The following is a 72,089-nucleotide window of genomic DNA, read 5'->3' on the forward strand; positions in this document are numbered from 1 at the left end:
CGACCCGCCCATAGATCTATTGAGACTTTTAATTGCAAAATTAATTGGCAATTAAGGGCCTCAATATGCCTTAATTGCCATAAAATGGTAGGGAGTCACAGGCAGACAGAGTGCGAAGGCCATTTTTGAAAGTGCTTCTTTCAAAATGACAGAAGAAAGGGGTGGAGGGGGTACCTCAATCAGGAGGTTTCAGCTATACATGTCAAAGGCACACCCCTAAGATGTCAATGCCTCTCTTCATTCCTCACCATATGCCCTCCAAAATCCAACTTCCCCCACCCCCTCTACCAGCCCTTAGCCTCTCCCAACTTTCCCATCCTAAAAGCCCAGGACTTACCTGTTTCCAGTTGCCGTTCTTCTTCCTGCCACTGCTTGCAGCCCCTGCAGTGCCCACTTTTAGCACTGTTAGGACTTCTCGTGCTGCCAGCCAATCAGGTTGCCCAGCAGCTCTTGAAGGTGGCACTTTCTATCCACTGAGAGAGGGAAAGTCCGGCCCTGAGTTTACATAAAGTGCCCACAGTTTGTTATCACTGCAGGACAGGCTTTTTAAAAGTCCAACTTTTGTTCTCGGACAACGAACAATCCTCCCATCCCCTTAAAATACAGGCCTTGCTACTTACACAGTTTACTGTGGCTTTTCTGCCAAAGGTATATCTGCAAAATGGCAGCCAAATTGCAGCTTCTACAAACAACAAGAAAATGATGACCAGATCTTCCAATTGAGGAAGGTTAAATATTATTGAAGGTTAAATATTAGCCATGACACCAGGAGAACTCCCTGTTCTTCTGCAATTAATGTCATGTTGTTTTTGATCAACATGAGAAGACATGAAGGACCTTGATTTAACAGCCCAAATCTTTGGATTAATATTGGAACTGCTGCGGTGTGTATTTTGTCAGTGAAGGCGGCCTGTCATTGGCCAGTGATGGGATCTTCCAGCCTCGGCGATGTCGATGGAGCTGAAAAGCTTTGGCCACATGTCTGATGCTAATCACACAAAAAACTGACCTGGATATGATTTTTACGGCCAGACTTCCATTGCAGAATACAGAAGAACTACCTCAGCGCTAGAATCCACAGAGTAGCAAAGCAAAGCAGTGCAGAGGACAAGATTTTTTTCACAGCACTAGGTTTAATGGTCCCAACTCTTTTCAGTGCATTGGTAAATGAGTGTATGAGTAAATGGCTAATTGAATGGGTGAGTGAATGGCTAAGTGAGTGAGGTGGGTAGGTGGATTAGTGGGTGTGGTGAATGAGGTGGCTAAATTGGTGAGGTGGGTATGTGGATTGGTTGACGAATGGGTGAGGTGGGTGAGTGGGAATTCGGGTCACGGAGCTAGTTAGGTGATCGAGGGGGGTCGTTGGATCTGGCTGAGAAGATTGTTGGGTGGGGTCGAAGGGACGTTGGGGGTGTAGTCGAATGGTCAGAGGGGGTAGTTGGGTGGGAGTAAAATAGAAAGGTGGTTGGGAGTTCGTCAAGTTGGAGGGTAGTTGGGCGGGCGCATAGTCAGGTGGTCAGGGTGTTAGCTTGGTGGTCAGGTGGCGGTCAGTTGTTCAGGAGGATGTTGGGTCTGGTGGGGGCATAGCCAGTTTGTCAGTAGGATAGTCAGGTGGTCTGGACGGGTACTTGGGGGTTAGTTTGGAGGATAGCGGGGTCAAGTCAGTGGGATAGCCAGGACGGGTTGGGATTTAGTTGGGTGGTTGGGTTTTAATCTGTCTAACATTTCTTGTGCAACTAACAAGGTAAGTCACATGGATCTGCCCGTCTCTGACTTTAGCTCAGGATCCCGGGCCGTACGGAATTGCCCAGTGGAAATTGAATTTTCTCGGGAAATTACCATGTACGCCTGCACGTCATGACTTCCGTAGACTCTGACACACATCTTCTGTCATTCGTCTGGTCTCTGACATTCAGGAGACTCGAAGGTTTGGGCCAATGTCTCATTTGAGAGATAACACCCTTACTGACTACACCAAATGTAGCACTCCCTCAGTGCTTAAGTGCCAACCTAGATTATGTGCTCAGCTTTCTGGTTTGAACAACAATCTTTGTCTCAGTGGAGTAATGCTACATCTGATCCAAGACTAACAATTGTTGAGGTAAAAAATTGAGTGGTTGTGCTCGATTGACATTTTCACATGAAACACATTTTATGCACTGATATTTAATTTGATTGAAGCAAATGGAACTGAACATCAGGCAGAAAGCATACCAGGCAGTAGATTCAATAATGGACATTTAGTGCTGCTGCCCAAGACCAATTTCCATTCTGCGAGTCATACCCAACATCCAGCTCCACTCCTATAAAGAATATTTGGAAAAACAAATGCAAATTTCAAATTCAACACAACGGACATTAAGGGCATGATTCATTAATGTCTTACTTTATTTTCACAAACTTAGTTCCGTTATGAAGAATTTGACAAATAGCTTTACAGGAAAATAAAATGCTTCACATGCTCACCTAGCAGCATATCCGGCACTCTCTTTGTGAGATGCCGCAAGGCTACAGCATGTGGCAAATTAAAAAGTCATTCTGGCACGGTATGGCTTGTAAAACTGGTGTTCTCTGATATGATACAAATGAAGAGGGAGCTTTGCATTCCTTTGATCCGTGCTATACAATTGGGAATTTGAAGGTTAAAAAAAACAGGAAAATACTCTATTTAGTGATATTGCCATCTCTGGTCATTGGGTAGGAAGTACTTTTTGTTGTTGTTGTAGGAATCCCTCAGTTAACTATAAAATGATTGTTATAAAGAAACTAAACTATGATTCATATGACAAACATATGCTTCATACGGTTATTAGAGCTGTGGGCAATGCACCAATTTCATGACTGCATCAGAGGTCCAAAGGAAAAACAGCAGGAATCATAGAAATTACGTGAAAGTAGTTAAGAAAGGACATTTTCCATTATTTTAGTTATATATCTTCCTTACTTGTTTTTTTAAATGCTTGCAATGAACGTGCAATAATTCTACTTGTCATTTGTAATAATGCTTATAAAAATATACTGCTGCCACTCTACATTGGAGAACAGACTCCTTTAGCAGACAGACTGGGATTAATAATACAATAAATCAGTGGCTAACTTTAATGGGCTAGGAAGGGAGGTTGATCTGGTCAAACCCAGACATAAACAGCAAGTTGATTAGTACAACATCATGTAGGTCCTAGCCCAATAAGTCTCTACTTTTACTTTGATGGATATTTGAAAGTATACACACATACATACACTGTGTTTGCTTGAAACTTGTGGTGGCAAATGACTTTCAATCACTCACATTCAGTCAATGATCCATGGATAGATGATCTGCAATCTAATTACTTCTGGAGCTTCAGTGCCTCATCCATAGTCCACCCCTATAATAGCTTCCTGCTGCCTCCAGTTCTCCAATGACAACATTCATGCTCAGGCTTTCTCAGGTAATAATTTGTCCTGGGTAGTCGATTAGTCTAAAGGATACATAAAGTTCCATGGCTGACTAAAAACACTTCGTTGATGGATATTTAAGAATCTCTTAAAGGAGGATGATAAGTTTTCTTGCATTCTCTGACTTTAAAGGTTATACAGGACGTGTGAGCCGGGAAGCAGACGGAGCACTGGGAAGTCCAGTTGATGGTGTCACCAGGCCCCAATCTAAGCATTTAATAATGAGCTCTCCAGCATGGTCGGCAGTTGTTGGTTGACACACACTGATATTCCAATTAGCAATAAATTGGACTCCCAAATTATGTATGAAAATTATCATTTTGAAAGTGTTGCCATAAAGTTATGTCTACTAAGTAGCCACTTGGTAAATAGCTGATACTTGTAGCCACAGCAAAGAATAGGTAGACACAATGGCCAAGAATAGTCACCATTGGTGCCAGGATTCTCTTCCTGATCAATCTAGCTTTGTCTAACCTTTTCCACTTTTTGCTGTGCTTTCTTGATTTAATTGATTTCTCATCCCAGTGCACAGATACAGATGCATAAAGACAGAAAATCCAATCCATGCTCTTCTGTCATTCTACTCTGTGAACCCTCAATCTCTTTCATTTCACTATAGTTTTCATTGTTTCTTTAGCTGCCTGTATGTAAATCATTTTTTTCTCACTTCTTCCTCATTTTCTCGAAGGTGAAAATTGTTATTTTTTTTAACAACATATCAATATGTAGCAGTATAAATAGAGATACAAAATGATACATTTTTTGATGATTTGCACAGTTTTACAATAATCTTTTAAATATGTCAATTCATGCTCCTGACGTTTAAGCGGTTGGATGTTTACTGTTAATAAAACTAAAGTTGGACAGTTTTAAGAAAGCAGTGGAGCTAATTAAATGCATGTGTAGAAATGTTCTTGCAAAGCAATAAAAAAAAGCATTATTATAGAACTAAAATTTTGAACAAGCAGCATTCAGACAAAGTTCCTGTTTCTGCCTTGAACAGCAGTTCACTGAAGCATGTTTAGGATTCTCATTTTTCAGATTGGAGTTTCATGGCCTGCGGGCCTTGAATCAGATGGTAAAGCCTAAGGGAAGTGAGGCTTGAGCATTGACAGGAAGGATCAGTTGGGGCATTGTCAAGGGTGCAGGGGAAAATGCGCAGTGGTCGGGAGCAGTGTAGTGGGAGAAGATAAGAAGAGATGATTATTGTTAGGGGCCAGAAGGTGCCAGCGTTCCGTAGGTCTTCCTGATATATCTCCAGCTGTTAATCACTGACCTGCACCTGAGATTAACAGCAGGTGAAGGATGGGGGAAATTTCAGTGGAAGTCTAGTGCATCAAGCCATGGCCTCAATAATATGGAGGGGATGGAGGGATGGACAGCTCCACTACCCCAGAATCAATAATTATAATAATAATAATAATTGCTTATTGTCACAAGTAGGCTTACTGTGAAAAGCCCCTAGTTGCCACATTCTGGCACCTGTTCGGGGAGGCCGCTACGGGAATTGAACCCGCACTGCTGGCCTTGTTCTGCATTACCATCCAGCTGTTAGCCCACTGTGCTAAACCAGCCCCAAAATTGGCATGGAACCAGCAAGCTCTGTGTCAACCCACCCCGCAGTCATAAAACACTGTGGTTCAGCTAAACGAGGGCTGAGTGGGACTTCCGCCCATCAATGGTGAGGGAGACCCACCTTCTGGCGCTTCTGGTCAATCTGACTGGCCGACAGCTCCATTAGTCCCAGTAGCACCATAAGTTCATCAATGGCCACTTCCAGAACTGTAAGAGAGGAAGGAAGAAGGCCCATGGACCCTTGGAGCAGATAAATCTGGGCTCTTGGGCAGGGAGGATTTGGGTACATCAAAGATGGGGGAGGGGGTCAGGGTAATGAGGGCAAGGGGTTGGGGTTAAGGTTGCAGGCAGCTAGGAAGGTAAAGGTGAGTTCCACCTCTGAAGGGCCACCCCGAAGAGCAACAGGACCCTCCACGAAGGTCGAGCACTTCTTTCCTTCCTGACCCTTTGAAGAACTTTGTGAGAAGATCAGGCTGCATGCCCCTACTCAACTACATGCAGCAACCGTTTTATAGCCCAGGTAGTGCAAATCTGCCCATTGAAAAGTGTCTGAAAAGTTTATTCCGCAGGAAATAATTGTGCATGCGAATAAGTGTTACATTAACATTTGTCTCTGGATCTTGGCTACTTTAAATTTGGGGCCTAAATTTCATTCTGTGGTTAATCTTACTGGAGTTTATTTATCCACTCTCAGCATCTGAAGTTAGGCTCACTTTGAATCATTTTAGTAACTGCCTTTGTCTTTAGGAAAATGGTATCATGCCCTGTGGGGTCAAGAATAATTTATGTGGGGGCGGGAGATGGAATATTTCCTCAGAGATTAACATAGAAATGTCAAAAGACTTAATGTGACCTAATAACTAATAGGCAAACCTGCCTTACTATTTTTATTCCTCATCATTTCAGAAAAACAATGCTGGCACAGTTGGAATGATAGTGTGTGGTTACTGCTGCACTGCAAGATTTTCACTAGTTAACCTAACTTTGTCACCAAGTGATCACCTTCAAATAAGTTTACAAACATTAAAAAAGCATAGCTCCTAAAATAATACCTGTAAACAGTGGTGATAATTCTGTCTACAGAGTAAACAAATGTGTATATGTTATAAACATAATTTCAGACCTTAGTTGTTTCTTTGCACCTAAAAGCAGTGTTTTGGGGTGACGGTAAAAGTAGGTTATATCTGTTTAACTATACTGACAAATTACTGACATTTGCACTAAAGGGATAAGGCAGCAGTTTGCTATTATTAACAAGGAGCCAGCCCCGGAAATCAGAACAGGAAATTGTAAAAAAAAAAAAATGACCAAACTGACATCAGCCCAATTGTTTCAAAAACACCTTCCTCCTTGCTCCACCACTCTTACCGGGATTGCAAGTACACACAGGGCCAAACGGCATTGCCAGGGATGGGTGCTTACAAATGTCAGTTTTATCAAGAACTGGATTCTCTCCACTCAGCCACCATCTGGTAGGCACATTTTTAAAATGTAGCTTTGTTCTGTTTCCAGTTACAGCGGGGAATTTGTTGTTCTTCACTCATCAGTGCGGCAGGAAGCTTTCTGATGGAGTTACAACATTGGCGGTGTCAGGCGGTATTCTGTTTCAGCACATAAGAATTTAACATATTTTTAATGGACAGATTAATGGACAAATATTCAAGGTTACTATTTCAGGTCACTTCAAATCTGGTTCACTGCTTATCTAATGTATTTTCCATGTATGATAATAATGTCTTCCATAAATCCATTCTTATATATGTAGTGGTTTGGTTTGAAATTGGTGTAGTTGTTATAAATGATATTTGCATGTGTATGTGATAAATATAAGAAATTGCCATATTTTATAGTTTGTAATTTTGCAGTAATATATTAAAAACCCTGAGTTAAAATGACAGTATGACAGCTAGATCTGTGATTAAGAGTGAGGTATTGTGTCTAGACCTGGTTAAACATGTTGAGGTACATCCTGTAACAGGAAGCAAAAGAATGCTGTGTGCTTTGAGTGTAACAAAATAGCTAATGGGAGTGACCAGGTCTGTCTGAAAGCCTACAGGACTTGAAACTGAGCAGAAGTGCTTTCAGTTGGGTCCTGAAATGTTTCTCCCTCCAAGGACTCCGCACCAGGATATGCAAGTAAAACCTGATTGTTAACAGTATAGGTAAGTGTTTTTTAAAATATATGGGTTTTCTTAATCGGAATGTAGAGGCAGATTTTAGGAAGCAAGCTAAGATGTGGTAACTGTTAATTATAAAGCTATTTCTTTTTTGCTAATGTGCTCAGTTCTGTGTTCAAAGTAATGTATGTTTTAACATACAAGTAATCTATTGGTCAGTGTTATCACTCCAGTGGCGCAGTATCATTTCTTCACACTTTTACCAAAAGTAAATAGCTGGGTTCTAGTCTGGGATTTTAACCAAAGTTGGGGTTCTTATCCAGACACACAACAGTACCATCTACCAGATACACTGCAGGAACTCACTAAAGTTCCTTAGGCAACACTACCCAAACCCACGACCACTATTATCTAGAAGGACAAGTGCCATAGATACATGGGAACACCACCACTTTGAAGTTCCCCTCAAAGTCACTCACCATCCTGATATGGAAATATAGTGGGCGGGATTCTGCGGTCGCTGATGCCGAAATCGCGTTCGGTGACCAGCCGGATAATCCCCGTTTGCGTCGAAATCGGGGGCGGCACTGCTTTTGCAATCCTCCGCCCCCTTGAAAACGGCATACTCAAGCCATCGGGATGGCCTCAGGACGTCAACTGAGGCCCTCTCCCAAATGCTCCGCCCATGATGGGCCGAGTTCCCGACGGCGTGGAACACCTGTCCTTTTTATTTTTGTGATCTCAGTGTGGCGGCTGTGGACTGAGTCCAGCGCCGCCACAGTCGGGGGGAGCCGCAGGGGGGGCTTTCGCGGGGGCTGGAGCACTGGCGGGGGTTGTTTCGGGGGTGGCGAGACTAATTACAGGGTGGCAGTTTTTGGCAGGCCGGATCCGCAGCTAAAGCCGGGGGCCTGCTAGCCCTCCTACCAGAAAGAGGATCAGTGCAGTTTTTACGCCTTTTTTCAGGCGTAAAACACCACTGTTCCCACGCCAGCGTCAGCACTTAGTCTTCAAATCGTAGAATCCATCCCAGTGTCGTTTCTTCACTGTCGCTGTTTCAAATCCTAGAACTCCCTCCATAATAGTACAGTGGACTGCAGCGGTTCAAGAAGGCAGCTCACCACCACCTCCTCGAGGACAATTAGGGATGGGCAACAAATGCTGGCCTAGCTGGCAAAACCCACATCCTGTAAAAATGAATTTAAAAAAAAAATACACATGCTTTAAGTAACATCATCAATATTATACACGGTGACTATATTTTTGCTTCATTATCAGGGTGTGGGCATAGCTGGCAAGGCCAGTGTTTATTGCCCATCCATAACTGCCATGAGAAGAACTATGTTCTTGAACCACTGGAAAGAGAACAGTTTGTCACAGCTGAGTGACTTGCTCGTCATTTCAGAGCAGGGATAGGGTGGAGGCATGAGCTTGGGTAGGGTGCTCGTTCCAAGGTCCGGTTCAGACTCGATGGGCTGAATTGTCTCCTTCTGCACTGTAAATTCTGTGATCTATGATCTACACTGCCCACCACTCGGCCAATCTTTGTGTCGTTTGCAAATTTCCCAATTGTGCCCCCCTCGTTCATGTCCAAATCGTTCCTATATAACACAAACAGTAAGGGTCCTAACACCGAGCACTGTGGAACACCACTTGAAACCACTTTCCAGTTGCAAGGGCAACCATCAATCATTATCTTTTGTTTCCTGTTACGAAGCCAACTTTTTATCCAGTTTGCCACATTGCCCTCTATCCCAGCAATCGCACCTGGGACCCTGGAGCTGTGAAGCAACAGTGCTACCCACTGTGCTACCATGCCACCCAATGGCTACTGGTGGGGCTGGAGGGATTAATAATGAGGATATCCACATATCCAAACCACCTTCTTTCATCCCACTTCTCTGGCATCCTTCAATCACTTCTGGCTGCACATAGTTTATATTCACACTTCTCACTTATTCCTCTCCTCTCATTATCTCTTGCCCATCTTTAATTTCAGATACTCAAGAATTGGAGCCTTTCCAATTAGAGGAGAAAGAAGAAGTTGAAGAGATACCGTCACTCAATATTACACTGCCAACCACCAGCTTAGATACTGATATTGCACAGATTTTAAATGCTAGGAATGAGGGATCTGCATGTGGTGAGACATCAGGCACAAGCGTGCAGGAGTGAAGATTGGAGAAATGATAACACAGGCGCCAGCTCACAGAATTGTGATGTGTCACACGAGTCCTGCAGAGAAGTCAGGTGACGACTTCAATGGGCCAGGAGACAGCAGAAGGCTGATGGGTAACACAATTAAATACTTGGTATAGTGGCCAACTTGCCAGAAAACCTGCATTCAGTGACAAGGAGCACAGGGCACAGGGCTTTATGTAGAGTTTGCAGCCCATCCTTTTTAACATGAAACAGTGTCACCTTCATTGGCACACCTCCTAAGCCCACCGTGATGCAGCATCTCAAGGTAAATGTCACAGGGTATACCATAACATAAAGAGTTTCCATCAAATGTCTGAGTGATATATTGGAAGTGCAGACTGCTGCCATCATGGCTCTGACAATCCATGACCAAGGGGCTTTAATAGTGGTGAATATCAAGGTTCTCCAACATATTACTAGGAGGGGTGAGGCATATCCTGGGAGAATGGCACTGGTTCCATGGAGTATAAATCCTCTGTCTCATCACACTCTGCCTGTATACTTGCTGTTGTCACTAAGTCAGACACCACAGGCCTTCTAGATGATAGCGGTCACAGGTTTGGAAGGTGCTGCCGAAGGAGCTTTAATGATTTGTTGCAGTGCATCTTGCGCACACTGCTTCTGCTACATGGAATGGGTGAATGTTTAAGTTGATGGATGGGGTGCCAATCAAGCGGGCTGCTTTGTCGTGAATGGTATGGAGTTTCTTGAGTGCTGTTGGAGCTGCGCTCATCCAGGCAAGTGGAGAGTATTCCATAGCATTCCTGACTTGTGCCTTGCAGATGATGAAAAGGCTTTGGGCAGTCAGGAGGTAAGAATACAGTACAGAAAGAAACGATTTGGCCCATCGAGTCTGCACCAGTCCTTGGAAAAACACCTCACTTAAATACATGCCTCCATCCTATCCCTGTAACCCAGTAACCACACCTAACCTTTGGACACTAAGGGACAATCTAGTAGGGTCAATCCATCTACACATCCTTGGGCTGTGGGATGAAACTGGAGCATCCGGAGGAAATCCACGCAGCCATTGGGAGAAGGTGAAAACTTCACGCAGATAGTTACCTGAGGCCAGAATTGAACCCGGATCCCTGTTGCTGTGAAGCAACAGTGCTAACCACTGTGCGATTGTGCTGGAGAATTTCCAGCCTCTGATCTTCTCTTGTAGCCACAGTATTTATATGGCTGGTCCAGTTCAGTTTTTGGTCAGTGGTAACCCCAGGTTTTTGATAGACTTCAGCAGTTCAAGAAGGCAGCTTTTCACCACCTTCTAAAGGACAAATAGGAATGTGGCTGTGCCAGCAATGCTCATATCCCCTCAACGAATAAGACAATTTCTATCCACTAGAGCTCCGGTCCGCGCTTCCACTGAAAGAAGGTACAGAGGGTGGGGATGACGCTGAGGTTTCCAGTACAGCTGCTACACTCCTCATTGACACCTGCAGCAAAGAATAAAATGTCACAAAGGAAGTGTGTAGGATCTAAAATTATAATTGTCAGTTGTTCTACATCCTTTGAGGCTGAAATCAGAGCCTGTGTGTAGGTGTGAAGATCCTCAAACATCCTTTTTCTCTTCGAAGTGCCCATCCATTCTGGATTCCACATCTCTAAAGGCATTGAGAACTTGCTCCTCTCCTGTGAAAGTGGAATTTCCTCCTGACCTTTGATTTCACCAGCTCCCTCATGCTCTGTGGATCACTCAATGTCATAGCTTCACTGTTTAATTCTCTACATGTGAAGGTATCTGAGCTCGGGTGTGGGAGTGAAAAAGCAAATATTGTGGGCATTGAGCTCAAAGGAGTTGTGGTAATGGAGTACTGGGTATGATTGATATTCACTTTGCTTCTTCCTTCATCATTGTCCTCTACAGCATCCATATTTTCATTTTCCACAAGGAAGGAGTGATGTCTCCTGCTTCTCCTCCGCTGACTCATCATTATCCTCCTTATCCTCTGCATTCATTCCTGTAGAGGATCTGGGGGAAATATGGATAGAAGCTAAGAATTGGCTGGTGGAATTACTCCTTTGGGATTAAGGAGGAAAAGGAAGTGGTACCCTGTTCCATGTTGTGCTTCATAGGAATGCCAACATGGCTGTATAGTTGTGTGGTCACTAGCTTGACACTGGCACTCTGACCCTGATCTTTCCATCTTCCACGGTTTGAGCAGAGTAAACAAACCCACCACCCCCACCAGCCTGTCACTCCATGGTCTTCTGAATGTACAAGGATGAGCTCCGTAAGGAGAGGGACCTCCTCTCTGATGTCCTGTCTCTCTCAAAATTGTGCATAAGTTTCTGCTGCAACAAGAGTGAATGGATTAGGTGAAGATTTGCAAATTGATGGCAGTCCCCCAAATGATATCAGAGAGCTGGCATAAGAGATATGGGCCTCGAATGTTGTTGATACCGTGATTGTTTCTCCACAGAATGGGTACCAAAGCTTTCAATTTGATTGGCGTTTTGTGTGGTACGTTCCACACAGGATATGTACTGTTCATCATACTATTAACGGCTTAAGTATTGCTGTTCAGGATCTCCGCCTAAAACTGATATTAGCTATGTCCGTAGGATCCGTCTGGTCTTACGCCAGAAAGTCGGCGCCGCACTCGCACCGATCCTCCGTCCAGTGGGGGCTAGCAGCTGTGCAGCACAAAGCCCCCGGCTTTACCTGCGGATACAGCTGCAAAATGGCCGGGTCCATGGCCAAGCACGCGCACGGCGAGGGCCTGCGGCGGCCGCGCCATGCGCGCGGACCCAGCTTGCCAAAAACGGCCCCCCTATAGCCAGCCTCGCTACCCCTGGATCAACCCCCACCAGCGTCCCCAGCCCCCTCTGAAAACCCCCCTGCCAGCGGAATGGTAGAACGGCACCCCCCTCCCCCCCGGACATTGGCGGTGCTGGACTCAGCCTGTAGCTGCCATGCGAGATCCCCGAAAGGTGTGAGCACACGTGTGCCACGCCGCCAGGGATTTGGCTCATCGGGGGTGCAGCATCGGTGGACGGCCTTAGGTGACATGCCATTTTTCAGGGGGCAAAGCATGCAAAAACGGCACCGGCTCCTGTTTCCGGCGTAAACAGGGATTCTCCGGCCGATCGCCGAATGTCATTTCGGCATCAGCGATCGGAGAATCCAGCCGTAGGTCTTTCAAAGGTCAATTAGGCGTCCTAAAACCTGTTTCAGAACCTCTTCACAAAATTGGGCTGTCCTCGTGCCAGCTGCATTCAGGATAATCAAGTCTACATGTGGCTAAACTGGTGATGCTTCGTGGGACCACTTGTTGCTCTTTTTAGCCTTAGTTTTATTACCTCTAATTCTGTCACCTTTGCTCACGAGTCGCCAGGTATCTTTCTGATACCGCCACGTGGTTCAAGCTCGAGTTATGATTAATAAGTCAGCACACCGCTTAGTAAGATTGAAATCAACGGTCATTTATTATATCCAACAATTAATGCTTACTCAATAATCCTACTATCTATATCGAAACTGGCCAATACTTAACTTTAAGAAGGGCCCACCAGGTCAGGGAAACGAATGGCTTATCGAATCGGAACTGGCCCGTGGGATTCAAAAGGCTGATACGGGTCGATGGCTAGGAGTCTTTATCGGGTAGAGATCATAGAATCATAGAATTTAAGTGCAGAAGGAGACCACCCGGCCCATCGAGTCTGCACCAGCTCCTGGAAAGAGCACCCCACCCAAGGTCAACATCTCCACCATATCCCCATAACCCAGTAACCCCACCCAACACTAAGGGCAATTTTGGACACTAAGGGCAATTTATCATGGCCAATCCACCTAACCTGCACATCTTTGGACTGTGGGAGGAAACCGGAGCACCCGGAGGAAACCCACACACACACGGGGAGGATGTGCAGACTCCGCACAGACAGTGACCCAAGCCGGAATCAAACCTGGGACCCTGGAGCTGTGAAGCAATTGTGCTATCCACAATGCTACCGATCGCTGGAGTCAAACTTGCAGTTTCTGGTCGATGTTCTTGCGAAGGTCGGGAGCAGGAGAAGTAAGGAGAGAGAGAGAGATCTGAACTTGGCCCCTCACTTTATAGGGCCCAGGGGCTTCCCGCCTCTCGGGGCGACCCTTGACCCTGAGTCCCAACTGATTGGACTTGTTCCCAATCACTGGGTTCGATATGCTCCAATAATGGGGTGATTTCTCGATCAGGGGGTGGTCGTTCACCTGTCTTTGTTTCGGCCACTGCAGGCGCCGACAGGTCTGGCCCGGCATTCAATTGCTAATATGTTGCAATTGTTCCCGGGTATAGCCGATTAAACTGCAGATGTCTGGGTTGATGTGCTGCTAATGGTCGCAGGTATCGATCTGGGCCGACTTCCCCAGAGCCGAATACGCTGTTCTGTCTGCAACTGTCCGTTTGTGTCCTGTTGGCTGCTTTTCCCATCAGCCTTTTCGGTTAGCTGTTTTAAATCGGGTTTTGGCCAAATTAATAGGGAATCAGCCATTTTAGGTGCCTACAGACCCTCCTTGTGATCCTAACGCGAAGCGTGAAGGATCACATAAATGTTGTCCTTTCCGTCCCCTGACCGGGGGGGACACCTCCTACATGACCACTATTCTGACCCTAGCTATGCACAAAAATTTACCTAAACAATTCTTGAGGGCGCTATGTCAGGCAGGGGCATGCATCTAAAAAAATAAAAACTTGGAACCTCTAATTTTACCTAAATACACTCATCAAGCATTGCATCGTCCTATCTCTCTAAAACATACAACAACAATCATAACATTCCATATATTCTTTCCTGGCTTGGCAGTCAAGCTCAGGATCATACATTTTTTTCTTGTTACAGGTAGTTTTGGACATCTTTTATTTACAGGAAAACGCAAGTGCTTGTTCTTTCTTTTTGTATTATAGGTCGCGGGGGTCTGGGGTCTGATCATACCCGAACATAGGGGATTGGATCCGATATACCGGGGTTCGAGCGCGGTACGCTCTCCTTCTCCACTTGCGGAGTCGCATAGTCTGCACTGCATAGCAGAGTATTGCCAACGCTAATAGTGCTTCAATTACGTAAGACAGTGAGTACCAAGTTATGAACTTGGCACACCAGGATAATGCAGCGTGGCTGGTGACTGGGCCCTCGGTACAGTGGGGCAGTGAAACATTAACGGCAGGGGGGTTTGAAGTAATGGGGTCCGCGTTCCCGCTCAAGCAAATGTTCAGTATAAAAATCTTGATCACGATGGCTGTCCTCTTTCTTTTTCTGTTTTTTTGTTCTCTGTTTTCTCCGGTCCTGGAGCTTCTGGAGTTCTGTAAAACAAGCATAGTATCTGTAACTACCTTGGTATAATATCCGGTATGTTAGTGTATCTGTCCTTCGGGGCCAATTATTCCCTTATAATTGGTCACTCTATGTGACTCCCTCATTTATTTATTTTTTCAAAACAAATGTTAGGACACGGCACACTTCCCAATGGTGGACCAGTGCTAAGTTTATCATCCAAATGTTCCTGGATGTAAATAGCATTCGGCAGCAACCCAAAGGTTGCCTAAATAAATAAAAGTGTTTTTGAAAGGAAAAGGTCGAATGAGGTGCGTATGGGCCGCGACGGGTAAGATTTGGATGGAGTCCCCGGGTAGGACGGCTACCAATACCGTATCTCCCCTACCCAAGCCTTTTGGACCAACGGGAGGGTCCCCAGGCAGGGCGGGTCTCATGCCGTTTCTCCACTGCCTGAGCAACCGACAAGAACGGGCAAAAATGTAGTCATCATGGTGGGGTTGCTGCTGTGATTCTTCCATCAAATCAGATCGGGCATCTGGCACTTGGACTAGTACCAGCTGAAAAGCTTGTTCCTCCGAACAAGCGTTGGGTGCTGTGCTTCTACCATCGAATCAGAACGGGCGTCTGGTGGCCGTATCAGCTAAAGTGTCTGCAGACAAGCTAGTTCCGCTAAACAAGCGTCTGGTCTGTTGACCAGGTATCTGCAGATAAGTTGGTACCACTGAACAGGCGTCTGGCCACAGTGGGGGTTTTGGAAAGAGCTAAAAGTTTCAGGTGAATGGGTGTGTGACAGTGAGACCCATTCTCCTGTCGGACGAACAACATTTAAACAAACCGACAAACAACGCAAAACATTCTGCAGGTTCCATCAGGAAGGACAACACTTTTCACCAAGTGTCTCCCTTAAATCATCATGTGGACACCTCTGTTGCGAAGAGGGTCGCAAAGGGGTTGGCGGATTGGAGGTCTGACCGGGGTCGTCCCCTTCTCCCGGGTGCCAAATTCTGGAGTGAATTAATGTTAAGAAGGCTGCGTGGTATGAGTTGGGGTTGCTCTCGTCGTTGCGGACGAGTCTGTAGGAGTTGCCGCGGTGCCAATGGCGTTCGTCAAGTTGTGTGGGGATAAAGTCGGGGTCGTCCGTGTGGTTCGGTGGTCGGTGGTGTGGTTTGTTTAAGAAAGTGATGAGGAAGAGGTCACTGGAGTCGAACTCGGAGTCGCTGGGTGTGGGACCAGGATAGTAGGGAGGCATGCTGCGGCTGTCGTCTGAGTCACAGTCGCTGTCTCTGCTGCTGCAGTCTGTGGGCGTTTCGGGGCGGAGTGTAACGTTTGTGAGTGGAGTCGGGGGCGAGTCCGTGTCTGGGCTGGACGTGGAGCGGGTTGGTGTGGTCACGTTCGCTGTGGGCGGGGTTTGGTCTGCTGTGTCAAGCATGACGTGGTGGGCGTGGTTTGACTGTGCTCCATAAGCCTTTAGCTGGTTTATGTGAAACCACGCAGTCTTACCATTTTGGTATTTGATTTTGTATACCGATGGGCTTACTTTATCCGTAATGGAGTACGGACCCGAGTATTTTGGAGACAGAAATGTCACTTGTTGTCCTATATTATACTCCGTTGCATGTACTGCCTTATCAAAACAGGCCTTGCTCTGTTTTCCTTTAGTACCCAGTTTAACAGCGGCTGCCAACTAAGCGGTTTTTACATTTACAAGTAATTGTTCAACGGCTTTCTCGTGGGTGAGTGCCGTAACTTCAGGGCTGGTCTGGTCTAAACCCAACAAGTACTCTGTCCCTTTCATGGGGCGTCCGGTCATGAGGGTGTGTGGGGTGTAACCTGTGGAGGTGGAAACAGTGTTACGCAAAAACATCAGCGCAAAGGGGGAGGACCGAATCCCAAGCTGGACCATTTTCCTAAGGGTGGTTTTGTAGGGTCCGATTCATGCGCTCCACTATACCACTCGACTGTGGGTGGTACGCAATGTGAAATCTTTGGGTTATGCCAAATATCGTGAGGACGTTCTGCATGACCCGTCCCGTAAAGTGAGAACCTTGGTCCGATTCAATACTGCGGGGGAGTCCCCATCTTGTGAAGATGTGGTGGGTTAGGATTTTGGCGGTGGTTTTCGCGGTGTTGGTGCGGGCTGGAAATGCTTCCACCCACTTTGTAAAAGTGTCTATGACCACCAGAACATATTTATAGCCATTCCTGCAAGGGGGCAATGGACCTATAAAATCGATCTGGAGGTTAGTCCAGGGGCCGTTAACGGGTCGGGTGTGGCTGAGATGTGCCTTTTTGGCATACCTATCTGGGTTGTTCTGAGCGCAGATGAGGCAATTCTCAATGTAATGGGATACATCCTCTTTGAGATTAGGCCACCAACAAAGCTGTTTGAGGTGGGCTGCGGTGGGTTCGATTCCCTGGTATCCATGACCATCATGGAATAAACAGATTATTTGGTTCCTATCCTGCTCAGGAACTACTTAAAGGGTGTCCTTTAACACCACACCGTCATGTGTGGTTATTGTATTTCTGTACCTCTCGTATGAGGCTGGAAACTTCCCTTTCACAATTTCAGTGAGAGCGTTATCCTGCTTCTGGGCCTCTACTAGATATTCGATCCTACTCTGCGCGACCTGAACTGCACTCACTGGCGCACTCACTGGGGCGCTTTCGGGGGGTTTCCAAAAGTACCCATGCCTGGATCCTGCCTTAGCCAGTGCGTCGGCTTTTACATTTCCAGGGGGTGAAGAACGATGGTGGCTGCGGACTTTTATAATGCCAAAGGTCTGGTTCTTGGCTTTTTGCAAAATATGGCGGAGTAATGGGGCTGAGGGGAGGGGTTTCCCATCCGCGGAAACAAATCCTCTTGTTTCCCAGAGGGGCAGAAATTCAGTGAGGCTGTTGCACACGTATAGACTGTCTGAATATATGTCTGCTGGGCTGGGGAAGGAATCTGGGTGCTCTACAATGTAAGCGATGGCCGCAAGCTCTGCTGCCTGCGTGCCTAAGTGTCCGGGTAATTTTAATGCGATTTCCTCGAGGGTGTGTCCCTGCGCGTCCTCCACATAAATCCCACAACCTGTTATGCGTTGCCCATCCAGGACTGTGGAAGATCCATCCACATAGATCCTAATGGGGTCACACGTGTCCGGGTGAGGGGGGTTCTGAGATGGGGTGGCTAGTTTTCTGGGGGGTGTTTTAGCTATAAAAAGGCCTGTATTATGGTGGGGATAATAGGGACTCATGGGGAGTTCCGGGGTACTGTAGATTGTCCGCTAAGTATGTGTGTGTTTTGGTCCATTTGACTGTGATGTCCCGTCCTTGTAAGAGAAGGGTCCACCTAGCAGCGCGGATTTGGCTGACGGCACCGTCTTTAAGTCGTCCGTCTAGTAAAAGTTGGGTGGTGGTGTGCTCGGTCAAAATGGTGATGGGGTTCAGTCCGGTAATGTATGAGAAGTACTGGACTGCCCAGAAAACTGCGAGCAGGTGCCTCTCACAGGCTGAAAATCCCTGCTCCACAGCATTTAAAATTCGGGAGGCATAAGCTACGGGTCTTAGCTGGTCGTGCCGTTCCTGCAGGAGCACGGCTGAAAGGGTGCGGTCTGTGGTCGCTACCTCTATTGCGTAAGGGGAAAGCGGGTCGGCAACTTGTAGTGCGGGGGTGGCGATGAGTGTTTGTTTTAAAGAGTCCACAGCATCCGTATGCTGCGGAAGCCATTCCCAGGGGGCTCCTTTCTTTAGGAGGTCTGAGAGGGGCGCTGCCTTGCTGACGAAACCGTCAATGTGGTTTTGGCAGTAGCCAACCAGTCCTAAAAACGACCGGAGGGCTGAAACGTTTTGGGGAAGGGGCAATTTAGCGATCGAGTCGATTCTTTTGTGCTCGATCTCATGTTTGCCGTGTGTGATGATAGTACCCAAATATATCACCTTTTCTTCCAATATCTGGGCCTTTTTGGGTTGACTTTACAGCCAATGGAATGTAGTAATTCCAGGAGTTCGGACAGAAGCTCAATGTGCTCTTCCTTGGTGTCTGTCTGCAGTAGTAGATCATCTACATACTGTACCAGACATTCGGGGCGAGAAAATTTCGCTAGTCCATTTGCCAGCTGTCGGTGGAAAATGGAGGGGGAGTTGTGGAAGCCTTGTGGCAGGCATGTCCACGTGTACTGCTGCACTCTGAAAGTGAAGGCAAATTTGTACTGGCACGCCTTTGCCAATGGAATGGACCAGAATCCATTACTGACGTCCAAAACCATGAAATATCGGGCATGGAGTCCCTGTTTGAGCATGGTCTCGGGACTTGTTGCAACGGTGGGGGCTGCTACGGGGGTGACTTTATTGAGTTCCCGATAATCAATGGTTAAGTGCCATGATCCATTGGGCTTCCTTACTGGCCAAATCGGGGCATTATTAGTTGAGGCTACCGATCTTAGGACGCCCTGCTCTAATAAACTTTCTATAACCTTTAGGATTTCTCCCTCTGCTTCTAGGGGGAATCCGTACTGCTTTTGGGGTCTAGGGTCCGGTCCTGTTATTTGTACGGAGCCAGTCATCCGTCCACAGTCGTGCTTATGGGTCGCGAATGATGCCCTGTTTTTTTGCAGGACTGCCCTAACCTGTCGGTCCGTGCTGAGCGTGGTGGGGTTGAACCAAAACTCGCCTACTGCGCTAATTTTGTTCATATAGTCCCCTATGTTGAGCGTTGCGGGAGCTCTTGCGGATTTCGCCATCTTCCAGACACACTGGTTGACTGGATCGAAAGAGAGGTGGTGAGAATTCATGAAGTCGATCCCCAAAATGTGCTCTGCTGTTGGGGGCAGGTTGACTAACACTACGGGGTGTTTTGTATGAATGGTTCCGATCTGGATGGGGGTTGTGATATGTCCCTGCTGTGAGTGGCCTGTGAAGCCGCTGAGGGTGATAGTGGCTGTGGTGGGCCACATGTCCTTACCAAGGGTGGAGGAATTTAAGGTTGTGAGGGACCCTCCTGTGTCCCAGAGAAGCTCGATCGGCTGTCCCCTAACCTTTGCTGCGACTACGGGTCGTCCTGACCTATCCCAAAGGGTATCGCAGACCCAGCTGCGGGAGCCTGTACACCGTCAGTCCGTTCCGGTCAAGTCTGCTGATCCGACTGGGCGCTAACGCTATGTATGGGCTCTGCCTTTTTCTTATTGAGAGTGCCTGTCTGTTGGGCTCTCTGTGGCTTTTTAGGGCCATTGCATTCTTTGGCAAAATGTCCCAACTGTCCGCAATTGTAGCATTCTTGCGGTTTTGCTGGGGGGCTGCTCTTTCCCTCGTTTACCCAGGCGGGGTTGTGAAGAGTGGTTCTTACTGCCTGCACGTCTGCGGCGGCTTGTTTTTCCTTGGGGGTTCTAGCTGCGGGTTTACTGTGAGCCGCTTGTTCCCAAACGCGGGACAATCTTTTGACCACCCACTTCTCATTATGAGTCTCCTCCGAGGGGTCATAATTACTACAGGCATTCTGTCCTGTGTCCGTGGCATGGGAGATAAGGGTGCGGGTCCATTTGGCCATATTGTCTGCGGACAAATGGGCACGGTCTACATTGCCGAAAATGGCTTCAAAATGAATCCACAAGCGTCCTGCGAACGCTGTGGGGTGTTCAGACCTTTTCTGTCTGCACTTACTTAGGCCATCTACGGGGTCGCCCCGGTTATACCCGATCGCATCCAGGAACGCGGTATGCATTTCTGCAAGGGTGCCTCCTCCTACATTCTGTGGGTCGGGAAGGGCTGCTGCGACCGATGGGTTTAAGCTGAGGACCGTGAGCTTTACCTGCTCTTTCTCATCCAGGCCGTACAAGGTCGCCTGGTGTTTGACGGTGGCAAAGAAATGGTGTGGGTCTGAAGCGGGGAGGAACGGTGTGATTTTAGCACACGCGTCCCGTAATTGGGTCACTGTGAGGGGGGTGGAATATAAGACTTCCGCCTCGTCTGCTGTGGGTGTGCGGTGGGTTGTTACAGGTTTCATGGGAGCCTGTATTACCTGCTGTGTGGGGGGTGGGGGATGCTTTCCTCCTTTGGGGCTTTCTCTGCGCACATGTTCCCTGAACATATCTCTGCGCTGTCTCTTGCAGTTCTTCCCAATCAGGGCCGTCTCCCTGTTCTAAACTTCCCCAAAGGTGTCTTGGCATCCCTTTTGGACAGAAAGCATTGATTGCAGGTCTGCAATTTGCTTTCGGCACTTCGCATGGTCTAAGGTACTCTGCCTTTGTTCCGTGGTTGCAGCGTGGAGCGCACTCAAGGCTGCCTTGAGATCACTACATTGCTTCTGTAGCGTCTTACAGCACAAAAGGAGGCCATTCAGTCCATCGTGTCTGCACAGGCTCCCAAAAGAGTAACCGAGCTAGTCCCATTCCCCAGCCTTATTCCGTTTCCCTGTAAATACATCACTTTCAAATATATATCCAGCTATCTTTTGAAACCGCCTATGGAATCCATCTCCACCACTCTTCGAAGCAGCTCATTCCAAAACCCAGCAACTCACTGAGTAAAGAAATTTCTCCTCATCTCACTCTTAGTTTTCTTACTGACCATCTTTAAATTGTGATCCCTGGTCACTGACATACCAACTAGTGGAAACAGAATATCCTTCTTTACCCTGTCAAAATTGTTCAGAATTTTGAACACCTCAATAAAATCACCTCGTAGTCTTCTCTGCTCAAGAAGAACAGGCCCAATATCTCCAATCTTGCCTTGTTTCTAAAGTTCCTCATTCCTGGCATCATTCTATTAAATCTCCTCTGCACTCTAACAGTGCTTTAACATCCTCCCTTAAATAAGGTGCCCAGAACTGAACACAATACTCCACATAAGGGGCGTCATTCTCCGACCCCCAGCGGGTCAGAGAATGGCCGTTGGCCGCCGTGAATCCCGCCCCCGCCGGTTGCCGAAGTCTCCGGCACCGGATATTCGGCGGTGGCGGGAATCGGGCCGCGCCGGTTGGCGGGCCCCCCCCCGCTGGATTCTCCGGCCCGGATAGCCGAAGTCCCGCCGATAAATTGCCTGTCCCGCCGGCGTGGATTAAACCACCTTTTGAACGGCGGGACAAGGTGGCGTGGGCGGGCTCCCGGGTCCTGGGGGGGGCGCGGGCCGATCTGGCCCCGAGGGGTGCCCCCACGGTGGCCTGGCCCGCGATCGGAGCCCACCGATCCGCGGGCGGGCCTGTGCCGTGGGGGCACTCTTTCCCTTCCGCCTCCGCCACGGTCTCCACCATGGCGGAGGCGGAAGAGACTCCCTCCACTGCGCATGCGTGGGAAACTGTCAGCGGCCGCTGACGCTCCCGCGCATGTGCTGCCCCGAGATGTCATTTCCGCGCCAACTGGCGGGGCAACAAAGGCCGTTTCCGCCAGCTGGCGGGGCGGAAATTCCTCCGGCGTCAGCCTAGCCCCTCAATGTTGGGGCTCGGCCCACAAAGATGCGGAGCATTCCGCACCTTTGGGGCGGCGCGATGCCCGTCTGATTGGCACCGTTTTGGGCACCAGTCGGAGGACATCGCGCCGTTTCGGGAGAATTTTGCCCATGGTCTGACCAATGATTTGTAGAGGTGTAGCATCACTTCCTTGCTTTTATGCTCTATGCCTCTATTTATAAACCCAAGGTTTCCAAAAGCCTTCTTAACAACTGTTTCAACTTGCCTGACCACCTTCAGAGAATTATGCAGTTGAATCCCACGGTCTCTCTGCTCCTGTACTCCCCTCAAAGTTGTACCATTGAGCCTATTTTGTCCCCCCATGTATCTTCTACCAAAATGCATTACCTCACATTTCGCTGCATTAAAGTTCAACTGACAGGTGCCTGCCCATTTGACCAACTTGTCAATGTCCCTCTGAAGTCGCTTAGCATCATTCTTACAATTCACTATTCTCCCTAGCTGAATATCATCTGTAAATTTAGAGATTTTGCCCTCAATACCCACTTTTAAATCATTTATATAAATCAGGAAAAGCAAGGGTTCCAACACTGATCCCTGGGGAACATCACTTTCATCTCGTCTCCAGTCTGAGAAATGTCCACCTGTACCTACCCCCTGATTCCGATCTCTTAGCCAACTTCTAATCCATGCTGCCAAGGATCCATCAATCCCAAACATTTTTAATTTGCTAACCAACCTGCCATGTGGCATTGTATCAAATGCTTTCTGAAGTCCAAATATACAACATCCATGGCACTACCTTCATCCACTGCCTGTGTCACCTCGTCAAAGAACTCAATTAAATTTGCAGACATGACCTGCCCTTGACAAAGCCATGTTGACAGTCTAGTATTAACTTATTTTTCTCTACGTGTATATTTATCTCATCCCATATTATGGCCTCCATCAGTTTTCCCACTTTTGATGTCAAACTGACAGGTCTCTAGTTTCTTGGGTTATCCTTTGCCCCTTTCTTAGACAACGGCGTTAAATTTGCAATCCTCCTGTCCCCCGGGACTAATCCTGTGTTCAGAGAGGCCTGGAAAACTTCTGTCAATGGCTCCACAATATGCTCCTTTACCTCTCTCATCAATTCCAGGCCTGGTGACATCTCTGCCTGGAGTGCTGCCAGTGTTTTGCAAACTTTTTTCCCGAGTCCCACCGGCCGACCTTCATGACCCACGCCGGGTGGCCTTTGCGACACACCATTATTGCTTACCTTTAATGTGGCAGGTGAGCCTGCTTGGTCCTCACAATCTCACTTTGCCATTCAATGTTACATTTCTGCTAAGGACTTCAACTGACTATTTAAATTATCGCTACATCATTTGGGAAAAAACCAAGAGGTTTGTTCTTGAACTCACCATGCTTAAATGCCTTTGACGTTTTGAGGGTTATAATCTTTCACTTTCCAGTAGTTCCCTGCATATAAACACACATGGGCTTTATATCCTGATTTGCATTGACAAAATTAACAATGCCATTCCTCAAGAAATCATCTTTATACTGCTTTGAGGCCCTGCAGCTCTGGACACAGCTCACACCAGTACTGCTTTGTCCTGCCCTGGAATCTCATCCCCTTGGGGGTGAGAGGAGCAGCAGCGAGCCGAGAGGAGCAGCAGTGGGGCAAGAGGACCCTCACAGATAATCTGGCGACAACTAACGAGCCAGAGCCACAGAGTGTCCACAGCGCCTGGGTCGCCTTAAAAGCCACCATTGTCAGCACCTGCGAGGAGACGCTGAGAAGGGCTCGCGACCAGGAAACACCAAGACTGGTTCGGCGAGAAACATCAGGACATCCAGGATTTCCTTGACCGCAAGTGTAAGGCCTTCCTTAACTGGCAGCTCCACCAAAACTTGAGTGAGAGGAAACAAGCCTATAGGCAACTGAAGGCCAAGGTGCAACAAAGAATCCATGCTCTAAAGAACTGATGGTGAGTGGAAAGAACGCAGGAGACTCAGACAACCACAATGTGCGTGTCTTCTTCAGCTCAATCAAAACCATCTCCGGTCCGAGTACCCAGGGGCCGACCCCGCTGAAAGCCAAAAGTCTCTGGAGAGAGCACTTCGAGGACCTCCTCAACCAAGACACGGCCTTCATCATAAGTGTCCTTGATACCATCCCGCAACATGCCACCCGTCACCATATCAGATAGAAAAAGCTGTTTCACAGCTGAAGAACAACAAGGCCTTTGGAATCCCCGCAGAATCCCCTGCAGCGGAGAGGCACTCTTGACAAAAATCCACAACCTTATCATCCTTGTCTGGAAGGAAGAGAGCATGTTGGATGATCTCAGAGATACCTCAATTGTGACCAACTTCAAGAAAGGAGACAGGTCCAACTGCGGAAATTACAGAGAAATTTCCCCACTCTCCGCCACGAGAAAGGTCATCGTGAGAATCCTCCTCAACTCCCTCCTCCCAGTGGTTGAATGAAATGAAATGAAAATCGCTTATTGTCACAAGTAGGCTTCAAATGAAGTTACTGTGAAAAGCCCCTAGTCACCACATTCCGGCGCCTGTTCGGGGAGGCTGTTACGGGAAGACCTCCTCCCTGAGTCTCAGTGCGGCTTCCATATCTATCAAGAGCCTCAATGACATGATCATGATGTTCAGCTCGTGACAAATGCAGGTAAAGTGCAAGGAGCAGCATCAAACTCTTTATCTTCTTTTGATCTCACAAAGGCCTTCGACTCTGTCAACCGTGGGGGACTGTAGAGCATCCTCCTAAAATTTGGCTGCCTGCAGAAATTCGTCACCATTCTCGCCTGCTCCATGATGACATGAAAGCCGTGACCTTCACCAACAGAACCATCACAGACCCAATACGTTTGCAAACCAGCGTCAAACTGGGCTGCGTTATCTCACCAATGCTCTTCGTTATCTTCCTTGCAGCAACACTCCACCCCTTTATGCTGAAGCTCCCCACTGGAGTGGAGCTAACCTACTGGACAAGTAAGAAACTGTTCAATCTTTAACGCTTACAGGCCAGAACCAAGACCACCGAAACATCTGTCATCGAGCTGCAGTGTGCAGTTGCGCCTGTGTGTACGCACATTCAGAACCAAGCTACAAACCATCGTCGATGCATTCAAGGAGGCATATGAGAGAATGGGCCTCAGACTAAATATCCGGAAAACAATGCGGATCATTACCCATATCTCGGGCGCCTCCTCTCGGTGTGAACAGACATTGATATGAAATCCAGCATCCTGTGGGAAGTCGGTGGCATAGTGGTATTGTCAGTGGATGGGCTGGCCACTGCCCGCATGCCCGCCACAAGACACCCAAAATAAGTGTTCTTCTCCGAGCTCCGCAATGGCAAGCTAGGAGGAGTAGAGGAAATGCTACAAGGACAATCTGAAAGTCTCTCGAAATAAATGCAACATCCCCACTGCCACATGGAACACACAAGCTGGAGAAAAAGCATCTGCGAAGGAACCAATCACCTCGAGCATCGTAGGGTGGAGACCGTGGAGGACAACCTAAACAGTGGAAGGAGAGCGCAAAATCCAGAGCGTCCTACCCACCTCATCAAACATCACCTGCCAAACCTGTGGCAGAGTCTGCGGATCCAGGATCAGGCTATTCAGCCACCACAGAACCCACCTCCCTGGAGTGGAAGGAAGTCATCTGAAATGCTGAGGGACTGCCCAAGAAGAAGACTCTCCAGGGAAGCTTTCTCCAGCCGATTCAATAGTAAGAGCCTCGCCTGTTTGTGTCTCTGGCCTTCTCTTCCTTTATTACAAAATGATCCATCTTCAATTCTTCAAACAGTCCTGTTGCTTGCTTGCTGGCAGCTACAAAATGGAAGAATTTCTCCTGCGTGACTGTGTGCCCAGATCATGTGACGCCAGTGTACCGCTCTCTGCTGCCTCTTCTGGCAGAAAGACTCCATCAATTTAAAAAAAGATCAGGGACGAGATTCTCCGACCCCCCGCCGGGTCGGAGAATCGCCGGGGGCTGGCGTGAATCCCGCCCCCGCCGGTTGCCGAAGTCTCCGGCACCATAGATTCGGCGGGGGCAGGAATCGCGTTGCGCCGGTTGGCGGGCCCTCCCGCTCGATTCTCCGGCCCGGATGGGCCGAAGTCCCGCCGCTAAAATGCCTGTCCCGCCGGCGTAAATTAAACCACCTACTTTACCGGCGGGACAAGGTGGCGCGGGCGGGCTCCGGGGTCCTGGGGGGGCGCGGGCGATCTGGCCCCGGGGGGTGCCCCCACGGTGGCCTGGCCCGCGATCGGGGCCCACCGATCCGCGGGCGGGCCTGTGCCGTCGGGGCACTCTTTCCCTTCCGCCTGACGGTCCCGCGCATGCGCCGCCCGGAGATGTCATTTCCGCGCCAGCTGGCAGGGCACCAAAGGCCTTTTCCGCCAGCTGGCGGGGCAGAAATTCGTCCGGCGCCGACCTAGCCCCTCAATGTTGGGGCTCGGCCCCCAAAGATGCGGAGCATTCCGCACCTTTGGGGCGGCGTGATGCCCGTCTGATTTGCGCCGTTTTGGGCGCCAGTCGGCGGACATCGCGCCGTTTTCGGAGAATTTTGCCCCTGGTCTTGGGACAACGTGCTGATGTCAAGAGGAGGCTGTCTGCCCTGCTGGGCTCTGGGCCGGCGCACTTCTACATCCTGCTGAGGGGACACGCGTGTGCGGCACGGCCGGCATTCTTGAAAGCCGACCGCGGCTGGAATTTCGAAAAGCCGGTCGCGGCCATTTGGCAATTCTTCCCGTGACTGAGGTCCCAGCGATTGATCGTTTCCGAGATCCTCCCAACACCTACCAGTGACCCACCTATGGGTCGCGACCCTGAGTTTGAATATGACTGCTCGAGAGTACAACTCCAGGAGATATTCCACTCAACTCTCCAACTGTTTTGCAATCAGTGATGCCCACCCATGTCTTTGCAGTCAACGGAACCATTTTATTTGCTGATGAATCAGTTGCCTTTCTGATCCCTTCATCCAAGTCCCTGACATTCCATGGACAGGATTTTCTGATCCTGAGGCTGAGTGTTGACGCCGTCGTAAATGCCGTCGCGTTTTACGACGGCGTCAACAGGTCCCTTGGAGCAGCGGCACTGGAGAGCCTCACGCTGTTCCAGCTGCCGATACCGGCGTCAGAACGGGCGCCGCGGGTCGTGCGTGCCTTTGCCGCGCATGTTCGCGAATGAGCGCTATGGCCGGCTCGAGTTCGCGCATGCGCGCTAGTTGCTTTCTCCGCGCCGGCCCCGACGCAACATGGCGGAGAGCTACAGGGGCCCGGCGTGGAGGAACATAGGCCCCCACCAAGATAAGCCCGCCTGACGATCGGTAGGCCCCGGTCGTGGGCCAGGTGTGTGGGACCCTCCGCAGGTGTGGGCCGCCATGGGGGGGAATGGGGAAGTGCTGGGGGGTAACTGGGGAGCAACTGCTCACGGCACTACCATGCCACCCCAGGATCATGTGTACCCATTCCGGGGTCAACCCTTGTCCCTGCGTGCATGCCCCACCTACCACCTGTAACCCGCAATGACAGCCGAGCCTCCAGCCATGCAACTGAAGGCTATCGCTAATAGGGAATTGGCAATCGTGGTTAATTGAGCATTTTACACTTGCCAATTGGATTCCCGTGGGCAGGCAGACCATGTAGCATGTGGGAGTCATTGCCTAGCATTTCAGTCAGACCGTGATGCCTGGACAGTGTACCTGAACACTGCGGGAGGCAACACCACACACGCAGCAGCCAACATCTGAATCCAGAGGGAATGGGACGCAGCTTCGGGGGACAGGTCTACGAGGATGGGTGAGTGCCACGGCGAGGTGCTAGCACCCCGTCCGGTTGACTCTGTGAGTGGGTTTCGGGGATAAAGGGTCTAGGCCCTGGTGTGGGGAGCCCGCTGCAGCCGAATGTGCGTGGGCAGGGCATTCCGGGTAGGGGGGGAAATCAGTGGGGCAATGGAGGGGCCCAGGGTGGGGGCACTAACAGTCTAACACCCTCTCTCATACCCTTACAGATATTGAATGCTATGGCAGGGATGTTGGACGCAGATGTTGCCCTAGTGATGTTGGTGCTAGGCGATGCGGCCAGACGGCGGAGAAGGCAGCGGCAGCAGCAGTGTCTGCAGATGCTTGGGGCAGCGGCCCATGTGCTGGACCTTGCCCCACACCCTGAGGACTCAGCCGCTCATCAGGCCAGGGAAGGACCCAGAATGGGAGTCCCGCGACGGCCCAGGGTGTACAGGCGTTGCTTGTCCTTTGAACAGATGACGGACAGCACGTGCAGCAGGAGGCGCCGCCACAAGGAGACGGTGCGACCACATGTGCATCATCAGCGGTGTGGTGCTCATCTGACTGTGCCCCAGAAGCCTGTCCACCAACATGTCCCACCAAGGTGCGTGTGTCTGTGCTGGTGGAGGGTGGGGATGACAGCTGTTACTCGACTATAATGGTGGCATCCTTGGAGCTCTCCTCTGAGGTGGTCCCCTGGGAGGCTGCAGAAGGTGCCTTTGGCTGAAGGACTTGCATGAGAATTGACATGTGGTCAGTGGGAGAATTGGTCAGTCAGTAAGGCAATCAGTACTCACATTTGACAGGTGCTGGGGGTGGAGCCCAGTGGTTCCACACCTCTGCGGCATCCACCAGCCTCCGTGTGGCAGACTGATCTGTCCTCGGCCACACTGGTCACTGCCAGGGACCGCTCCTCAAAGGAGGTGAGGATTCTCAAGTCCGGCACCCCTCCACCAATTTGGGCCATCTCCTGCCGATTATGGGAGAACATTTCCTGAGGAGACACAGAAGGGGCATCGTTAGCCACACATCACAGTTGTGGGGTGGGGGGGGGGGCTGGTGAAGGAGGGTTAGAGGTCGTCTGTGGGGGTTTGGGGGCTGGATTCTCTCTTTGGGATGGTGGGGGGGGGGGGGGGGGACCGGGTTGGTGTCTACTCACTTGTGCTGCCCAGTATAGGTCGTTGACCTTACTTCGGCACTAGTGGCCAGTCCTCCTGGTCACACTCCCCGAGCTGATTGCTGCAGCCACCTCATCCCAGGCAGCACTGGCTGCCTTGTGCTTCACCCTCAGGGACCACCGGGGAAACAGGATATCCTTCCTGTCCTCCACTGCGTCCAGGAGCCTCTCCGAATCTGCGTCCCCAAATCTTGGGGTTGGTCTCCTCGGTTCAATTGTTGCGAGCTGGCTGGGGTTGGCTGAGCAAGTGCAGCTTAAGAGCTGCTCGACCTTGTTAACGGGGGGGGGGGCTGGCGAGCGCAGTGCCGGTGAATCAGCTGGCGAGCCGTCATTTGGGGAGAGAAGCCAGTGAGGCCTCGTTAAGTGAACTAATTAACGTTAAATTGCGTTGCCGGCCTCGCTGGGCTGAGCGCTGGGAAGTTCGCTGCAATTCCCACTTACTAGCACATAGAAATTCTTCCAGAGAATCTCCATGCTCCCCAAATATTTATCTGTTAGTTTGTGGTTTTGCAGGGAGTTTCCCGTCGGCTCTGTCGGTGAGTTCCCCACCACTATTCAGTGACACTTAGTCACTTCTTTGGCCCTGGGGAGTTTCTCACCCGTTTAGCCCACACTTCAAATTTTTTTTAGCACTGGGGAGCTGAACTCAGAGTTCGTGCCACCATTTTGAGAGGGTGCCCCAATCTCTAAGTGAGCTTGTGGGTCTGGCACATGGACAGTACCCCACACCCCCCAAGTGAGGACACCCCGCTATGGGGTTCGTGGGGGTCCCTGCTTTTCAGGCCATCCCCAAGTGCCCTTACAAGCAAGACCTCCCTTCCAGAACCCCCCACACATCACCCCTCCAACCTCCCAGAGGCCCCTACTTACCTGGTCTGCACTCACCCACCCTTCAAACTCCCCCTTCCATCCTCATTTTTTGGGCATGGCCCCCCTCGCCCCCTGGCCTGTGGCAGTGCCACCCTGGCACTCGGGCACCCTTGCACTGCCACCCTGGCAGTGTTACTGCTAGCTTGGCCGTGCCATTCAGGCACTGCTAGCTTGGCAGTGGCACGGTGCCAGCTGGGCAGTGCCAAGGTTCCCACATTCCAGGGGGAGGGCCACCCTGCACTTACCCTGACCACCGATGGCCCAGGAGAACCCCCGGGTGACGTTCCACCTGGTCACGTTTGTGTGGACCAGCACTGATCGGCGCCCGGCTGCAGCCTCCGTGGGGAGGCCGGTGAATCGAAGGAGGCCGGTGGATTCCGGGTGAGCACATCGTAAGTAGGTTTACGATCTACTTCTGCGAGCGGCATTCAGTCCCACTCATTTGGGGCGAGGTTCGGGCTCAGACTCCAGATAATCTCATGTGGAGGGTGTCGGGAGGCTCGCTTGAACCCTCTCCCAGCATTGTCCGGCCGAATTGCGCTCTCTTTTGACTGCAATATAGCGGACAATCATGCCGTGTGTTGACGACAGAGCGGGATTAGTGGTGTTCTACAACAGCAAAACTAGAGCCGCACCTGGACCAATTCAATGACTGTTAAGGGGCTAGCACCAGCACCACATGGAACACAATCGATTCCAAGCAGAAACGGTGCCGGATTCGCTGGGTTCAGGATTGACACTCAGGAGGCTGACAAGCTGCAACCGCATATACACACTTCATTCCCCACACACACCATCCCAGCCAACAAGATGACAGCAAGACATGTGGCCTCGAGATTCACCAACACGGATCTGTAGACCCTGGTGGACGCCGTGGAGCAGAGCCAGGCGACCCTGTACCACGGGTTGGGAAAGAGGTTACCAGTCGCTGTCGTTCGACAGGCCTGGGCACAGGTGGCAGAGGTCATCAGCGCCTTGAGCAACACCATCCAAACCGGCCAGCAGTGCCGGAAAAAAACTGCATGACCTCCTCAGGGTGGCCAGGGTGAATAGGTAGCACTATGCCCCTGGCACCAACCCCTATACGTCTGTAGCCGCACCCCCTCCGCACCTAGAGGGTGGTCGAGGTGCAAGGCAGCCATGCGGCTACACACGCCACTGTCTGAGCACTGTGAACTTAGCACCATGGGTTGTATGGGTTGTAGGGGGGCCACCCCAGGCTACTCCCCGAAGATACCCTCCAGCCCCAGCTGACTCATCAACACATGGGCACGCTCCAGCACAACCAGTGCCATCATGTTGACTGGGATGAGTGTGTGGGGGGAGTGGAGCGTTAATATGCAGCTGCAGCTTGTCAGCCTCTCGAGTGGCAATCCCAACCCAGATAATCCGACACCATTTTTCATTGGAATTGGTCGTGTTTTGTGTGGTGCTGGTGCTAATCCATTCATGGTTCCTGAATCGCTCCAGGAGTGGTGTCGATTTTGGTGTCATAGAAGTCCATCGATTCTGTCTCGGCATCAGCACTTAGTCTCTGAAACAGAATCCCTGGTCTTTCACCTCAATATTAGACACTCAGGAGGTCAACTGGCTTTGTTTTAGTTCAGTGGTGAATTGAGTGAGCATGTTTTTGTGGGAAGGATTCTAATGTAGTGAGTAGTGGTTTCCTTACAGCGAAGCCTGCACCTTGCTTACACATTTCCCCTGATCTCTTGCCCTGCCAGATGAACGTGTGAATGCTTTTCTCCATGTGGTCCACTCTCGGTGAACCTGATCTATCGTCAGGAAGCTTTGCCAATGTTCCCAGGTTATCAAGTTCCATGTCATTCATGGCTGCCTTGAGCACATTATTGACCTGCTGCAAGTTGTTGTCAGTCCTGTGCACTTGGTTCTGACATTCCAACTTGCCAATCAAAGAGTGGCATTTTCTTTCTTTTCATTTGTTTTGTTTGTTGCCCTGGTGTCATGGATTCCATCCACTTGATGATCAAAGACTCTAAGCACCAAGCTCCATTGAAGCAGGCGGACTGCGGTGGATCAGCGCCTTACTATTCGGGGATTCACGACTTGAGGTGGCAGTGCCTGAGCAGTCGGACATGATGGTCCCTTTCACAATTGGAGACAACATGTAGTACCGTTCTCTGTGCCAATTGAGTTCAGCTTATCACTCGGAACTGCTGTCTCCTGCGTTTTGTTCATGCTATGCAGAGAAACGGGAGTGTCTTCTCCAGGGTGCAACTAGCACACAGAAGTAGAAACCATGCGAACCCTCTTCACCCACACAGATTTGAAGCATATTATGAACCCATTGGACAAACAATCAAGGTATGCTTTAAAAAGAATACATCACTAAGCACGGGAGCCAGGAGAAGCAGGGGCGATGCTCTGATCTCGTCCGCAGTCCCGATCACTCCCTCCTCTCCCTTGATTCCCTCCCACTCTTCTAACCACCAATTCCCCCACCTCTCTAGTCTTCTGTGAAGGTCCTTGGAACATTGTACAGTGATGAAGACATGCTTGGGAAATCTTATGGCACAGTGGGTAGTGTCAATGCCTCTAAGCCAGAAACTCCGGGCTCAAGCCCCACAACAGGACTTGATGGCAAAGGAAGGTGCGTTCATAACATGACCAAACAGGTTGAGTATCAATCTCAAAACTTTTCTAACACATGCCAATGGCAGGTGCAGAGGACTGGAAGGGTTTCTCGTCAGCCATGTCATGGAAAGAAAATTGGAGCCACTACCATCACTATCCATAACTCTGGACTATTACAGGCATGTAAAGTGCATATGTTACCACAGCAACTTGGACACCTTGGGGGCTGGATGGCTAGTGTGGATCAGGTTGGTGCCAACAGCACTGGGTTTATTCCCCATTCCAGCTGGGCTGGATTTTCCCTACCTCTGGTGGAGATTGCAGCACTGTGGGGCAGACCTGCCTTCAGGCAAAGAAGAAACAAATGATATAAGACCTTCTTGTTGTATCATCCCTAGCTCCCTTTGAATTATCTCCACTCTCATCCAAGACTAATCTGAGATTTAAATCCCCTGTGTCACTGAACTGCCTTGGACATGCAACAGCCACCTACAGCTTGCTGATCTAATTTAAATTAGGTATTTGGCCCAATATCAAGTGTGCCTTGGGCCTACCCATTTTGGCACAGGCTGGTGTTATCTATTTTTTTAAATAATCTTTATTGTCACAAGTAGGCTTACAGCCTCATGGTGCTGCTCTCTTAAGGTGGAACAAGGTGCTTTGATATTCTGTATCTATGTAAGTGCTGCAAGGATAGATAGCAACACCTATTGTAAAATCCTCTGTTACTATCCCCTTTAACCACAGAGCAGGGGAAGGGTTAATTGTATAGCTCCTGAACTTCTCGTGGTAATGCCTCACAGTTCTAGATATGAGACAGCATTCCATGCCAATGCCATCATCCTACACATGGCAATGAGTCAATTTTCTGGATCTACTCCCATGGAGATCCAGCAGTCTGTATCTTCTCTGCACAGTATGCACGAGGAGAGTCTGGAGATCTTTCTCAGATATCTTCTATCCTCTTTGCAATGGCCTTATCTTTTTTCTTGACTCTCTGTGACAAATTCTCCCCTGGAGAACATTCATGAAAAGTGGGACAAAACCACAGATGAGCAACTTGCCGTTCACCCTCCACTTCCCTCCTCTCCCTCCTCCTAGGTCTGCTACTGGAATCTTCAGCGACACTTGCCTTTTTAAAGTTTTTTTCCAAGCACCCCCCTTGTACTGGTTCATGTGGGATTGCATTGCAGATATATGTACACTGACCTACAATATTCTAGTTGCTTCAGTTATTTAAGAGCATCAGCATATGCAGCACCAGACACTGGTGTAAAATCAGTGCTGTGCTCTGTGTTGAGTTTTGGGGCCCTTATTTCCTCCTTCGGCCCTTTATGCGTAATTAAAGGTAATTAAAGTACTTCACGTATCAAAGTTTCCACTTTAGCAGTGCCTTGACAACTCAGGATATTTACATTTTAAAACGACTTCCAAAAAGGTTCCGCATCTGGAATGCAGTAATGAATAAATACTCAAGTCCAGTAGAGTGAAAGGGAGGAAATAGCCACAAACAGTGATATCCTGAAGGGATGTTGCTAATTAAAGGCTATTTCCTGCCTTCTGACCATTTGCAAATATTTTCTGCTACAGGAGGTCTAATTCCCCAGTTTATTTCAGTAAGATACTCCCCCAGGCCTGGAAGGGCACAGTGAGTATTACAAGAACCAGGGAAAAGTGCCAATAGTGTCTTATCATGTGACTAATTTCTTCCAGTCAGTTTTCACAATAATTCGGTGAACATCCAAACTAGCATGAGCAAACCAAAACATCATGGCTTTGGTGTATGCAAATGCATGGGTCACAGCATCTGTTTTCTACTAACCTCGATGCGGCACTGACAAATATTAGAAGGATTAACAATAAGGTTTTCATCAGTTCTGACAACAGAGCACCCGAATATTTCCCTGCGCTTTCTTATTTCAAACTGAGAGTTTCCACTCCAGCTAAGTAAATGTGCGCCACTCTGCACACGAGCTTGAATCCAGCAAATTAGAGTTAATTAAAATCAGATAGATACAGATCTTCAAAAAGAAAATGATCAAAATGCGTTTGTTCAGGAGTAATACATGGATAAATTAGAACTGCTCAATTGAAAACTGAGTTTCAAATTTCTAACTATTTGCTTTACAGTTCTGATGGCTCCATTAGTTTAAATGTTGCAGTTATTTTATTACAATGTCCAATAAATCAATGTCAACGTCTATATCACATATTGTAATGCTCGATAGCAAAGCAATATTGTTATGGGATGCTTTTTACATAGCTAAAATTACAATTGCAGTTTGTGTTGTAACTGAATAAATGAACATTAGTCTACTTCAACATTACATATCTATCCTTTGAATCGTTGGCAGTTGTAATGAGATGTGTGTGTAAATGTATGTGTGCATGGGAGGGGGTGGGTGAAAAACAGGATTGATGTTCCATTCTTATATGTACTACATACGAGCAAGACATGTCAAAAGGATAAAGATTCAGTGTGACGGCTCCGCAGATAATAATCCGAGAAGCCCTGATTGGTTATGACTGCTTTGCAGTTTGCCATGATGCGTACAGTATGCGAAATTCCCATCTGCCCCTGTGTCTGCCCACCAGTCATCCTGCCACATTGGCAAAAGTGGCCCCAGTGGCGAGCGGAAGATGAACAGAGGTGCGGACGCCTTTGCCTGAGACCAAATATCTTCTGACAATGTTCACGTTCAGTTAGGGTCCAGAGTGCTTGTAGCTGTCACTTGTGATAAATGATAGAAATCCCATGTCTGAAGAGAAAAAATGCCACAGTATTAAATGCCATGGCTCTTTCTTTTAAAAGGAAATGAGATTTTTGTAAAAAATGGAATACGAGAAGAATTTATTTCTCCTGTTGCCTTGCGCAGTTCAAGATAAATTTGGTAACAGTCAATTCCCGTTAACTAAATAACATGTCTTTGCTCAAAATTTTAATCATTCCTGAGGAATATTTGCTCAGCAGGTTTTCAGTGAAATGTTAGTACGCTGTACTGTACTATTTATTGCTTTTTTATCTCAATATATTTATGGAGGTTAACCAATATGATTAGTGAACCTGTGTAGAAACTAAACTGCTATAAAACCCAGTAGAGCTGCCAGAAAGGGGCATTCATCTTCCAGTTTGTTGAACTGAAATAAACTGGGAAAAAATACAGTATGTGAGCAGAAATTGAAAAGCAGGGAGGCTGATAATGCAATCTTTGGTGGCCATAGCAGAACACCCGAATGAAAAGAGCTGAGGCTTTCTAAACGTCTGATGCATCATGCATGTAACATGTAATCTGAAAGTGCCTGCCTTTAGCTCATTACCAGCCGGAATTTCATGCAAATTACGAAATGGCTCAGTGCACCTGTTGAATGTTCCTGATGCGAGGCATTTAAATGAAGTTGGTACTATATGGAAATATCCTTCCCATATGTATGGGTTTTATCTGAGAAGGGATCACTTTTCTGGTATTTGCAGCTAGTTCAGTGCCACAGTGCTTCTTACCCGAGAAGCTGTTTCGTTGCTATGCACGATTCCAAAACTTGCTGAGGGCTTTTTAAAGCTGAATGCCCAACTGCCATTTGTGTCTGTTTTCCCAGGAATGTTACCATTTTTGTACAAGTAACTATGGATACCTATCAAGGAAAATAAGAAGAGCCACATCAGATAAGCATCTTCCCTTGTTGGCTTTGGTCAGTCAATTCATTTATATTCTCATATTCTGGCAGGGCCAGATAAATGTATCTAAGGAAATATGTATGAAGAGACTATGATGACCCATCATAAAATTGTGTAACTCCCGACTACCAGACCTGGAACCCACTTCAACAAAAATGACAGTCCTGTCAGTAAGCTGCCAAGGTAACCATGGACCTTTCTGCCAAATTATGCAGGTCACAAGTGCCTTGTTTGCTTTGGTCCGTCAATTCATTTATATTCTCATATTCTGCCAGAACCCAAACGGGGACCAGTAAAGGTAAACCCCCAAGAGCCAGATATATGCACAAGCAACTGGTTACACACTAAAGTCTGAAAGCAGGCTTGGCTTGTTCACTTATATGCCTGAAACGTTGAATAAGCAGCAGTCATCTGAAAATGTTCTCAAACTCTGCCCAAATAGAGTATCATCGAAACAATCTTTGATCAGGATCTCACAAGACAATCGCAGATTCCTCCAATTATCCCATCCCACAAATGAGGTCTCACAGATTAGAATTCCAGTATGCCAAATTTTACTTACTCTTAACAGTCCTTAGAGTTAATGTTTGTGTCCTCTAGCCTGCTGTTTCCTCATTGTGATAGAATATTGAACTGAATTGCTGAATTTTACGAGGCAGGTTGGGGTGTGCTGGGCTGGGGTGGGGTGAGGGTGGGGTGAGGGGCGGTGGGCGGGGTGAGGTAAACTGCAAGCAAACTGTTCACTCTTCTGAAAGGAAAGTCAATCGGAAACTGACCGCCTTTAAAAAAGCAATAACACATTGTGGGCAGCCTCAGGAAGCTAAGGATGGGACATCTGCCTCTCAGTGGAAGGACGTCCCACTCTCAAGAGCTATAAATCAACCTGATTGGTCGGCAGCTCTTGGAGTTTCAGCAGTGCCAGGAGAGCGTGGAGGGTGCAACTGACTGCAAAGACTTAAGAAAAGTGTCATGGTCACCAGGCACAAGTAAGTCAGGGTGAGGAGGAGGGGCTAAGATAGATGGGTGAGGATATGGATTTTAGAGGCCAAATGGGGAGGCACAAAGTTTACAATCTTAGCTGGTGGTGCCCCAAATGAAACGGCCATCCCAGTCTACCCAGCCCTCCACTGTTCAGCGTATCAAGGCAGCAGCCATTAATTGGCTACAGAGCTACCCAATATACCTCTGGGTTGGTGGGTGGGCTAGTGGGTGCCTTACCCACCTTGTATTATGCGGACTAGGCTGAGGGTTGGTGGGGAGACAGTGGACATATTTTACCTGCCCACCCCCTCTACCAAAAACATGCCTTGGGGAGGGCTGTAAAATACAGTCCACTATGTACATCATCTACTATTTAAGCATGTGCACTGTATTCCCTGAAAGGGAGGAAGAGGTAAAGTGGATGGCTATTGCAAGTCAGTGTCTGCCTCTGATGGAGAAGATGGTCCTGTGGCTGTTTTTTTCTGTGTCAGTCCATAATTATTAATAGTGTACACAAAACCATACATATCTCTCTCTGTTCACTGCAGTTCTGTGTTCCATTCCGCCCGCTGTCCAGTTTCAGATGTCTACATCCAATCCTTCTCCAACCTGGTCTGTCTTTTCCTTCTATTGGCACCAACGTTAAACTCTCATTCCAGTCGTCATACTTCCTCAATTGTCAGTATGTTATTTGGCATAAATGTAGTCATTTGAACACAGCAGCTGGGTATTACAGATGTGCAGTGGCTGAACATGATAGATCGGGACCTGGATTTTCATGTTTCCATCTGCGATGGAAGGGAGAAGGGAGGGATTTAAAAATGGCCCAATTCCAGGATTCCTGCCCCATTCTTGTCATGTGGGATTTTTATGGAACCAGCATAAAGGGCAATCCTGCCCTTGCCTACTCCATTGAGGGATGAGCATTTAGGACTCGCACTATTTCCATGGACTAGGGCCTATTTTGGTAGGAGATGTGTTTACAGCACCCAAGAGGAGTTGTGAACCATGGGGAAGCCAAAACAGTACCTGTTCCTTGAATTCTTTCACTGCCAGGCTTTGAAATACAAAAATATCTCTTTCAGTTTCAACAGTTAATAATAATAATCTTTATTATTGTCACAAGTAGGCTTACATTAACTCTGCAATGAAGTTACTGTGAAGATTCCCTCATCACCACACTCCGGCACCTGTTCGGGTACATGGAGGGAGAATTCAGAATGTCCAATTCACCTAACAGCATGTCTTTCAGGACCTGTGGGAGGAAACCGGAGTACCCAGAGAAATCCCACGCAGACATGTGCAGGGAGAATGTGCAGGCTCTGCACAGACAGTGACCCAAGCCAGGAATCGAACCTGGGACCCTGGCATTGTGAAGCAACAGTGCTAACCACTGTGCTACCATACCACCAATGCTATGTTGTGAGTTAGATGTGTTTTTACTATTGCAATTAATTATGGGGCTCTGTCCTGCCAAGATAAATTGGTCATCACATTGACCACCACTGTTTAATGTTGACATGTGTAGTTTTCCCAAAGGAGAATGTTTCATAATGCATCACAAATTGTAAAATTATTGTTTTAGAAATTTACTTTTTCAAATGGGCTTCATGGATACGAGTGTTTTTCAGTATGTAGTGTCGTAGTGGGATTGGAAGTGGAATGGATGATTGACAAGAAGAGATGAAAGAGGGTTAGTGTTAGTGGGTGTTATGGAAGTTAAACAGGTACCCTGCTGAGCTGGCTTGGCACGATCCAAGATGAGATGGGCTGACCTGGTCAAGAGGCAGATAGATCCAGTGGGAAAATGGGTAGGGGGTGGCTGGACTAAGAATGAGGTTGGGGGGGCGAGGAGGTGGATGGTTTGCTGGTGATGTTCAGAGCGCCAGTAGTCCATGTTATTCTGTGGAGCTCCGAGCTACACTCCTACAGCCTCTGCGTAAACATAAATAATTTCTCAAGTATCTTTCTTTGGGGCCTCTTCCTTCTTATTCTCTGGTAGAGATCGGCACATGTTCCACTTCCTTGTAACCTGAACTTTGCAGTCAGGCCCAATAACTTGAATGGAACCCTGATACATATATTAACTTGAATATTGCATCTCGTGGGCCTTCGGTATAAATGGGGCAGCCAAACTGCTATTCCTTTGCAATTTTCAACTGCTCTTCTATTTTTCAGGTGTAACAGAGACAGTGTGAACCGTTTGATTAGCCATGAGTTTAATAAAGAATGGAATTTCGCTGCTCTTCACATGTGAAACACTAGCAATTGTCAATATTGATTTTTTACATTGTGCATGTGTTATATATTGCATTGTTGTCTTGCATCGCTGCTTCCATTCATCTTAAACCTCAGGTAGTCAACACAAACTATTAGGAGACTACTAGGTTGACTTTAGGTTGACTTGCCTTGAGCATCTCGTATAGCTTCTCAGTAGCCTTCATGAATTTCTCAAATGACTCATTATTCGGAATGTTTTTGCTTTACTTATAGTTCTATAAGCAAGCTGTTAATTAATTTAATTAATTTTGTCCAGTGAATTTTAAACAATAATCCATTTTTTTTTTTTAAATTGGGGTTAAAGGGCTTCCAAATTATAATAACTAATTTTTTTTCACATCAGGAGACTAAAAGTGTCATCCTTTGGGTTTCTCAGTGAATACTGTTAGTGTATCCCAGGGTATTACACTCTGAGCATTATTGGATCTTAAGGTCAACTTCCTCCTAAAATAAAGAGATCATGGAATATGGTTGGAATATGTGGCAGATGTTAAGTTCTGTTTCAGATAGATTTTCACAACAGACAATATCTAACACAAATGTCATACCTGGTGGTCTAAACAGGAAAACAGTACTCTATACACATGTGGACATAAACAATGGAGTATCATCAAATCCCTATAGTGCAGAAGGAGGCCATTTGGCCCATCGGGTCCACACAGACCTTCTGAAAGAGCACCTGGCTCCCTGCAACCCCTAACCCTACTTGACCCGCTCATCCCTGGACACTAAGGGACAATTCAGCATAGTCAATCCTAACCTGCGCACGTTTAGACTGTGGGAGGAAACTGGAGCGCCCGGAGGAAACCCACGCAGACACGAGGAGACCATGCATACTCCACACAGACAGTCACCTAAAGCCGGAATTGAACCTGGGTCCCTGATGCTGTGAGGCAGCAGTGCTAACTGTGCCACCATGTCTCCCCGTATGTATATTTATATAGATAACATGGATGTGTGCATGTAAATGTGTGTGCACATATGTGTGTTTCACAGTGGTGAGTTGTATGAATCAATTTAAGATTCCAGTTAAAAATACTTCACTCAAGCTGGTAGTTTAATGAAAGGCATTAAATCCTGACTGTCTAGTGATGGCGATGGCATGTCTTTATGTAGCATCACAATCTACATAGTTTTACACTGCATTCCTCATTAACAGCATCGAACTTTGTGGACTTCCGAACTTTAAGGTCTTTGAAGACTAAACTGAATGGAAATCGGGAAAAACAATATCAAAGTGATCATTCTTAGTAATAATTGACCTTAACTGATTTCTTGCTCCTGATTCTTATTGCTCTTCCTTACACTCTTAATGCAATGTTCGCCTCCCCTTTACGCAAGTGACTGATCAAAGAAATTGGCAGAATTTCCTTAATTGTAGTAATTGTCCCAATTCATGATTAATTACCTGACTGCTTTCTGTAGAAAAGATTACACTCTCCCTTCATCATTGCCATAGGGATTTAGGACTGTTTAATTTCTCAGTTAGCTTTAAGTAAATTCTTCTAACTATTAATAAATGATTTGGAACAAATTGCAATTTACTTATACCAGATTAGCCAGATTGCCAAGAAAGAAAACTCTCTACCACTGTGGCAAAGGACAACTGGGCTTGCAGTTGGTGTGGGAATGCATTGTCAGGGAACAATTCAAATGAACACCGATTAGAGTAGAGATTCAATTGGGCTCATTGTTGTCAGCTTGCATCTGAAACCGAGAATACACCAGCCAGCCCTGGTCTGAACATCTTAGAAATCATAGAATCCCTACAATCTAGAAGGAGGCCATTCAGCCCATCGGGTCTGCACCGATCCTCCAAAAGAGCACCCTAACCAGGTCCACTTCCCCACTCTATGCCTGCAATCCCCACCACACCTGCACATCCCTGGACACTGAGGGGAAATTTTACCATGCCACCTTACCTAACCTGCACGTCACAGGACTGTGGGAGGAAACTGGAGCTCCCAGAGGAAACCCACGCAGACACGAGGGGAAAGTGCAAACTCCACACAGACAGTCATCCAAGGCCAGAATTGAACCTGTGTTCCTGGATGCGGTGAGGCAGCTGTGCTAACCATTGTGCCACCGTGCAAACTGCCAGTGTCTCTCATGTCTTTTCAAGTCACTCGCTCTTCAGTAGAATTACTGTGGCTGCCAATGTCCTCAGGTAAGCAATGAAGGAAGGAGTCTGCTTTCTAGGCTCTATCCAAACAAGCAAATCCTGAGAAAAGCAGGACTGAGACCAGCTCATGGAACTCAATTACCCTTATTCACAGTCGAGAGGCCGAATACCTGTTTAGGTGGCTTGCTTATGGTGCATTAAAATCGAGTGATATCAACATGGCAGTGGAGTTTTTCTAGGTGTCCGTGGGGCGCAGTCTGCGATACTTGCAATTTTTGCTGTTTTCTACCCATGACATTTGCGCAACAACAATTAGCAAATTCTACTTCATTCTCTCTGGTGTGGCTAATGCCAATTACAACCAGAAAGTGGTGAGCAAAGGGATCGTGTATTTGTAAACCACCTTTCATGACCTTAGGACATCCTACAGTACTTTACAGGCACTTTGAATTGTGGTCACTGCTGCAATGTGAGAAATGCAGCAATTATTTTTGTACAAAAACCCACGAACAACATTGTCATAATTACTGGATAATCTGCATTAGTAATTGAGAGGTAAATATCTGTCAGGGTGCTTAGAATAATTCCACCATTCTTCTTCAAACTAGTGTGACGGCATCTACCTTGGAAAGTAGATAAGGGGTCCTATCTAACCAAATGGGAACAGTCTCATAGCGAGCGCATTAGTCCCATCTCCTGCAGGAGCCCCGCTCGCCGAAACTCCGCAATGCAGGGAGAGATCAACCCTATTTTAAATGGCGACCCGATCTCGCAGCTTCCAACGCAACCCCTGAATCCCCCAAAGCACCAAGTCAACTATAAGAGGGTCCTCGGCGGCCCCCCACCACCACCCCTGTGGCCCACCTCACGTGCACATGGCACCCCCGGGCCCGATCCCCATGAGTACAAAATTCCAGCTTGGTACCTTGCCAGTGCCAGCCTGGCACCCTGGCAGTGTCGTCTGGGCACCACCCCCTTCATTTAACACCTCCAGTCCCCCGCGCTCCCAAGGGGTCTGTACCCACCCACCCCCGACTATTCCACTTTGTGATTAGCCCTATCTGCACGGGACTTCTCTCCCCACAGGCCCGACCGACCCGACCTTCCATCCAACCCCCCACTCCCTCTATAGCCCAACACCTGCAAACCATCACCAGGCCTTACTGGACCAGACCAGACACCCTCCACCCTCAGTACATCGAGGCCCAGTCTTGCCCACCCCACCCCCAAGGGTGTCACCTTGAGGTTCAACCATCCTCCCCCATCCCTGAGTTCCTCACTAGCCCCTGAGGCCTGAAGCCCACCCCCCACACCTTCCTCCCGAGACCCAAGGCCTTCCCACCTGAGGAACAAAACTGTCCCCACTATGAGGCCCAATTCCCTCCCGCCAAGGCCCGTCAGAGTCAAGGCCCGGCCCCACCGCTGGCCTCCGGCCCAACCCCCTCTGACCTCAGGTCCCCTCAACCCCAGGCCCGACACCCTCTGACCTCCGTTCCCTCCAACCCCATGCCTGACATCCCTGGCCTCTCCCCCCCAGACCTCCGATCCTACCAACCTCTGAACCCCCGACCTCTGATGTCTCCCAACCTCCAATTCCCCCAGACCTTTGATACCCAATCCCCCAAACTCCCAATCCTATATACCTACATTTTCCCAACCTGGCAATTTTTATGGACTTTGCCTTGTTTACATTAGCTAGTGCTTTTATGAAGGGGGCATGTCCTCTTCACTTTGACTCCACTGCACCTTTAACACTGGTTCCCAAGATCACACTGCACTGTCTGGTTCTCATCTGATGAGTTGGAAGGTAGAGCATGATGGGCTGGAAAAAATAACGTAAGCAACTGGCCACAGATTGGGCAACAAATTGATTGTCACTCCATGGATGTTCAGGCCCAATATTTCCTCCTGCACACTATTTTCTCATGCTGGTGCAGGTTTTGGAAGCCCTTTAGCTGGGCATTTATTTTTAAATGCACTTTCTTGGAGGGTTAGTGAGAAGTGGGGGTACCCTGTTATGAGGCCAGGAGCATTCTGAAGGGTAAGCAAAAGATGTTTTGACACAAAAATGTCAGTTGCGGCATTGTAATGTAGATGTGTTTTTAATGGAGTGATTCATCATAGGGACTTGTTCCAAGAAGATAAATTAACCATTACATTGACCACATTCTGCTACTGTTGACATGCATGACAGCACTTTTTCCCTTTGGGAAAGTACTATAATGCTTTTAAAAGTATAGAAAAATGTGCCACCTTTCCATGATTAGTAATGGGATTTAAATGTGAAAACAATATTTCCTGGTTTGAAAAGTATAGAAAATTTAATCATCTGCTCCCCTTCATTGATTTACAGACAATCTGCTTTGAAATGGAGAGGACACCACTTGTCCTCTTACAGTCAGGTGTCTGCAGCTGCAATGGCATTTTGATGACATTGGTCATGATGAATACTTGACTGAATTCCAAAAATTGATGGAATAATCAGCTCAGTCTGTTCACACAGCTCTTCAGGGAATGGCTGACAGTTTTATGAGGTTGTAATAACATCCTCTGCTTATGTATTGGTTTCAGAGTACTTATTTGCTTGTTTACACAATTATATGACCACTTGAAGGATTTACTTTTTTCAATCACAGTTCTTTTTACAGGATCAATGAAAGACTTTTGAGTGAGAGTTTTATCACATTGTCACAAGTTTGATTTTTTACACCTGCTTTTAAAATAATTCACATTTCTATTGCATGGCTCCTGAAGACTCTGTGTAGTGCATACTGGGTCACTGGCTATGGAGGATGCATGGGGACATGGAGGTGGCATGGGCAATCAGAGAGGGCATGGAGATAGCTTAGGGATATGAGGGGGAGATTTGTGGCATGGGTGATCTTAGGTGGCATGGGGTGGCATGGTTAGGAGGTTGGGGAAGGAGTGGGGTGGATTCAGAACGCCTTTAAACAATGTTGACAACTTGGTTGATGTGTTGGAGAATGGAGGTGGCCCTTTTAACCAGCCTGCGTCTGTACCCACACTCTTCCTTCATTCTACTGTGGGTTAGGAACTGCACTCAAACCTATGAAAAAGCAAAAGTCCCAGCAAAGTCATGCATCGGTCGGCTGTGCAGCTCGTAAGCTGCAAAAATGTAAAAATGACATTTTTTTGAACCTACACAAAAAACATGGCCCTAATATTCATTAAGTATACCTTCTGCTTTATGCGTCTGCATACCTTCTACAGTTGAACGGTCACCCACTAACTGCACAAATAATGAGCCGGAGCCTTCAGGAAGGAGAGAAAATTGGAGGTGAATCATTTTTATGGCTTAGTCTTAATTGCAATTAAAAGAGTCTTAATTTCCCAATGTGCAACACAAAACTAAACTAAATTTGGCATAAATTAAATTACTTCTTTCCTGCTCACAGAGACCAAATTAGCAGACAATGTAGAAAATGAAAAGGCGACCAGTGTAAAGGTTCTTTCATGTTAGAGTAAGTTTGTGGCATTTGGATAGAATTTACCATTTGAAATGAAGGTGAAGAGAAAAGTAAGATCTGACATCAAGCAATCATCAGTTAAAAGAAAATGGATCACATATTAACCAATTTCTCTTCATGATTATTTTCACCCGAAGTGGAAAGTCTTTCTTGTTTATTGATTGTGGCTGAAATTTCAAATTGTGTATGTGATGATTGGATTCAAAAGCATATTTTGTTTGTTTTCTATCTGGCCTTGGAATTTGCTCAAGCCATAAGCTCAGTTTAATGATTGGAATCAGGGTTTTTTTTGTATGTGTTTATAGTGCAGAGCGCTGTATTTACAGAATATGCTAGTATTCCTAATTGTTGTGATTCCCCTTATTTAAAATGCAAGTGTACATTTTTTTTTAAAGGCAAATTGGAATAAAATGAAATTTATTCCTGAATTCAAAGTGCATTACTGGAAAAATGTAAAAAGGGAAAAAAAGGAAAATTCTAAAATAAATGTTAATGGAAAGAACTTAGACAAATAGCTATCGCAAAATAGGTTGGATATGAAATTTCATTATGTGCATTTTATTGTGCACAAATTAACATGTTCACATAATATTCACGTGTAGGCTATTTTGGTTAAGTCATTCATGTGCTATTGTTACTTTGTGGTTTCATCCTCCTCTTTGATTATTGATTCATTTTCCCTTTTCAGTGTTCATCGCACATACCTCTTCCCTCCCTGCTCCTAATTCAGTTTAAAGCAAGGGTCGATTTGTTCAGTTCACTGATCTCTCCATGACAACCACCCATAGAAAATATCCAGGAGAGAACCGTATTCGTACCAGGCATTTGTTGCGGCTGTACCTACCTGACACTACTTCAAAAATGGTGATGTGCATGGTCAAAAGCCCCATTCACATCTGGAGTACAACTATTCTAGATTTACAATAATATCTGCTTTTTAATTATTTGCCACTGACATTTTGAAATTGTATTACAATTGTTTTCATTGTTGCGATTGATCATTCTTGTTTCTCAGTTTTTCATTCTCCTTTCATTAAACTCTCCCACATCAATGACCGTGCCAGTCAGGATATGGAGATAACTTACTCCTAGATTGCTGCTACTGTAGGTTTTAAACTGGATGTCAGCAGGAAGGAGTGCAGTTACTCGTGTACTTGCCTTCTCTACCTATCCTCCATTTAAAGAATTAAAAAATACTCTAAAAAGGGCCTGACTTATGTCTCAGCACTCAAAAGATAGAGGGAGATGAATGTCCATGTTGTTGCACAAGTTCAGGAGAAGGTAAGTACATTATTGCAACAATGAAAGGGTTAAAGTTTCCCAGCATTTTAAAGACAGGAAACAATTAATTTTCACATACATATTTGTAGAGGGGACCACTTCCTCCCCAATGCTCTTATTCTTTGAAGGTTCGGGCCAAGAAACAAGCCTGGAACCCAGTTAAGCGCCAGACCTGCCAGCTAGAAGGCTGGTAAAATCTTTCAAAAGACACAATAGCTGCCTGGTTGATTCCAACCCTGGAAACTCCAGCCTAGGAGTTCATTCATTCTTGACTACACACCTTAAGTGCAGGGGACATGCTCGCTGAAAAAGGAGATTCTGTTCTAAACAAGTCACAGCAGAAATTAGCATCAGTGACCCGATCCAGAATCTAGGTTAATTTGATTTACAGGGCAACCCTCATATTTCCTGGGACCTCTGCTGTTGGGCCATATAAGCAACCAGGTTCTATGTATGGTAGCACAGTGGTTAGCACAGTTGCTTCACAGCTCTAGGATCCCATGTTCGATTCCCGCTTGGGTCACTGCCTCTGCAGAGTCTGCACATTCTCCCTGTATCTGCATGGGTTTCCTCCGAGTGCTCCGGTTTCCTCTCACAAGTCCCGAAAAACGTGTTTGTTAGGTGAATTGGACATTCTGAATTCTCCTTCTGTGTACCCGAACAGGTGCCAGAGTGTGGCGACTAGGGGATTTTCACAGTAACTTCACTGCAGTGTTAATGTAAGCCTACTTGTGACAATAATAAAGATTATTATTATAGGTTGATTTTCTGAATGGTGCGGGATTAACTGATCTTGGTCAGGCAAGCAGCAATGCCTACAGGTGTGAGAAAGAAAATCCTTCAGGGATTGGACTGTCTTAGAACTTTTGCTAAGAATTTGGATGCTGTATGAGAATATGATTGGGCTCTGTTATGGTATCTTCTACAATCAAATAACTACTCAGCATTGGCGTTTCTTACCTTATACTAAAATAATGAACATTTTGACAAGGTACCCATGGAGTGAATAAGCCTGTGGAACCAGGATCCAGTTGGGAAATCAATATCAACTGGAGACAATTAGGGAGGTGAGTAAATAATAAAACATTGGGTGGCGGTTCATTTCAGAAACTATAGAGAGCTAGCTGAAACAATTGATTGGATTGGCATATAATTAGATTCAAGTGGGTTCACAAGAGGTTGTGTCCCAAAACTCCTTTCATGGTATAAAAACACAGTTATTACTTAATTATATAACAACGCCAAGACTTTTGCTTAAAGTATGAACCTTACTTTAATCTGAAACCTTCAAAGCCAAAATAAAAACTGCAATAAAATAGATCAAACTTTTTTTTAATAGCATTTAGTGCAGCAGGCACTTTGAACTCAACTCATAATTTCTGTCCTAATTTGCTACTGACAGATCTGACAGGCAGTGCTGAATACTTGAACACACAAAAACTTGCATCCACAAGTATAAAGGAATGTGAATGTTTGCCTTCGGGTTAAATAGACACAACTGTCACTCACTTGAAAGGAGAAGAGTAGAGTTGCATCATCAAATGGTGGATTTAGATGCAGCAGCATGTCACTGACCTTAATGCGTGCAGTTTGTCATTTATTTTTCCTCCAGACTCAGGAAAAACTTAAGGAAAAAAAATGCTGCATTTGAAAAGGCTGAGAAAACAGCAAGCCAGCAAAAGAAATCCTGTTAGCTGTAAGTCGGCAGTTGTGCTAAGCTTGGCTGATTAATTATTGCTCATAATTTGCGTTAGGATTAATTAACTAATTAGAGGCGAATGTCTGAAGGCAAAGTTATGGCTCTGCTTGTCAAACCCAGGGCTTTAATTATTTTGATATTTTTTTCATTTTAATCACCCACTGAATCAGTAGCACATTGTCAGCTGTTGCAGCTGGAGCAGGCACAAGGAATTAAGTGATTGTTGGTAATGTGTTGCCACTCTACCCAGGATAGCTATTAAAGAAAGAACATTTTCAGCAAAATCAGCCATTATTAGTATGGTGATAAGGGAACCAGAGCAATCATGCCACTTGCTGTGCCATAAGTAAGCCATTGCTTAGATGTTGATAGATTACTGATGAAGCAGTTCTTATGGTGTTTATCTGCAAGACTGTGTATGTTGCCACATTTACAATGTCCTCAGTACAACAGTTCTACTCAGGTTCTGGGGCCTGCTGCATTTACGTGGAGCTTCATTATATTTCACCCAGTATGCTTATAAAGTTGTTGGTGGTGGCGGCAGATGTAGCTAACTCTGCCCGTTTGCCCATCTCTTGCATGTATACTTCCTCGTGACTCCATCGCCTGCTAGGAAATACTTAAAGTGAAAGAAGGATTGGCCGGATGGTCAACTCTTACAGTCATTGAAATGCAAAAGTACTACAACAGATTGTTTCAATGAAAAACTTTGGAGAATTATTGCTCAGGGCTGGAGGTTGGATGGGTTGGATGTAATCCACATTCCAGTAACTTTTACATGGACTAGGAGAGAAATATCTTCAGAGACCTTTTCTTGTGTCAGCATGGGAGTGGAATATTTGGGATTTGCATTGAGTTATCTTTTCTCCCAATTACTCTGAAATTTGGAACCTAATGTTTCTCTCTCCTCTCCAAGAGAGGAGGAAGGAGCAGCGCTCCGAAAGCTAGTGACATTGAAACAAACCTGTTGGACTTTAACCTGGTGTTGTAAGACTTCGTACTGTGCTCACCCCAGTCCAACGCCGGCATCTCCACATCATGGCTCTCCAAGAGAGACAGAGTATTGCACAAAGGATCACTGGTCATCATCGGAATTGACATCTAAGATGGGCAGCACGCTTGTCCATATCTATTCAGGAAACATATTCCTCAGAGCTAATGTTCTCATTCTATCAGCCCCGCATTTTGAAAATTAATACTTGAACTCAAACACCTTGGGCTGGATTTTACATTCCCCCCTAGTATATTTGTAGACTGGAGGAAGGCATGTAAAATGGAACCGACTGCTTGCCCACTGCCTTCCCACCCAACCCAGAGTTGTCCCCAATAATAAGGTGGATGGGTAAGTCATCAGCCAGCCCACCCACCCTATTGAGGCTCATAACTGTCCAATCAAGGGGCGAACGTCCCACCCTCTACATGTTAAGGCCACCCCAGCATATTTCAAAGTTGGTGGGCTCAAGACTGATTTTCTTGCAGAGAAATAAGGCTTCCCATCCACCCCCCACCCAGCCCCCACTAAATTCACCTCCTTCTGTTCTTTACCACGCTCTCTCTCCAGAGGCTGAAGGGAAGCACAAGAAACAATTGGGCATCTTCAGAATTGAGTAACCGACATACGTTGATACCAGACTATCACAAAAATCTATATGAACATATAAACTCAAAATAAGAAAAATAAAGATGAACAATTATTTCCCAAAGCTTTGTTCACAGATGCAAAATGTACTATTTGACACCATTTTTTTCTTTTCATTTTTTTTCTTCTGTTTCCCTTCATAACATTCGCCTTGCATTCCATTATTTTCCTCTTTCCGATTTGCACCTGCCGGCATTTCTCAGTGTGTTCTCTAATTCTCCCTCCCCTGTAACTTTGCAGATTCTTCCTCTCTAATGATTTCATTATATTCTTCCATCTACTTTCACTTTCCGCATCTCCCTTGTCCCAGTACAGCTGTCATACTCGCCTTTTCTAACATAGCCAATTTCAGATTAATCTCTGTTCTAATGTTACTCAGCAAGATGCCGCTGACATCTATCAGGTTTTTGATGGATGTTTGAGACATGTGGGAAGGGCTATTCAGAAGCTGTTGCAACGCATGGAGGTGAGAGCAATCCAGGGTATTGGTGTTGGGGATTGGGTCATGAGAGAGGGTTGGGATGGGATTTTCATGAAGAATTGGGGTACGGGTTGGGGAATGGAGTTTTTCTTCATTTGTTCCTATTAATTTGGATATTGCTGGCTACATTATCATTTATTTCCCAACCCTCATTGACCTTGAGTAGGTGGTAGTGAACTGCAGTAGTCCATGTGTTATAGGAACACGCACAGTGTTGTTAGAAAAAGAGTTCCAGGATGTTGACCCAGAACAGGGTCAACAGGAAGAGGAACGGCAATATAGTTCTAAGTCATGATGGTGTATGGCTTGGAGGGGAACTTGCAGGTGGTGGTGTTCCAATGCATCTGCTGCTCTTGTCTTTCTAGGTGGTAGAGGTCACAGGTTTGGAAGGTGCTGTCGAAGGCACCTTGGTGAGTTTCTGAAGTGCATCCTTTAGATGGAACACACTGAAGAGGCGGAGAGATTCAATGTTGAATGTGGGGTGCATTTGATGAGCCATGATGTATTTTTTGAATATCTTGCCTGGACTCCACTCTTCCTGCTAAATTTGAGAATATGAGGCTCAGTCTGGTATGCAATCGATACCCCATTGGCAGTTCCGTGGAACAATGCCTATTGTTGAGTGTGGGGTGGTTCTTTATGACAGCAAGAATCACAAAATCATGGTATCTATGAAGGTTGACAACTGCCTCTTCATTCCAGACTTGAAAGTTTGTACAGTCCGTTCCGTTTAACTGTTGTATGACGGGCGGTATGTTGAAGCTCCATGCTAGTAAAAGCAATCTCATTATCTGAAATCAGGACCTTGGGTACTCCATGAATGCAAAAACACTGCTGTAATTTTTCAACTGTTGCGTAAGAGGTAGTGGACTTCACCCGGTACACGTCCATCCAGTGCCCCAGGTTAATGCTCCAATATATACTTGTATGCCGAGAGCATTACCAGCCAGCATTGTTTCTGGGCAGAAGCAATGGGAGGGATTGCCTTATATTCCTTGAATAACCCTAATAATGGTTTATGGTCGATCACTATTGTGAAATGCCTTCCATGTATGTATTGGTGGAGTTTTTTGATTCTGAACACGACCACCAACCCTTCTTTTTCAATTTGGGAATATCCCTGCTCTGCCTCGGAAAGGGTTCTGGACTCAGAAGCAAACGGCCTCTCTGTTTCATCTTTCAACCTATGAGAAAGAATAGCTCCAATTCCATATGGAGGCACATTGCAGGTAAAGACAAGTTCCTTTTTGGGTTTGAAATGGACCAGTAGACCAATGGAATGAACCCCTTGCTCTATCTGAACGAAAGCCTCTTTTTGAGGCACACTCCAAAACCACGTCTCGTGTTTGTTCAGTGAGATATGCTAAGATGTTAACAAATGGCCAAATTTGGGATGTAGCTACCGCAATAGTTAATCATCCCCAAGAAAGACTTAAACTCTATAGTACTTTTTGGGGGCAGGTGGTTGCTTTATGGCTTGTAACCTTTCCTCCAAGTGGTGCAGTCCTTTTGCATTTCCTTTGTACCACCAAATTCGCCACCTCGATTGCCTGAAATATACATTTCTTCCTCTTTAGGGCACACCAGCATCTGTGAACCTCTTTCATACCTCCTCCAAGTTGGTGAAGTGTCTCTCTCGTGGAACTGGCAATTAGTACATCATCAAAATAAACTACAACTCTGAGTAATCCCTGCAATAAATTCTCCATGGTGCATTGGAAAATCACGCACACTGATGATTATCCAAATGGTAAATGGGGTATATTTGTACAAGCCCTTGTGTGTGTTAATGATCACACACTCTCGGATGATTCTACTGATTCCAGTTGCAAATAAATTTGATTCATATCTAGCTTTCTAAATGTCAAGCTGCCAGAAAATTTTGTGTAAATATTCTCAATCTTGGGCATGGGAAATTGGTCTAATTCAGCTGCTCAATTGATAGTCAGTTTATGGTCTCCACAAATGCAGACTGTCTTGTCTAGTTTGACGACAGGAATGATAGGTGCTGCCCACTCTGCGAACTGCGAACTGTCTTATGATGCCTAGGTCTTCAAAGTGTTTAATTTCTGCTTCCACATTTTCCAACATGGAATAAGGGACAGGCCTTGCCCTGTAAAATCTCAGTGTGGCTTCAGGGTCCATGTATATCTCATCTTTCCCAGTTCTTCTTTGAAGACCTTGGGGTATTTCCAGATGACTTTGTACAGGCTCACATTGCCCAATTTGAATATTTCTATCCAGTTTAAATTAATATGTTGACACCAGTCATGCCCCATTAAAATTGGTCCTTATCGCAACACGACAATAAGCGGGAGCCAAGCTGTCTGTAAGCTACTGGGGTCATTATGGTCCCCTTGATTTTAGGCAACTCTCCAGTGCAAATGACTAGCCTGGCTGTGGTGTTCTCCAGCCTCAATGGTTGAACTCCATTTTGTAAGTAATATCAAGTTGTTCACCTATGACAATCGCAAAGCTCAGGTGTCCACTTATATTTTCAAGGGGTGTCCACATACTCTCAATATCACGGTTATTGGGGCCAATTTTCCTATGTCAATGTGGATCAGTGTTGACATATTTCATTCAGGTGCCTGGTACTCCTGCATACTGTGAATTGATGCTGGTTTCATTACTCTTCCTGGGCCAGGCAGGCTTTGCTTATACCTAAATCTCTGCCTTAAGTGACTCCTTCAACTGTACCCGAAACACTTGGCATCCCAGAACTTGCATCGCTCTGGGGTGTGATTTCCCCGCATCTGAAACACTCATTGAAATTTGTTGTTTGATCAAAGTGGCGGGCTTTACCACAGTTTCCCTGGCAGTCATTATTCCCCTGTTTGAACAGGAAGCCTCGATCCCAGTGCTGCTGCTCCCTAACTGGTGAACATCACCCCCAGGTACCCTTTACAATTCTTGAGCGCCTTTTTCGGTGCCTTCCATGAACAAGGATATTTCCAACACCTTTTTTAAGTCTAGCTCTGATTCCACTCGCAATTTATTTTGGATAGCCACATTATTTATCCCACACACCAGTCTGTCCCTTAACATATCCGGGATATTCCAAAGTCGCAATATTCTGCCAGTTTCCGTAATCTAGCCATGAAGATCACAAGAGGCCCGCCCCATTGAATTAAATTGAATCTTTGAAGGATAATAGAGGGTTTTGAATGTTAATGATTCCTAACAAGTTCCACGGGTTCAGTACATTATTTTGAATCGGGGCTCAGGGTCTTATTATACTGTACATCTGGGTGCCACAAGCTGTGAGGAAAATGATTCCCTGTTTCTCTTCCCCCTCTATATTATTTTCTCTGAAAAAGTAATGCAAACATCCTACATATTGCATCCAATCTTCTTTATCTGCATTCAAACGTTCGAGCTTACCAAAAATCGGCATGGTGGTACTTATTTTGCAGTGCGCTGAAACTGCTATAAATCAGACTGTAAAGGCCTACTTCTCGTATCCTTGAAATTGGAGTATCAACGTATTTTCTCCTCATCATCAATGTGATAACAAAAACTCTAAGCAACCACCAGTGGATGAAAACAACAATTAATTATTTACAGGCAGAAAACTAGTTACAAAAAATCATTTTACTAACATACCACAGCAAAACAACATCTCCAACCTGCCTGCTGTCCAGCCCTTGACTGTTGGTTTCAAATGCCCGCTCTCCAGCTAGATCTGCGCATGCTCTAATTCCATTGGCTGGGGAGTCAAGGGGCCTCTGTGATTTGCCAAAACCTCGGACGAAGAAATCACATTGGAACCGAAGTTCACTGCAACTGCATGGCACTTATGGATGTAAAGATTATACTTGCCACTTATCAGTCAATGCCCGAATATTTTTCAGATCCTGCGGCGAATGGACAGGAACTGCTTCGCTGTCCAAGGAGTCATGAATGGTAGTAGTCATCAGTGAACATCCCAATTTCTGACATTATGATGGAAGGCTGGTTATTAATGAAGCTGTTGAGGATACTGAGGCCTCGGACAGTACTCTGGGAAACTCCTGCAGCGATGTCCTGGGGCTGAGCTGATTGATCGCCAACAATCACAACCAGCTCCCTTTGTGCTAGGTGTGATTCCAACTAGTAGAGCATTTTCCCCCTGATTCCCATTGACTTCAGTGTTTCTAGGGTTCCTTGATGCCATAATTGGTAAAATGCAGCCTTGGTGTCAAGGGCACTCATTCCAACCTCACCTCTTGAGTCCAGATCTACTGCACAGATTTAATCCAAGGCTGTAATGAGGTCAGGAGCTGTGTGGATCTGGCAGATGCCAAACTGAGTGTCAGTGAGCAGGTTATTGCTGTGTACCACCACCACAGACCCAATATGTGTGCAAACTGGGGTCAGAAAGGGCTGCATCATCGCACCAACGCTCTTCTCCATCTTCCTTGCAGCAACACGCCACCCCATCACCCTGAAGCTCCCCGCTGGAGTGGAGCTAACCTACCGGACAAGTGAGAAACTGTTCAACCCCTGATGCCTCCAGGCCAAAACCAAGACCACCCCAACCTCTGTCATCGAGCTGCAGTACGCAGACGACGCCTGTGTGTGCGCACATTCAGAGGCCGAGCTACAAACTATTGTTGACGCATTTTCCAGGACATGAGAGAATAGTTCCAGATTAAACGTCATGAAAACAAAAGTTCTTCACCAGCCCACTGCTGCCACACAGAACTGCCCCCCAACCATGAAGATCCACAGTGAGCCCTTGGGCAATGTGGATCATTTCCCATACCTCGGGAGCCTCCTCTCAGTGCGAGCAGACATTGACGACGAAATTCATCATCAACTTCAATGTGCCAGTGCAGTCTTCGGACGCCTTAGGAACAGGGTATTCGAAGACCATGACCTCAATCCAGCATAAAGCTCATGGTCTACAGAGTATTCGGGATCCCCGCCCCTCCTGTATGCACCATAAACATGGACAATGTACAGCAGACACCTCAAATCCTTGGAGCGATATCACCACCGCTGTCTCCGCAAAATCCTGCAAATCAACTGGCAAATGTGAGAGTCCTCTCCCAGGCCAATATCCACAATATCGAGGCACTGGCCATGCTCAACCAGCTGCAATGGGCGGGCCATATTGCCTGTATGCCCTACACAAGACGCCCAAAAACAAGTGCTCTACTCCGAGCTCCGCAATGGCAAGCAGTCACTAGGAGGGCAGGGGAAACGCTACAAGGACACTCTGAAAGCCTCCCTAAATAAATGCAATCTCTCCACCAACACATTGCTTGCCTTAGAAAAAGCAAGAGCAGCACAGTGGCCCAGTGGTTAGCACTGCTGCCTCCGGTGCTGAGGACCCGAGTTCGATCCCAGCCCCAGGTCACTGTCTGTGTGGAGTGTGCATATTCTCCCCGTGTCTGCGTGGGTTTTACCCCCACAACCTAAGGATGTGCAGGGTAGGTGGATTGGCCATGCTAAATTGCCCCTTAATTGGAAAAAAATAATTGGGTACTCTAAATTTATTCAAAAAAAGAAAAAAAAAGAAAAGCATCCTCGAAGGCGCCAATCACCTCGAGCGTCGTAGGATGGATCACGCGGTGGCTAAGCGTAAACAGTGGAAGGAGAGGGCAGAATCCAGAATGTCCCGCCCACCTCATCAAACACCACTTGTCAAACCTTGGCAGAGTGTGTGGATCCAGGATCAGGCTATTCAGCCACCACAGAACCCACCTCCCCAGAGTGGAAGCAAGTCATCCTCGATCCTGAGTGACTACCCAAGAAGAAGAGAAGAGGATTCCAACTAGTAGAGACATTTCCCCTGATTCCCATTGACTTCAGTTTTTTCTAGGGGTCCTTGATGCCACATTTGGTAAAAAGCAGCCTTGATGTCAAGGGCAGTCACTCCAACCTCACCTCTTGAGTCCAGCTCTATTGCCCAGATTTAATCCAAGGTTGTAATGAGGTCAGGAGCTGCGTGGATCTGGCGGAATCCAAACTGAGTGTCAGCGAGCAGGTTATCACTGCGTAAGTGCCTTTGGATAGCACTGTCAACGACACCTTCTATCACTTTGCTGATGATTAAGAATAGACTGGTAAGGTGGTAATTGACGAGGTTAGATTTGGCCACCACATTATTGGAAGGATGTGTTGGAATTGGGGAGAGGGCCGTGGAGATTTACTAGGATGCCGCCTGGGATGGTATAAGCTATGAGGTAAGATTGAATAAACTGGGGCTGTTTTTCTTGGAGCAGCGAAAGTTGACAAGGAACCTGGTAGATGTATAAGGTTATAAAGATAGAGTGGATAGGAAGGCACTTTTTTCATCAGAAGAAGGGGGCCTAAATTTAAGGTAAGAGAGAGAAGGCTAAGAGGGGAGTTGAGGAGAAACATTATCACCCAGAGTATGGTGGGAATCTGGAACTCACTCCTAGAGAGGGTGGTTGAGTCAGAAACTCTTCTAACATTAAAGAAGTATTTAAATATTCACTTTGGCTGTCATAAACCCCAGAGCTATAGGTCAGGTGCTGGAAAATGGAATTAATGTAGTCAGATCTTTGGTGACCAATGTGGACACAATGGGCTGAAAGGCCTCCTTCTGTGTTGTAAATATCTATGAATTCATGAAAAAGCACCAAGACCTCATTAGTGGGCACGGTCAGGACTGCAACGAAGAGGGCCAATGGATCCTGGAGTAAGGTAAGTCTGGGTTATTGTGTGAGGAGGGTTTGACCAGCTTATGAGGAGGCGGGGGGTGGGGGTGGGGGGGATGCATTGGGGTTGTAGCTTTTGGATAGTAGGTGGATAGGAAGAAAAGGGGTAGTTTCCTCAGGGGGGGGGGCTGACCCTCTGCCCTCCATGAGCAAAAGCCACCTTCTGAAAATAGTACACCCACTTCCTTTTAAAAACCTTATTGCATAATGACCTGCCCACTCCCACTCAACTGCCGACACCAATAATATTAAGGATGGGCAGCATATTATCAGGGTCAATTGACTTGTTAATAAGCTCAATCCACCCGGAATTTTTTATTTCAATGTAGTTGGCAGGCGACCGATTTTGGCACTTGTCCGCCGCTGACTGTATTATAGGTGTGATTTTGGAGGTGTGGGGTGGTGTGGGAAGGGAGGCATTGGACTGGGCATCCTCCCTCTTTTTTGGGCCCCCCCATCCGAAACAAGCTTGGCAGGGGCACATAAAATCGAGCCCACCACCTCTGGCTGAAGGTGCTTGTGACTTCTTCAGCTTTGTGATTTACACTTATGTGCTGGCCTGTCCCCATCATTGAGGATAGGGATATTTGTGGAGCCTCATCCTCCAGTGATTTGTTTTACTGTCCACTAACTTTCATGAATGTTGGGTGATTATCTCTGAGGAGTTTGCACTTTCTCCCCGTGTCTGCGTGGGTTTCCTCCGGGTGCTCTGGTTTCCTCCCACAGTCCAAAGATGTGCAAGTTAGGTGGACTGGCCATGATAAATTACCCCTTAGTGTCAAAAAGGTTAGGTGTGGTTACTGGGTTATGGGGATTTGAGGCCTGGGCTTAAGTAGGGTACTCTTTCCAGGGGCCGGTGCAGGCTTGATGGGCCGAATGGCCTACTTCTGCACTGTAAATTCTATGATTCTATGATTCTTTGACTGATTGTAGCATGATTATATCGCGAAAATCTGATCTGTTGGTTGTGGGATTGCGTAACCTTTGTCTATTGAATACTCCTTCTACCGTTTGGCAAGTAAGTAGTCTGTCCTGTATCTTCACCAGGTTGACACCCCATACTCATCCATTTGCTTGATGAGTGCAGCTCCAACAACACTCAAGAAGCTGGACACCATCCAGAGCAAAGCAGACCAATTTATTGGCACCCTATCCACCATCTTCAAAATTCACCTCTCCAACACCAATGTACAATGGTAACAGTGGGCGGGATTCTCCACTCCCACGCCAAAGAGGCCGCGCCGTCGTGAACGCCGTCGAGGTTCACGACGGCGCGGAACGGCCCCGGTCCCGACCGATTCAGGCCCTGACAATGGGCCAGTATCGGGGCCGCGTCATCTACCCGCGCCAGGCCTTGTCGCCCGCGTAAAAGCGGTGCCGCATAGATGACACGGCCGGCGCCGCATAACGGACGTCATCCACGCATGCGCGGGTTGGCCGGCGTCAACCCGCGCATGCGTGGTTGCTGTCCTCTCTAAGTCCGCCCCGCAAGAAGATGGCGGACCGATCTTGCGGGGCCGCGGAAGGAAGGAGGTCCTCCTTCAGAGAGGACGGCCCGACGATCGGTGGGCACCGATCGCGGGCCACCCCACATTTGAGGTACCCCCCGGTGCAGGATCCCCCCTCGCCCCCCCACAGGCCGCCCGCCCAGCGTTCACGCACCGCCCACGACTGCAGCGACCAGGTGTGGACGGCGCCGGGGGGAACCCGCCGTTTTGGCCTGGCCGCTCGGCCCATCCGGGCCTCAGAATAGCGGGGGTGCCGGAGAATCGCCATTTTGGGTGTCTCCGGCGATTCTCCGGCCTGCGAAATTCGACCGGGCCGTTCCCACCGCTTGGGAGAATCGCGGGAGGGCGTCAGACCAGCGTCCCCAGAAATTTTGGCGGCCCAGGCGATTCTCCAAACCGGCGTGGGAGTGGAGAATCGCGCCCAGTGTGTCTGATCTACAAGATGCACTGCAGTAACTCACCCAGGCTCCTTTGACAGCACCTTCTAAACCTGTGACCTGGACCACCAAGAAGGATATGGGCAACAGACACATGGGAACACCATCACCTGCAGGTTCTCCTCCAAGTTACATGCCATCTGAATTGAAATTATATCACAGTTCCTCCACTGTTGCTGGGTCAAAGTCCTGGAACTCCCTTCTTAACAGCACGATGGGTGTATCTATACTAGACGGACTGCAGCAGTTCAAGAAAGCAGCACACCACCATTTCTCAAGGTTAATTAGGGATGGACAATAAATGCAGGTCTTGTCGGTGCTGATCAGATCTCATGACTGAATATTCAAACAATGTAATAGTGTAACGACAGTCTATAACAATCATAATTCCATTGAGTTCTGTATTGGATATTCATGTATTTTGTAGATTGTCTTTAAATCTCTCTGCATGTGGACAGAACAATCACTTGGGAAGCCAAGCCAGATAGGAATTGATAAGCTACTTCATCTAGCAGTGTCTGAACATTTATTCTTTCAATCAGTACTACTTCTCTTTGCATAATAATACAAAATAACGATCATCACACGATTACCCTTGATAGTGGATCACCTTTCTTGACTTAAAGAAAATAATTGTGGACTACCACTGATAGTATAACCTTTTTTAGTTTTCCTGTGCCTGACTATCATAGATTATCATAGAATTTACAGTGCAGAAGGAGGCCATTCAGCCCATCGAGTCTGCACCGGCTCCTGGAAAGAGCACCCCACCCAAGGTCAACACCTCCACCCTATCCCCACAACCCAGCAACCCCACCCAACACTAAGGGCAATTTTGGACACTAAGGGCAATTTATCACGGCCAATCCACCTAACCTGCATATCTTTGGACTGTGGGAGGAAACCGGAGCACCCGGAGGAAACCCACGCACACACGGGGAGGACGTGCAGACTCCGCACAGACAGTGACCCAAGCCGGAATCGAACCTGGGACCCTGGAGCTGTGAAGCAATTGTGCTATCCACAATGCTACCGTGCTGCCCCAAACTATAAAACATATTTGTATTTCATATAATTAATGGCCTGATTGTCTCGCTCTCTAGATTTTGACTTGGTGGGGTAATGTAAAACAAATGATAAGAGCACGTTTACATCTCTCCCAATTTTTGATTTCCACGGATTTCCGCTGCTCACGACCAAAATATTGTCACACCCTATCCAAGTAAATGTGAGGTTATTTCTATTTCAGAGATAGGCTAATGAATTGCTTGTTATTTACAGTCTGCAGGGAAATGGCTTGCTCATTAGCATTTTAACTACCTATCATCTGCATACAGGTCCGTGAAACACATTTCAAAGTTTCTTCCCCCCACCCCACCCCGCCTCCAAAACCTTTTGGGAAAATGTTCAACAGAAGCTGAAACATGGCAATGCACAATATGAAATAAGTGCATCTGAATCCAGTTCCTTGTGGGTCCACATCACAGCACCAGTCAACATTAAATTGACAACCTTGCTGAGAGGTACCACAGCCTGCTTGCTCTAGGAAATGGCAGACATGTCACTCTGGGTGTATTACAGCATCATTCTGAGGTTGGAGCTGAGGCATGTTATTGAGGTAGAATTAGGGGGATTCTACATTTAACAATGTTCCATCTAACTGGGTCTGCTTATCAGGCATATGTGGGCTGGATTCTCCATTTGGGAGACTAAGTCCCACGCCGGCATGAAAACGGTGGTGTTTTACGGCAGGAAAACTGGCGTATTCACTGCTCTGGGGGGAGAGGGGGGGGGGGGGGGGGGGTGGTGCCAGCGTCCAGGCAGCGTAGAGCTCCCAGCTCTAGCTGCCGATATGGCTCGGAGCATTGCCAGGTCCGTGGCCGGGCATGCTCACGGCGGCGGCCTGCAGCGGCTCGCTGTGCAGCCTGCGGACACGGACCGAAAAATAGTCCCCCCCCTGGGCCGGCTCGCGCACCCCGGACCGCCCCCCCCCCCCCATAGTGCCACCAAACCCATATAATGCCCCCCCTGCCCATGGATAGGCCCGCCCACGACTGTGGCGCCGCTGGACTGAGTTCGTAGCTGCCACGCTGAGTTCCCGACGGGCAAGACCACGCGTGTCCCACACCGTCGGGAACACGGCCGGTCGGGGATGGAGCACCATGGGGCAGGACTCAGGGCAATGGCCTGAGACCATGGATGCGGCATTCACCATACACCTAGAGTACGCTGCTTTTCAGGGGGTGGAGCATCACGAAACGGCGCCGTCCCCGATTTTGTCATCATCGGGGATTCTCTGCCCCGTCGCCGAACGCGATTTCGGCGTCGGGGATCAGAGGATCCAGTCTATGGGATGCCTGAGAGAACTCCATTCTCAAACATAAACACCTGTCACCCTGATTAGAATACATGTAAGCAAAACAAAAACAGTGATACAAAAGACATTGCATTTTTGAAGTGTCTTATTATATCCCACAGCAATGTCTCAAAGTATTTCTTAGTTTGAAGTGCAACGATTGTTGTTATTTAAATAGACAGCAGCTGTTTTGCATACACATGGTGGAATCTTACCATGTTTTTTCAAAGTGTCGGTTGCGGTGACAAAACTGCTGCTAATCCCGCCAGCGCCAGGAAATCTCATGGAACAGTGAGCTTTCTAAACTCTTTTTTAATACCACGTCAATCACACCTCGCTCGTGGCGGCATGCCGATGTATCGCTCGCCCTGGGACAACTTAATCTCTGCAATCAGTGGGGCACTCCAATGCCTCCCCAGCACTCCGCATCACTTGTTCCAGGTCGAGTCAGGGGGTTGACTGCCAGGAAGCCAGCGCTAAGAGTCTGCGAGGGAACACTGACAAAACTCTGGGATGGTGTGCAGCAGAGGCAGGACGTCCCATACACGCGTTCCCGCAGACATCCATCCACTAATATCACCCCCCCCGCACACCCTGCCTAGGAGGCAGTGGCAGCCTTAGTGAGTGCCAGCTCGCAGCAGAAGGTGAATGACCTTCTTTGTGCAGCCAGGGTAATTCTGCCTCCTCTTTTCTCCTGTTGCACCCCATCACACACCCGTCACACCTCCACGGTGATCTCTTATCCAGGCACCTCGCGAGTTCCCAACACCAATCATGCAGCCCTCTCCCTCCCTCACTCCCCATGTTTTCCCAGTAGCTAATCTGCTCCTCACAGCCCTGCTCCCACTCAAGTCCCATGCATGCCAGACTTCATCAACAGCTGAACTGGCAGGACTCCTGCCGACATTCTCCCCATCTATCTCATTGCAGGATAAATTCGTTGACTGAACAGCTGGTTCATAAAACAGCGCGATGTAAACAGCATGGGTTAAATTCCCGTACACCACCTTCTCAACATTGTCCCTCGGCTGAGGTCCATTCAAAATAGAAGCAGGCGTAGGCCAGAAATTTTCCCCATCTCAGTCCCAAACGTTTACTCCTTATCCTTAAACTATGACTCCTAGTTCTGTACACCCCCACCATCAGGAACATTCTTTCTGAATCTACTCTATCTAATCCTGTTAGAATGTTAGAAGTTTCAATGAGATCCCCTCTCACGCCAATGAATATAATCCTAACCAATTTAGTCTCTCCTCATATGACAGTTCCGCTATCCCAGAAATCAGCCTGGTAAATATTGCTGCGCTCCCTCCATAGCAAGAACATCCTTCCTCACATAAGGATACCAAAACTGCTCACAGTGGCCTCACTAATGCCCTGTACAATTGCAGTAAAACATCCCTATTCCTACACTCATCCTCTCACTATGAAGGCCATTCCATTTGCCTTCTTTACTGCCTGCTGTTTCAGCGACTGATGCACAAGGACACTAAGGTTTCGCTGAGTATCCACCTCTCTCAGTTTACACGCATTCAAATAATAATCTGCCTTCTGATTTTTGTTACCAAAGCGGATAACCTCACATTTATCCACATTATACTTCATCTGCGATGCATGTGCCCACTCACTCAGCCTGTCCAAATCCCGCTGAAGCAGCTCTGCGTCCTCCTCACAGCTCACCCTCCCACCCAACTTTGTATCATCTGCAAATTTGGAGATAATACATTTAGTTCTTTTGTTGAAATTTTTAATATATAATGTATTGCTCGCCCTGGGGTCCTAGCACAATTCCCTGCGGTACCCCACTAGTCACACCACTGCCTGCCTTAGGTTAAATCACCAACAGTCAGCTCTCTCTCTCTCAAAGGGGAGAGCATCCTCTGGGTCTATAGTGGCTTCCATTTGCCTATAGCCATACGAGCCTGAAAATGCCTGATCCTATCTGATCTCGGAAACTGAGCAGATTAAGTTGCCCTGCTTCTGTAATGTACTGGCTATCACATTTGCTTTACAGCCAAAAAGTTCCTGGTTCAAAACCGGGTAGGAACGTTGTCAAAATCTACTGGTTTAAGTGTGGGGAAGAGGTGAAATTCCATGCAGTTTATCCCATTTATCCTCACTCTGCTGCCTTTATGTGGGGTTCAAATCTCACAGCAGTCATCCTCCCTCCACTGAGAGGGTTTTCAGCCTTCCTGAGGCAGGGAGCACCCCTTTCCTGAGTCCCTCAATGCTCATGCAGTCTAACCTCTGTTGAGACCGAACCCAAGAACCTCAATGTTGCCCGCAGTGCAGACCCTCAGCAATCACCACCCCCCCCCAACCACTTTTTAGCTCCAACTCTGGAAGGACACTCACTCAGCAGTCACATCGACACAAGCTGGGAAAGGTGGAAATGGGAATCATTGGCTGCCTGCCAGCTGCCAGACCGTTTTAAACCAAAGGAAGCCAGGACATGAAGAGAAGATAAGGCCTGCGAGTGACCCCTCCCCCCGAGATAGTGATACTGACACTCTCCAGCCCCAATTGAGCTTTTCTGCATCCCTCATGTGCTCTTCATTGCTTCCTTTGTGATGAGCATCAAGAAGGTGAAGGTGACCTGAGCACTCACCTCGGATATTCCCTTTGGAGCTGAGCTTTCTTGTAAATAGTGCCGACGTGATATCACACCAGCGTTCGCTGAATATTCAGTAAGCGTTGAAATCCTGGAGTTATTGCTCACTCATGACATGTTAATGTGGTAATTTGGGTCCGGGCTCCCGTGACATTTTTCACATAACTCCACTGGCGAGAGGGTTTAAAAAATTGAAATCACGATCTCGCTGACGATATTCACGTCTCCGATTCTTTTGTGCCCGTGTCGGCAATCCCGCGGATAGCTAACACAGACTCAAAATTGCCCCCCAATAATATTGCAGTATTAGTGTAACAAGTCATATGTAGTACTGAGGTTAACCTTTTCAGGTGTGATTCGTTTGATAAATGATTGCAAGCTACTGATGAGTGAATGCATCTCTAAATATTTACCTGAAATATTTTTCTATGCCATGTGAACAGTGTGTGACCCATCACTGCTCACCACCGCCCCCCCATCCGCTTCAGACCCCATCGCCCACCCCTCCAGAAAGACTATGGTCCCATGTGATGGAATGGGCAGCATTCCAGGGATCACACGGGCGGACAGTGGAATGTCACACCGGGCCAGGAGTCAGACATTGTCAGACGTTGCAGAGCACCAGAGATCATCACGGAGTGGGTCGTCATCATCCCCCATCCCATGGACCAGACCCGTTGATAATGCCGATCTAGGGCCTATACCCTACAGTGCAGGTGGTGGGAAGCGCTGGGGTGAGGAGATGGGGTGCAGGGAAATGGGGGTGTCCAAAGAGGGAGGAATGTAGAGGTGAGATGGGACGGTTGAGCTGCTGGTCGCCACGCCCCAAGTTGGCGAACCTGGAGGCGATCAATTGTCCCGTGTGCGGCAGCCTTGGCACAAACGTTGTGAGGCCTCTTATGCCTGCCCGGGTCCCATGTCCTGCGCATCCTGGCCCTGCTCCACATCTTCCGCGTATGATGAGGCCTGGCGTTCCTCCACCTCCCCCTCCAGCATGTTACCCCACTGCTGTGCGATATTGTGGAGAATGCAGCAGGCCACTACAATGTGGGAGACCCTCCTGGGGCTATACTAGAGGGCCCCTCCAGAGTGGTCCAGGCATCTGAATTTCACCTTCAGCAAGCTGATTCACCGCTCGATGTTGCCGCTGGTCGCTGCATGGGCATCATTGTAATCATACTCCATATCAGTCTGCGGCCTCCAGAGATCCGCCATCAGCCAAGCCCACAGCAGATAACCCCTATTACCCAAGAGCCAACCCCTCAACCAGGGGAGCACCTTAAATGTGTCGGGCATCATCGAGTACGGCGGGAATCGGGCCGCGCCGGTTGGCGGGACCCCCCGTTCAATTCTCCGGCCCGGATGGGCCGAACTCCCGCCCAGAAATTGCCTGTCCTGCCGGTGTAAATCAAAGCTGGTATTTACCGGCGGGACCAGGCGGCGTGGGCGGGCTCCGGGGTCCTGTGGGGGGGCGCGGGGCGATCTGACCCCGGGGGGTGCCCCCACGGTGGCCTGGCCCGCGATTGGGGCCCACCAATCCGCGGGCGGGCCTGTGCCGTGGGGGCACTCTTTCCCTTCCGCCTCCACCATGGCCTCCACCATGGCGGAGGCGGAAGAGACTCTCCCCACTGCGCATGCGCGGGAAACTGTCGGCGGCCGCTGACGCTCCCGCGCATGCGCCGCATTTCCGCGCAAGCTGGCGGGGCACCAAACTCCATTTCCGCCAGCTGGTGGGGCGGAAATCCCTCCAGCGTCGGCCTAGCCCCTCAATGTTGGGGCTCGGTCCCCAAAGGTGCGGAGCATCCCGCACCTTTGGGCCGGCGCGATGCCCGTCTGATTGGCGCCGTTTTGGGCGCCAGTCGGCGGACATCACGCCGTTGGGGGAGAATTTCGCCCATTATTCATGGACTTTGCCTGTTCCCAGCCTTCTAGTTCTTACAAATGCTCCCTTTTTCTTTTGGACTCGGCTCATAATGTCTCTCGTCATCCAAGGTTCCCGAAACTTGTCATACTTACCTTCTTCCTCACAGGAATATACCGGTCCTAAATTCCTACCAACTAACATTTGAAGGCTACCCACATGCCAGATGTGATTTACCCTCAAACATCCTTAAATTAACCTCTCACACTTTAGAAGATTCTGTACTTTTTGAGTCAGGTAGGTCAGCAGAAGAGGTATCGGTTCCCACCGACCCATCTGCTCTTGTCCCACCAGGTAACAGCATGGAAAATTCAATTTTTAACCTCTGAAAGATTTTAGTTCACCCAGTTTAAACCTCTATCATCACACCACCCTGCACTATCAACCACCTCCCCCAACCCCACCACTCCCCCCTCTCCTCACCATAGCGCAAAAAAATCAACTTTAATTTGTGCTTAGAAAGTATCAGGCCCAAAACACAGCTATATTTTGTAGATAACAGGATTAGCTCGGATGATGATAATGAGTTGGTCAATTTGCCCCTGGCAATTGCTTAACACCAGAAGAGTGCTAATCCTCTAAAGCTTTGATGTCTTATACTTTCCGTCAGAGTACAGCACACCCTGCTTTATCCTTGAGCTGTCCACCTCTTTAAAGAGCATATTGGGTCCTCATTGTTGTGCCGATTACCAGGGCGACTCCCTTCTACCTGAAACACCTCACAGTGAAGCAGACTAAAATAGCCACCTTCAAAATGTGCTTTTTGTTCCATTGTTGCTGTTGCTTCAGAAAAACAAGATGAAATCTTGACCTGTTACACATGAAGATTCAACTAGCTGAGGGAAATATGCTTTTTTGGGCAATGTTTTCTTTTTTAAAAATTAATTTCCGGGATGTGGGAGTCGCTGGTTAGGCCAGCATTTATTGCCCTTCAGAAGGTGATGGTGACAGATGGTTTGCGATATGCTAAAATTGGAAATTTTCTTCAAATATTTTGCGTAGTGAAGTCTTGGCAATTTAAAAATACCACGGCTACATAAAATAACTGATTAGCTACCTGACATGTATAACTTGGGCCAGTTTTACAACTTTTAATATGACGTGATTTTGGATGTGCATTGTGAAATCAGGTCAGTGATCTCATTGCAGACCATGCTAAAGCCAGGAGATGTGCGAGCACTACTTGAAGGGAGCTTCTTGAATGTCATTTGTAATTCAGACAGCCGTATGAACTCCCTCATCTGTAATAATTTTTTCACTGTCAGCAAGAAGCAAATAATCCTTTTATCCTCTGTCTTAATATGCATTAATTGTGCGGAGTCCATTGTTCTGGAAAGAAATGTGAAGCTTGTACCATCACCTATATGTGCCAGACCAGTACCTGTAGTACAACTGTTTCCTTAAACTGAGCATATTTTACACATTATATATTTTAGGTTGAAGATTAATCAGCATATTACATTGAAAGGCAACTAAATGTAAAAACATAGATATGTGACTACAAATTTGAATACATTTGTGTAAAATTAACCTGATATAAATGATGCTTGATCAATAACTCCAGAAGCGAGATTGGAAGACAATTGAAGGCTTTATTGGACTAGATGTTTCCCCCAGCAGCGCAGGTACAGAATGCAGCAGCTAGAGAAACACAGACTCTTATACTCCGTCTTACTGGGCGGAACCAGCAGGCAGGCTTCACCAATGATATTGCTGTCTCAGGTACCTCCCGCACCAATGGTCTTACAGCATCAACCTGGGTACCGTAATACCCCCAATTCCGTCGACCACAATAAATAAATAAATTAATTAATTACAATATTATTTTAGGCAATTGTGCTTAATTTTTTTTAAAAAGCTACGTTTCAAAAAACATCTATTACCTCTATCTATGTTTCATGAGCTAGGAAGTCTTGTGGCACAATGGATAGTGCCTGTCTCTGGGCCAGAAACTCCAGCTTTGAGTCCTCAGGACTTGATAGCCCAGGAAGGTACGCTCATAATGCAGCCAAAGAAGTTGAGTATCAACTTGCAAATCCTTTCAACACATACGAATGGCAGGTGGTAAGAGTGGGAGAAATTACTGGTCAGCCATGTCAGAGTCTCTACCATCACTACCCATAGCTCCAGACCACAATATGCATATAAGAAGCGCATGTTGTCGTAGCAGCCCAGAAATTAAATGAAAATCGCTTATTGTCACAAGTAGGCTGTGAAAAGCCCCTAGTCGCCACATTCCAGCGCCTGTTCGGGGAGGCTGGTACGGTAATCGAAACGTGCTGCTGGCCTGCCTTGGTCTGCTTTAAAAGCCAGCGATTTAGCCCAGTGTGCTAAACCAGCCCCTGGTTTACAGAACTGTAACTCATCATCATTTTCAAATCTGAAAATTTTCCAAATTGTAAATAATTCTCACACCTGACAAGACTAGAATCCATAAAACATTTGATTGGCAGGTTTGCTTGAAATTCCTATATTTACTGCTGTATGTCTGTTCAGTAGCTCTCATGGTGATGTTCTGAGTCTTGTGTGGTTTAACATTAACTACTTAATGAGAATGATGTACATATATATTCATTTATCATTTGGTTGGGTCAGGAGAAACCTTAAGGAAGGCAAAGGCCTATTCTAATATATCAACAAGCAGTGGTCATTATTGAATCTGTCCAGTTATTTTAACAAATGGAAAACACTCAAGTTTCTTTATTTAAACTTCTGTGGGGTGAAGTTTGGCATGATAGCACCTAGTGCTACGATTGCCATTTGGTGTCCAAATAGCACCTATGGTGAAGACACTTTAAGGGTGAGTTGCATTTAATGCCGTGTCATAGAATCATAAAAATAGTAGAATGGTTATAACAGAAGGAGGCTATTCAGACCATTGAGTCCATGTCGGCTCTCTGCAGGTACTACTCCCCCACTCTTTCCCCATAGCCCTGTATATTTTTTCATTTCAAGTCCTTATTCAACTACCTTTTGAAATTCAGGATTGAATCTGCCTCCACCAGAATTTCAGGAATTACGGGCGAGATTCTCCGACCCCCCGCCGGGTCGGAGAATCGCCGGGGGCTGGCGTGAATCCTGCCCCCGCCGGTTGCCGAATTCTCCCGCACCGGATATTCGGCGGGGGCGGGAATTGCGCCGTGCCAGTTGGCGGGCCCCCCACCGGCGATTCTCCGGCCCGGATGGGCCGAAGTCCCGCTGCTAGAATGCCTGTCCCGCCGGCGTGGATTAAACCACCTCTCTTACCGGCTGGACAAGGCAGGCTCCGGGGTTCTGGGGGGGGCGCGGAGCGATCTGGCCCCGGGGGGTGCCCCCATGGTGGCCTGGCCCGCGATCGGGGCCCACTGATCCGCGGGCGGGCCTGTGCCGTGGGGGCACTCTTTTCCTTCCGCCTTCGCCACGGTCTCCACCATGGCGGAGGCGGAAGAGACTCCCTCCACTGCGCATGTGCGGGAATGCCGTGAGCGGCCGCTCACGGCATTCCCGCACATGCGTCGCCCGGCAATGTCATTTCCGCGCCAGCTGGCGGGGCACCAAAAGCCTTTCCCGCCAGCTGGCGGGGCGGAAATCAGTCCGGCGCGGGCCTAGCCCCTCAAGGTTAGGGCCCGGCCGCTCAAGGGGCGGAGGATTCCGCACCTTTGGGGCGACGCGATGCCGGACTGATTCGTGCCGTTTTTGGCGCCGGTCAGCGGACATTGCGCCGATTACGGTGAATTTTGCCCTACATTCCATATCCTGGGCGTGATCCTCCCATGCCACGCCGTATGGGAGAATCGCCGTTTGTGCCAATGCCGGCAGGCGAATCTCCGAGGAGTGGAGAATCGGTGCCCCCTGTTTCTGCTTTAAAATGTTTTCCCACATGTTGCTTTGGTTCTTTTGGCAAATATCTTTTAAACCTAGGGGGCAGGATTCTCCCCTACCCGGCGGGGGGGGGGGGGGGGGGGGGGGGGGGTCGGAGAATCCCGCCCAGGTTCTCTAGCTCTCCACCCTTCCGCCAATGGGAAAAAATTTCTCTATCTGCTCTGTCCAGATACGTCATCATTTTGAATACCTCCAATACATTTCCTCACATCCTTTTCTTCTCCAGGTAGAACAACACCTCCAATCTACCCACGCAACTGTAAATAGTTTTTGCATCCTCTTTAATGCCTTCACATCCTTCCTAAAATGAGCTGACCAGAATTGGACACAATGGGCTGAGGTGGGGGATGGAGGGGAGGGGAGGGGGGGAGGATGGGGGGTGTAGAGCGGCGGCGGGGGCAGACAGAACACCCCTTTGGGTGGATTTGGTGGGTTTAAGGGAGGGAGCAGGTAGGAAGGAAAGGAGGATGTTCAACAATAAGGGGGCTGCCCCGTGATCTGCTAAGGGCAGCCCCCGAAGGTAACCCCCACTTCTTTCTTTCTAGCTCATCAACAATTTGATGTGAAAAATTGCGACGATGGAATATTAAGGGATGAATCCATTCATGATCACATGGTCGTCAGGGTCCGAGATAAAGTTCTATCAGATCATTTGAAAACGAGAGAAGGTTTAACTCTCATTAAGGCAGTACAAATTGTGGAACTGAGTTTAGAAAGCAAGACAGAGAGTTTGTTCACGGGAAAGGTGACATCCCATGGAAAAAAATAAATGAGGCCACTCAGTGTGAAGGCTATAAGAGGGAAAGTGCAGAAAAGCAGAAGTCTATGGAAACAAAGGAAAGCACACCAACCGGCAACTTGGAATGTTCTCAGTGCGGCAGGTAAAACATGCACAAGCAGGAAGAATGCCCAGCAGGGAGGGAAGAGTGCCACAACAGTGGAAAATTAGGACATTTTAAACTTGTCTGCCACTCTCAAACACTGTGGGCGTCCCCCGCCGGGTCGGAGAATGGCCGTTGGCCGCCGTGAATCCCGCCCCCGCCCCCGCCGAAGTCTCCGCTCCCGGAGATTGGGCGGGGGCGGGAATCCAGCCGCGCCGGTTGGCGGGACCCCCCGCTGGATTCTCCGGCCCGGATGGGCCGAAGTCCCGCCCAGAAACTGCCTGTCCCGCCGACGTAAATCAAACCTGGTATTTACCGGCGGGACCAGGCAGCGTGGGCGGGCTCCGGGGTCCTGGGGGGGGGCGCGGGGCGATCTGACCCCGGGGGGTGCCCCCACGGTGGCCTGGCCCGCGATCGGGGCCCACCGATCCGCGGGCGGGCCTGTGCCGTGGGGGCACTCTTTCCCTTCCGCCTCCGCTACGGCCTCCACCATGGCGGAGGCGGAAGAGACTCTCCCCACTGCGCATGCGCGGGAAACTTTCGGCGGCCGCTGACGCTCCCGCGCATGCGCGGGGAAACTGACAGCGGCCGCTGACGCTCCCGCGCATGCGCCGCATTTCCGCGCCAGCTGGCAGGGCAACAAACGCCATTTCCGCCAGCTGGCGGGGCGGAAATCCCTCCGGCGTCGGCCTAGCCCCTCAATGTTGGGGCTAGGCCGCCAAAGATGCGGAGACTTCCGCACCTTTTTGCCGGCGCGATGCCCGTCTGATTTGCGCCGGCTTTGGCGCCAGTCGGCGGGCATCCCGCCGTTGGGGGAGAATTTCGCCCTGTAAATACCAAACCATGCACAAGAACTGGGAGAATCACTGAAAAAGGAAATAACTTACCTTGGGTAAATAAATGAATTGGAAAATAAATACTGGAGTATTAAACTTGAAGTGGATGGACGCTCCACAGAGTTCAAATTAGACACAGGGGCAGAAGTTTCTACCTTATCGAACAAAGCAAAATGGCTTAAGCACATTACACTACAGACTACAGTCACACAAGAACACAAGAAATAGAAGCAGGAGTAGGCCCCCAGGCCCTTTAAGCCTGCCCCGCCATTCAATACGATCATGGTTGATCTATGTCTCAACTCCTTTTCTGTGCCATTTCCCATAGCCCTCTATTCCTCGTTCTATCAAATATTTATCCACCTCCACCTTAAATGCTTCTAATGATGCACCCTCCACCACCCTCCGGGGCAGAGAGTTCCAGAGATTCACCAGCCACTGCGAGAAGAAATGTCTGTGCATCTCAGTTTTAAATGATCAGCCCTTTCTCTTGCAGCTATGTCCCCTGGTTTCTACCACAGGATCCCCCTCAGGATCTTGTATGTTTGAATAAGGCCACCCCTCACTCTTCTAACTCCAAGGAATACAAACTCAGACTATATTATCATGTGAGAGTCCCTTCAAGAAAAGTGTGTTTTACCAAATGGCTGCAGTGATGTCGTTGTGTGGGTGGAGCTGGAATGTGATTCTGCTTTTTACTTTCGTTTTGAGCTGGAAGCTCTTTTTGGCTCTGTGTTTTAGTTTCGCTTTCAGTTGGAGAGCTGCATTCAAGCCAAGCAGATGTATACTGGTCTGTCTCTGTATGTTAAACACGTATGTTTCACGACGGCGCGAACAGGGCCCGGGCACGTCCTATTCTGGTCCCCACAGGGGCCAGCATGGCGCTGGAGTGGTTCGTGCTGCTCCAGCCTCGGCGCCGTGCCAACCCGCGCATGCGCAGTTG

This window comes from Scyliorhinus torazame, chromosome 4 (assembly GCF_047496885.1).
Source record: "Scyliorhinus torazame isolate Kashiwa2021f chromosome 4, sScyTor2.1, whole genome shotgun sequence".
Classification (NCBI taxonomy): Eukaryota; Metazoa; Chordata; class Chondrichthyes; order Carcharhiniformes; family Scyliorhinidae; genus Scyliorhinus; species Scyliorhinus torazame.